The sequence below is a fragment of the Furipterus horrens genome, unplaced genomic scaffold, assembly GCF_987537825.1.
Source record: "Furipterus horrens unplaced genomic scaffold, mFurHor1.1.pri manual_scaffold_12, whole genome shotgun sequence".
Lineage (NCBI taxonomy): Eukaryota > Metazoa > Chordata > Mammalia > Chiroptera > Furipteridae > Furipterus > Furipterus horrens.
The window spans coordinates 85,269,108-85,341,196 of record NW_028327182.1 but is presented as its reverse complement, the minus strand read 5'-3'; the positions used below and the strand labels follow the sequence as shown (position 1 = coordinate 85,341,196).

General features: G+C 40.8%; 2 protein-coding genes across 2 annotated transcripts; both read left to right on the top strand.

Annotated features, from left to right (window-relative positions):
• Positions 1–2,936: 2,936 nt before the first annotated feature.
• LOC149996535 (uncharacterized) lies at positions 2,937–5,001 on the top strand. Its single transcript, XM_090258228.1, has 2 exons — positions 2,937–2,961; positions 3,538–5,001. Exons 1-2 carry the CDS (start codon positions 2,937–2,939, stop codon positions 4,683–4,685), a joined length of 1,173 nt encoding a protein of 390 aa, XP_090114354.1. The 3' UTR covers positions 4,686–5,001.
• Positions 5,002–13,434: 8,433 nt separating this feature from the next.
• LONRF1 (LON peptidase N-terminal domain and ring finger 1) lies at positions 13,435–39,233 on the top strand. Its single transcript, XM_090258376.1, has 12 exons — positions 13,435–14,239; positions 21,998–22,116; positions 23,126–23,248; positions 25,958–26,107; positions 26,638–26,878; positions 26,976–27,072; positions 28,371–28,485; positions 31,509–31,630; positions 33,987–34,145; positions 34,262–34,424; positions 36,194–36,346; positions 38,795–39,233. The coding sequence occupies exons 1-12, from the start codon at positions 13,522–13,524 to the stop codon at positions 38,951–38,953; spliced, it is 2,319 nt and encodes a 772-aa protein (XP_090114502.1). The 5' UTR covers positions 13,435–13,521; the 3' UTR covers positions 38,954–39,233.
• Positions 39,234–72,089: the final 32,856 nt, after the last annotated feature.

Genomic DNA, 72,089 nt, shown 5'->3' with positions numbered 1-72,089 from the left:
AGTCAGAGGGAGGAGTAGAAATGAATCCTTCAATTAGTAGACATTGATTTCAATGTTTACAATAATAGAGAACAGAAAAAGGCCCAAGCGACCACTATTTTCTTAGAACAGGTCTCAGGGCAATTCCATTGGTGGGCAGGAAGCACCCAATCCCCATCTAAAGGGCTTGCCACTGATCAATGTGCATATTACAAGCGAAGGGGGCCCTAGAGAAACGAGTGCCCCCCGTGAGGAAAAAGGAAGTCAGAGTCTGAGAACTTGAGAGTTATGCTGAGGGAAGGGAATGGCTGCAATGATGAGTGACAGGGCCCAGAGGTTCTGTCATTACCACCCACTAAACTCATCCCAGAGAACCTCAGGTAAAACTAACAGTGAGGGACAAATTGCTGACTTTTTGCTTGATCTCAAGGCAATATAGTCCATGGTCAGTAGACCCCCAACTGAGTCCTTGTGGCATGCTGTAACTGGAATTTCTGGGAGCCCTGAAAGCCAGTTTTTTGTTTTTTGTTTTGTTTTTGTTTTTTTTTTTTTTTTTGAAACCATTAGAATGAGCTGTGGGAGATATGGTTTCAACTTATAAATTTTTGCATATTCCCGAGTGTCCAATTCCTCTTCTGGGAAGGGACTGGCTGTCCAAACTTCACGCTCAGATCACTTTCTCTCCATAAGAACAACAATTCCACCTACAGGTCCCTCCAGAACATACCTGGCAGTTCCTTGTGAAACCATGGGAAGAAGAAGAAAAGCAATCCTGGCCAAAAGAAACTGAGAATCAGGTAAACTCCGTTGTGTGAGCTTCTTGAAAGCCAGGGAGGGTTAAGTGAACCTCTCCTGTTAAATTTGACCTCAAACCAGGGGCAGTTTCTCCCAGTAAGAGGCAGTATTCTCTGGGGGAAAAAGGCCCTAGAAAAAATATACCCCAAAATTTAGAAGCTTCGGGAATATGGACTTATGTGGCTCTGCTGCTCCCCATACGATATACCCATATTGCCCTTTAAGAAACCCCACTCACATGATTATTAATCTGTAGAAGATTTAAGGGCCATAAATGATGTTGTTCAGGACACTCACCTCACTGTGCTAAGTTCTTATACTTTGGTGAGCAATATACCTGGAGACAGCCTCTGGTATTCAGTATTGGACTTAAAGATGCCTTCTTTTGTGTTCCTGTTGATCAAGACTCTCAACCATTGTTTGCTTTTGAATGGTAGGACCCAGAATCTCAGGTCAAGACTCATTAACACTGGACAGTCTTACCAAAGGATTCAAAAACTCCCCCATGAATTTTGGAGAGACTCTAACCAGGACTTAAAGGACCCAAAACTCGAAGGAGGAACTCTGTTACAATACGTAGATGACCTCTTAATTACTGGGACATTATTTCAGCAATGTTTAACTAATACTCTAGCTACCTTGGACCATCTGGTATCTTGTGGCTATAAAATATCAGCCCAGAAGGCCCAAATTTTCCAACCAGCAGTAAGGTTTTTTGGGTTCCTGCTTGAACCTGGCCAAAGGAGTCTTATTATAAATGGAAAGGAAGCCAGAATTCAAATGAGAGTTCCTAATATCAGGAAACAGTTAAAAGGATTCCTGGGAATGGTGGGCTACATTTGGATTCCAAACTTTGGGCTCATTGCTAAATCACTGTATGAAGCTCTGAAGGGACCAGACTATAGCCCTTTAGAATGAACAGAGGAGTGTGCTCAGGCTTTCGAGCCCTTGAAGGTGCATCTGGCTTCTGCACCAGCCTTGGGGCTTCCAAACCTACTAAAGCCCTTCCAATTGTGTGTTAGTGAAAGGCAAGGCATTGCCCTAGGGGTCCTTACTCAAATGCTTAGTGACATTCCACAAGCCATTCCATACTTGCCAAAGAAACTGGATCATACTGTCTGGGGGTAGCCAGCCTTCTTGAGGGCTGTGGCAGCCACCAGTGAGCTCTTACAGGAAGCTGAACAGTTTTCCCTGGGACAGCCTATCACCATTTATGCACCCCACCAAGAGTCGAGCCTGCTGGAGCAAAAGGGAAATTTGTGGCTCATTGCTGGAAGAATGGGCAGGTACCAAGCAATTCTTGGCAATACCAACATCTCCCCCAAAACTGTCAGTTAAATCCCGCCTTCCTTCCCTCAGAGCCTGACTCAGTCATGCTAATGCGTGACTGTGCTGAAAGAATTGATGAAGTGTTTTCTAGCAGAATTGATTTATAGGACCATCCTCTAGAAGAGGCAGACTGGACTCGATATGCAGTTGGAAGCAGTTATATGGACAAAGGTAACAGAAAGTCTGGATACACAGTTATGACTCTTGAAGAAACAGTGGAGGCCAAGGCCTTACTGCTGGAAACCTCTTCTCAGAAAGCTGAACTGATTGTATTGATAAGGGCCCTGGAATTGTCCCACTAAAAGAGAGTGGATGTGTACACCAACTTGAAGTATGCTTTCCTAATTTTGCATGCACATGGCTCGATCTGGAAAGAAAAAAGACTATTAGCTTCCAATAAAAAGGAAATTAAGCATGCAGCAGAAAATTTAAAATTATTAGAAGCTGTCCAAGCACCTTTATAGGTGGCAGTTATGCATTAGAAAGAAGTGGCTAAAAAACAACAACATCAAAAAAAATTCTGACCAATAGGGGAGTGAAAGAGGCTGCTAAAGGAACATTTATAATGCTTTTGGTACCTGTTCTAGACTTGTCACAAATTGACCCTCGATATTCAGCTGCAGACTTAGAGAAAGCTAAGATCTGGGGTTTTGATGAAGAAGGTCCTGATAGTGGATGGAGGAAGAATAAGAAAGGAGTTACACTGCTTCCTGAACATTTAGGAGAGCCAGCCATGAAGCATTTGCATGAGACCACTCACTAGGAAAGGGATTCATGAACACATATATTAAACCATGGCTCACAGGTCCTGGAATTTCTAAAGCCATGCGGCAATGGAGACCTCAGGCTTCTGGGAAGGTATAGAAGATGAATCACACCTTGAAGAAAACTATAGCCAAACGGTGTCAAGAAACTCAACTCCATTGGGATCAAGTTTTACCTATTGCCCTGCTCAGGATAAGGGTGGCTCCTTGAAGTGGGATTCAACTGCATCCTTATGAAATTGTGTATGGGTGACCATTTCAGGCTATGATAAGGGTGGGAGATATGTATGCACATAGGACAAGAAGTGAAGGTAAAGAACTATGTACAATATTTAAGTCAAACCTTAGCTTAATTAATGATCTTGCTTGTATTTGAGATCTCTCCTCCACAGGTTCACTACATTCCTTTGACCCTGGAGATAAGGTGCTACTCAAGACTTGGAAGACAGGATCCCCAGAAAGCCAATTAGAGGAAAAGTGGATTGGACCTTAGGATGTGCTCCTCACCTCCCCAGTTGCAGTGAAGTTGGCAGGAATAAAACCTTGAATTCATCACACCAGAATCCAAGTAAAGAAAACACCAGAACGATGGACCACCAAACCACAAGAAGACCTGAAAGTCATCTTTCAAAAACAATGACTTATATTCTTTTCGTTACTTTTTGTTTAGCCCCATCTCATGGAGAACTTATTCCTTTCAAACAGAATGAAAATATTTGGGTATACATAGCAAAAAATATTCTAAACATCTCTGACTTTTGTCTTGCAGGAGGAACCTATGTTGAACAAACTTTTACTTCATACCTTGTAGGTGTTTGTGCTCCCCTGGAAAGCCTTCGAAATTATACTTTGTTTAAGCATATCAGGAAGAGCATAACCTACTCCAATATTTATCAATTGGGACCTGTGGTAACTCTAAAGGACAGTGAAATGTTTTCCTTAAAAGTCACTAATGTAGCCCCAGCTGGAGAGTGTGCGATTTTTGTCAACTGTACTAAAAACTGTTTTGTGCTTTCAACAGATGTAAAGATGAATTGCAACACCACTACTAATGTATCTTATGCCTTTAGTCATGTCAAATTGCCTGCAGGATGGTTTCTAATATGTGGAAGGACTGCTTACTCCTATGTTCCAGCAAACAGTTCTGGGGGACCATGCTCTCTAGGAAGACTGATGGTGTTTATGCCTCAGAAGTCCCACACGGACAACGCTGAACAGGAGTTCTCCTTTGCACCTGATTGCAACAATGATTTGCCCCTCGTTAGCCCTGCTGAATATATATCTTTGACTACATTTGTATTATCAGTCATGGAAACCTCTTTGAATATAGAAATAAGCAGATTAGCCTGCGCTATGGTAAAAGCTTTGAATGCCACCTCTCAAGCCATTAGTGCCATCAGCCGGGAACTAGGACAATTTAAAGAAGCGGTATTAGAAAATCGGGCAGCTATAGACTACCTCCTTTTAAGATATAATCATGGATGTGAAGAATTTAAGGGACTCTGCTGCTTCAACCTGACTGATAATTCACAGCTCATAGAGCATAAAGTAAAGCAAATAAATGATGTAGTGTCCAAGATAAAACAAAGGGAGGAATTCTTTGGTATTGATTTGTCTAAACTAACATACTGGCTGCCTAGTATTACTGGTCTTAGAGAAGCATTTGTTGTGTTCATTCTTTTTATCTTTTTCAGTATCATAACTTGTTGTTACATACAATGTGCCCCCTTCTGTGGCTCTGCAATTAAGTGTACAAGACATGCTGAACAGCAAAACGATTATGTCCAAATGAAACCAATCCCAAAACCGGTCTCATAGAAATAAGACAGTTAAAAACTGAAATGATGGGGGACCTCAAGAGTTAATATTTTTTAGCTTTAGCTTGTAGTTAAGAGGCTTAGTGATTAGTGCATGTAGAAGTTGTTCTAGGAACTAGAATGCATGACTGGACCTACCCTGACTCCAGGAGGACTTTAAGCAACCAAGATGGTATCTGAGCCATTGTGCTCAATGGAGGATATGCCCACACACAAATAAAAAATTGCTGGTTGGCTTGTGATAAGATGTTAAGATGGTTTTTAGGGTACATAATCCTCCATCTTCTCAGATCACCAACATCTGAATAAAGCGTCCATAAAGACTCAATTCTTGTCTCTACTTATTGGTTCTGGTAGTGACAGGCAGCACAAACACTGACTTTTCCAGTTTCAATATCTGGATTAATAAATCATCTGGAGATTCACATGAGCTGGTCAGCTAGAAGTGAGAAGGGTCATCAAGAACTGATAGATGTACTCAAATATATTCCCAGGCTTCATATTTATTTAGAGCTCTAATCAAGTCATTTCTGACTACATGGAATTTTATTTGAAGTTATTATGCATTTGCAACTTAGTTTCATAGGAAGTTAATGAGATTGATTAAGTAGAGACATAAGAATATGGGAACTATTTTACTGGGTTAGATCCCTGGCCATCCAGCCTGTGTACTCTTACTGACAGAAATATCAAAGGCTGGATCATGGGAAAGCATCACTGTTTTTCCTGACTACGTTCAGTAGAGTTTGGCTTTCCTTAGTAGTATTTTAATGTATCCACAATTTTTAAACTTGTTCAAAATATTTTGTTAATTTTTGTGATAACTAGTGTTCCATGCTGGATGAAAGTGCTTTGTGTTGTATACTTGATTTATTTCACTTAAGTTTGAAAGAATGTCCCTTCATTTAGCTACTTCAGTTTTGGAAAAGAGATTCTTCTCTCTGGTCCAAGTCCCTAAACCATCTCGGCCTAAAGCATGCACTGGGTACTAAATAAAGATGACCTGGAATGAATATCAACCTGATGTGTTCCATATTTTTTCCCCCTGATTTTTCTCTTAACTTTCTCAATCACTAATCTGGTTGTTTATCCTACAATTATGTCCTTATTCTGACTCTACAGTCTATACAACTTTATCTCTTGGTTATGAACTCTTCCACCATCTGCAGTCATTCTCTTTCCTTTTTGGCACTGAACTTGTAGACCATCTTGGGACACAGATCATCTGGCTTAACCGAGTTACAGGTATCTCCCTACCTAACATGCTTGTGCTCCTTCACCAGCTCAAAGGCCTTCCCCACCCAACTAACTTACTCCAACCTTTTAAATGAAATTATACAAGTATTCACTTTATCCACATCACTCATTATTTTATGAATTGCAATCTTGAATCCTTATGATATAACTAATAACTCAGATTCTTTAAAAGTCACACAGGAGCTGAAAATGAACCAAGCAATTGCATTGCTTTATTTTCCAAAGGAGGTACAGCCCAACCAAATGTATAATCTTGGAATGTACAAATGAAACAAAACCACATGAGAGGGGGACAGCGGAGAGGCCTCCACTATGGCTGATGGGCATGGGGAGATGACCAGATTGCCAGTGCATACTTGAACTTTCCAAAGGAGTTGTTGTTCACTAGAACTAGTGATTTATTTTTAAACTGATATTAACAATTTTACTTCCATTTATTTTTCTTAAATATAATTATTAGATCATGCTGTAGGAAGCCATCTTGGAGATTTTATTCCACATCCTTAATTCCATAGACTTCATCTCTCCTCGAGCTGTGGCCCAAGTGACCACAACCATTACAAGCAGAAGATGAGCATCAAAGCACACATGTTTCTATGTGTAGCACCAAAGCCCCCTTCTTATTCTTTCATTCAACAGTTTTTAAAATTGAGCACCTATAATGTGTTCTAGACACTGAAAATGCAAAAGTGGATAAAGTAGTTTATTACATGAATAAAGTTTCCGTTGTCAAATTTACATTCTTTGGAGGAGACAGACAATAAATAAGATAAAACATACAGTATATTAGGGATAAATGCTAAAAATAAATAACAGGAAAGAGAGAAAGGGAGAACAGGCACATCACCCCACAGAGGATGTCATTTGCACAAAAGTCAAAAGGAAGAGAGGAAGGTGGACTTGAAAATATCGGTCACAGGGCAGCCCAGGCCAGGAGAACAGAAAGGACCAAGGACCTGATGAGGCCAGAGTGCTTGGAGAGGAGTTAGAATGGGGATCGGTCAGCAGCCGTCCGTCTCGAGAGACGATGGTGTAGCTCCTTAAGAGTCTATCTGCACCGCCGAGAGTGGTTGTGCAGTCCGACTCGGGAGTGACACGGTATTTGTCTCCTCCCGTGTTGAATCGACATCTTGCGATGACGCTGGAGTGTCCTCTCCAGTGAAGCTGAAGCTACAGAGCCTGGGCAGGGTGATATGGAGGGTCTGCTGTTGCCCACGCAGCAGACCCCCCCTCTCTTCGCAGCTGAAGGGTCCAAGGGAAAGACAGAGTCAATACAGCTTGGCTTCAGGTGCGCCGCAGGAGTTGCCGGTGTTGACTACAACGTCAAACCGCCTTAGGGACTCCGGCTCCGGATTTTCTGTCGGGGTTTACTCCCTTAGCCTTTCCCCTGAAGAGGTATGCCGCAAGGCGGCGGAGGTTTTTTGGAATCAGAGTTTTCCTTCTCTGATGTGCCCTGACTGGAAGATCGAACCAGCGACACTTAGCTCGCAGGCCGACGTTCAATCCACTGAGCCAAACCAGCCAGGGTTAGAATGGGGATACCAGCAGGAGATTAGATCAGAAAGGCTGGAGGGTGAGCCAGGTCAGGTACTGACTCTCGGGATGTGGTCAGGACCTTGGATTTGCTCTTGCTGTGTTTGAAGGAACATGCTGCTTATGTTTTAAGGTGATTACTCTGGTTGCTCTGCTGATAACAGAACGAAGGGGTGTAATGACAATTGCAGAGCCCAGTTAGAAGGCTGTTGCAGTAATTAATCCAGGTGAGAGTGGCTATTGGTGGCTTGGCCCGGGGTGGTGGTGAGGGAGACGTGAGATGGGATAAGATTCTCGATGTATCACGATGGTAGAACCAAAAGGATTCTGGCCTAGCTTATGTGAAGTGCAAGAGAAAGAGAGGAGCTGAGAATGACTTTGAGATTTTGGACTTGTATCAGCATTCCACCACATCTTCTCAAATCTTCAAAGATTTCCTGATGTTCTCAGGAGTTTAGCAAGCATTTCTGACTAACACTTGCAATAATAATGTAAATTCTATCCAAATTATTATTGCTTTATAATTCTCAAACTATAAGAGCTTTATTTGCTATGAGAGACTGTTGTGTTTGTTTTCTTGATTTATATGTACAGATGTACATGCATGTATATTTTGCTGAATATAACTTTGTTTATATCTATTGCCAGTTGCAGAAATACTTCTCTTATCTAAAGAATGTCAAAACCGGTTGTATTATTTTGGGAGGAGAGATGCTGGTGGCTTGGGCCAGGGTGATGGTGGGGGCCACAGGGGGTTGGGGGTGTGTGGAGAAAACAGTGAGAAGGGGTCAGATTCTAGATATATTCTGGAGGCAAAACCTGAAGGATCTGCTGGTAGACCAGATGGGAAGTATGAGAGAAGGGGGGATAAATGAAGAAAATAAATTGTCCTAGTGTGTTAATGACAATGTATTTCGTCACTAACAGGAATAAAGAATATGAGGTAATATCATTAGTTTGTGTGTGACTCATTCAACAATGATCATCTTGTGTCTGCTCAGTGCCCTAGGAGCTGGGGACACATCAGTGAACAAGATGGGCAGCAATCCCAGCTCTCTTAGAGGGCAGAGAATGTATAACACACACACACACAGTGTCAGATGACAATAAGGGCCAAGGGCGAGGACACAAGGAAGGAGGATAGAAAATGCCAGAAGAATGTACATGTAGTTAATTCTCAGAATTCTTTGATGATTAACATATGGGATCTATTCCTATGTCTATTTCTTTTTAGCAGCTTGATACTGAGAAATACATTCATTGTATCAATTTCACTACCAATAAAATACAATATGGATTCCATACTTAGTATTTCTAGATTCTGCAGCATGCTAGAAAGAATTAAGCATGGTACCCTTGGTAAGGACAGTGCCCCTTGAGCACCTTGACAGAGTTCCCCACAGCAGTAACCAAGAATGTTTTAATAATTAGTAAACTGTACTTGGTTAGACAGTAGTCATTGCAGGCAATTGGGTTTAGACATCTACTCGGCAGCACCTCTATTTAACCTACTCAGGTTGTCCTCATTAGGACTTTTCACTTAGAACACCATTATAGCAATCATATACTGTATTTTTAGCATCTTATATAAACTTCCCCACAAATGCCCAAGTTATATAACTGCCCCCCCCCCATGGTTTTCCTCTAGCTTCTCACAGATTTACAGTAGGGGCAAGGAGGTCTGGGGGGGAGGGGATCCTTATCCAGAGACTGAAAACATTCATATTCCTGAGATGGGTGCCCCCTCCTCTGGAGAGGGCTGGGTGTGCACCGACCAAGTGTGCTTCCCGATACCCTCCTCCTCCTTTCCCAGCCTTCACCTTCTGCTGTTACATCCTCATCAGGTGTCATGTTGCTGCGTTCCTGAGTCTGGGAGCCTCTCTGCCTCCTCTCATTGGGTTCAAACCAATCGCTAGGGCTTGGCTTCACAGGCAGAAGCACCTGCTAGTTCAGGTTCCCTTATTTCACAGACGACAAAGGTCATTCAGGGAGGCCAGGTGGCTTCCTGAATGGCATAGAGGCAGAGACACCATCAATCCCAGGTCTCTGGATTCTCTCTCCAGTAAGGCTTCTTTTATTAACCCAGCAGCTCCTCTGATCTCAGTGTCCTCATGTACACAGCATGAGGGGTGCGAGAGGTGGTCTCTATAACCCTCCCATCTGTGCATTCCGCATGATATGCTACTGGATGTGTACTGATTATATTACGCTGAACAGCTTACTGTTTTCAATGTAGGCTAGAATTTTACCAACTGCAATGAATCAGGCAGAGGACATAATTTTGCTTGGGTCTTTAAAGCTCAAATGCAATCTTTTAAAATGATAAGAATGTGAAGAAACAAATGGTAAATTCACCTGCAGCCAAAAATATAAAAGATTCCAATACACATCTTCAGCTGGCTGGTATTCAAGGAAGGCACTATGCAACGTTACTCTTCCACTCTCTCGCAGGAGTTTATTATCTAAGTCAGGAAAAGTCTCCCTCTGGTGTGGCATGGAGGGGGGGCAGGGCTACACGGGCAATGATGGTGATAAGCATTTTCCAAATTAGGAAACAGATATGCTTTTCTTCTTGCTCTCTTACATAACTGGTCTATTTTAGAAGACAACACTAAAATTAAAGCTGAAATGAAATACAAATCTCATGATTTTACTACTCTGTTAGAAAAGACACAAGCAAGGAATGCTCAAAGGAAAACCGAGGAGAGTTCTTCACCCCTGTCCTCCTGCCCTGGGGGCTCTTTCACGGGGTTCTCCCTTCTCCGGGGCAGCCTGCTGGATGAGTCAGAGACCAAAGTCCGAATTTTAGAAAAGGAACCGACAGATACTCCTTCTTCTCTCCTCTGAATTTAAAAGGCAGTCACAGCTGAGTGCAAATCCTCTTTTGGTGGCACAGAAAGACAGGAGAGTGAACAGTCAGCCATGGGACCAGTGATTGTTTTGCCCCAAACTTCCGGATTCAGAGGGAAATCGTGTAGCACACAAAGGCCACAGAGGCAGTACAGCCTCTTACATAAATAAGTTACATAAATGAGAACCAGTTATGTAAATGTATAAACCAGCAAACATGAATTATGACCATTCACAAACACCAGGGAGAACATGGAAAGATTCTTCCTACAGTCCCTTTTTTTTTCTTCTTCTCCCATTATCATAATTGTACCATTTTATTTCACACCAGAATCAGAGTTGCTTGTCACATTTGTAAGGGAAAGAAACTCCAAAGGACAAAAGATACTTCACATTATTTTTGAACTACATATTGGGAAATTCCACAATAAACCCAGATTGAAACTATATTTGACAAGTAATATATGTGTTCGTCAATTTATACTTCTGGTGTAATTTATCATGAACATACCGAGTATTTACTACTGCACATTTTGCAAGCTGCTGTGAAGGGCAGGGATGCATCACAAAAGTCAATGTCCTTGTGCATATGGATACTTGTACCACTGATGATTTCAGATCTCAAATGAGTATGTGGGTGGGCATCTCACTAAAGTCATTCTTCTGCTTATTGAAGGAAGGTAGTCATTTAGGAGGTACTTAGATTCAAGGTTATGTCCATGAAAATTTCAATATTCCCAACCTCAAATGATTAGGAATTGCTCCTTGGGTTGTAGCTGTAATTTGATTCGTGTTTGGTGTGAATGATAAATTTGTTTGCCTCTGTACCCTGTTGGAACAAGAGCCTCAGCTTTTCCTCAGTTAGCTTTTCCCTTGTTCCTATTGGGTAAATACATCTGCATCTTCTTTGAAGTTGCACGATTTGCTCATTGCGTAGTAAAAACACATATAACTCAAAGCAGTTTTGAGCCCAACTGCCCATCCTGTATAAAGAGAGATGGTAAACGTTAGCCAGTTGCAGAGGTAACATGCTCAGGTTAACATTCTGTCTTAGCAGCATATTTTGAAAATCTCATGTAAAATATTTCTAAGATTTAACATAGTAACATTATAGTGGAATCAAAGTTAGGTATCTTAAAACCTCTGTAAAATATTAGCTGTGTGATTTTGAGCAAATAACTTTCCCTCTCTGGGCCACTGTTTCTAACCATTTGAAAAAGGAAAACACTAAGTCATTTCCAGCATTAATAATCTAGTACCCTATAATCAAGTCTATAAATATTTTAACCTAGAGCTTTAAATTCACTGCCATCAAGTTTAGAGAAATATATAACCGATTATACTATATATATATATATATATATATGTATATATATATATATATATATATATATATTCTTTTCTGTCAGCAAAACAGCAGACCGTGCTTGAGTTGTAGTGATACAGTGACAGCCACGTGGAAAGCATTCATCCTGGTGTTCTCTCTTAAAAAAAGAAACCAAAAAAACCCCCCAAAAAACCGAAAGGCCTTAACCGGCTGCGGGGCAGCAAATGCGATGTGGAGAGGACGGCTGACACCTTGGGGACCTGTGGGCTTCCTCCCTGGAACTGGGGGTGAGTTTTAAAGAGTAAAGGCACCAGTAACTTGGCACCAGAGAAAACTGCCTTGCCCTCCGGGAGTCACCTCAGGAACTGGCTGGGGTTACCTTTAGACACGATGGTAAGAAGCTAGAGAAACTCCTTGGCAAGTGGAATAGGGAAACTGAGACAGAGAGCTGAACACAATGCCAAGCAATTTACAGCTAGGGGCAGATGGTCACCAGGCACAAGGTTTCAAATGCCTGGCAGAGGGCAAAACGAGGGAAACAAAGACTTCTCCCCCAGGATGACCTCTCCTCCCCTGGCCTTTTCTCCCTGGAGATTACATCTAGGCCTCAGCTGTGTTTCAGCTCCAGGCCCAGAAAAAGAGCAAAACCAGGTGGGAGAAGGGGATACCAGAACCAACTGCAGTGACTAAAGACCCCCTGCCCTGTCACTGGGCAATCAGTGGAGAACATGACCCTGAAAGGGCACACCTGGAGAACTGATGAATATTCTGCCAAAGCCTTCTAAGACCTCCCCTAAAATTCCCTCCTGCAAGAGAAGTTTCCAGACAAAGGACCGAGCACAGGTGTTCTCCCTCTCCCTTTCCCTTGGTCTTTCCCCCGAGGCACACATCTCCTAAACCCTAAGGCAGCTGGCAGCTTGTCCCAAGGGGGCTAATCCCCTGAACCTGTCCCCACAGCCCCCTTTTCTCCGACTTCCCAGTGAGCTAAGGCAGCCCAGCCTGGGTTCTCCTGCGGCTGCTTCTATGCTAAGCCCTCCCTTGTTTCACTGTCCCCAGCTTTAATGAACGTATCCTCGTAGTCACCTGGACTCGTGTTGTGAAATCTGTCCTGCACGAAGTCAAGAACCCACACACAGGACAGCTGCCCTAGGCAGACCCACTTGCCAGGCCCCTGTCCAGTAACAACCTTATTCCTAGAGTTGACAGACTTCGAGAGTCACAAAGTCATCAGACGGCCTTTGCGCCTTCCTAGGCCCTCTGCCTCTGCATGTCCATCTATAACTTGGGCGCAAACTCATAAAAACACAGCCTTGCACCCCACAACTGGGACACTACACTGGGAGGCCGCACTCGGGTGGGCGGGTATATCAGAGGAGGGATGGCGATTTGGGGCTCAGCCCCACGAAGACCACCGGCAGAAGAGGGCCCAAGAAGCAGGCATTATGAGACCCGCCTTGGCAGGTTGGGGGGCGCAGAGCGCGGAAGCAAGGGGAATGGAACTCCTGGCATCTTGGAGCTTTGTTCAGTTACAAGCCATGCCCTTCTTTCGAGAGAAGCCAATTAGATCCCCGTTGGGGGATCATCTGACTTTGCGTCCCTCTCCAGGAGGGGCTTAGGAAGGGGCGGGGCCATCCAGTCCGCCCCTGGGGGACCCAGCCAGGGCGGTGCGGGGGAGTCCCGGGCGCCCCCGCAGAGCCCGGCCCCACCCAGCGCCGGCAGGCCCCGCCCCCGGGGCTTCCCGGGCGCGCGCCGCCCCGCCGTGTCCGCGCGCCACGCCCCCCTGCTCGCGGGCCGCGTGCGGAGCCGCGCGCCCGGGAGGCTCCGGGACCGTGGCGGCGGTTGGCTGCGGCATAGCAGCCCTCCGCGGGCCATGTCTTTTCCGGCCGTGGCGAGGAGCTCGTCGAGAGGGAGTCGGGAGATGGCACCCAGGCCGCGGAGCCGGGGCCGATTCTGGGAAGTGGGCGGCGGCAGCGGAGACCGGCTGGAGCGCGCTGCCGGGGAGTCGGAGCGCTGGGAGCTGCTGCTCCGCCGCGGCCAGCTGCTGGCACTGGGCGGCCACCTGAAGGGAGCGCTGGAGGCGTACGCGGCGGTGCTGCGCCGCGGGGCCCCAGTCAGGCCCGAGTGCCTGGGCACCCTGGTGCACTGCCTGGTGCTCAACTACCGGCTCTGCCACGGGCTGGGCTGGAGCGCAGCCCGGACGGCGAGCGCGGACACCAGCGGCGGCGGGCTGCTCAGCTGCCTAGGCTGCCGGGGCTTCCTGAGCGAGCCGGTGACCGTACCCTGTGGCCACAGCTACTGCCGCCGCTGCCTGAGGAGAGAGTTACGCGTCCGCTGCCGCCTGTGCCGGGACTGGCTGCCTCCCGCTGCCGGTGCCGCGGATGCTGTGGGCACCACACCGCGGCAGCAGCCTCTGGCCGCCGCCATCGCCACTTCGGGCTTCAGAACCAGCGTCGTCCTCAACCACCTGGCCGAGAAGTGGTTCCCGGGCCAGCTGGAGCGAGCCCGGGCGGCGGGCCGGCTCGGGGAGCTGCTGCACGAGGGACGCTACCGGGAGGCCCTGGCCGCCGCCTGCGAGGCGCTTCGAGCAGGTGACCGCGCGGGGATGGGGCGCGGGCCCGGCCGAGCCCACCCTCCTTTCCCCGACGGGAGGCGTCTCTGCTTCCCGGAGGGCGCCTGACTCCCGGGGGTCGGGTCTCGGGGTCCCGGAGAGTGTGGGAGGGGGCGGCGCCCCGGGGTGCTTCGGTCACAATGGGGATGGCCCTCCGAGCTGACTATGACGCAGCGTGGGGAGGGGCGCACAGGCGCGGGGTTCCCTCGGCCGCGGCCTGACGGTTAGGCGTGCGCGTCCCGAGAAACTCGGGGGCCCGGGCAGGGCCGCGCGGGATGGGTGGGGGTTCGGGCGAGCCCGAGCGGCCGCTCGCTTCCTGCCGCGCTCTTTCCGGTAATCGGCCGCTCCGGCCCGGCCGGGCCCGCGGCGGGGAAACGGCAGCCGGGGCGCGGAGAGGATCCCCAGCTCAGGCTGGGTGGGCAGCGTTTACCTTCATCTCCCACAAAAGTCACCGGGGCAATTGGAAGCCGCGGGAGGGCAGAATTGCATAAGCTGGGGAGGGGGGGCGGCGTTGTGTAACGGGTGACGTCCGGTGGGCGTGGCGGGAGCTCGGCGCCCGCACCCGGCATCTGGGGGCCCCGCCGGCCGCTGGGCTCCCGGCGGCTGCCCGGGCCGCCCTGGGGTGTTTAAGGCCTCCCGGGAAATCCGTGCAGGATTGGTTCCTCTTGATGGTTTCAGCCTGCCTATGTCCAGCCATACTTATTTCATAAACACGTATGTGCTTACTTTTGAAGACACCTAGTTCACGGTCAAGATAAAGAGGTAGTCTCATCGAATTCTCGGCCACGCTTCCGTTTGCTTTTCCATTCCTGATCAAGCTGGGGAATGGCCTTTAGCTCTTTTGTCTCCTTCTCCAGCAAGCAGCTTACGCCTCCTAACCTAGGTTAGTCCTTTCCCGAGGGTGGGTTTAGGCTACGACGGACGGGGACGTTGCCTGACTTACCTACGTGAAGTGTAGAGTTCTGTAAATCAGTGGTTCTCTGTCACGGAGACTTTACCGCCCCCCCTCCAGGGGACATTATCTGCAGCATTATCTGGAAGACATTTTTGGTTGTCACCCCTTACGGGATGAGTGCCGGTGCATTTAGTTAGCTAGGGATGTTGCTAAATGCCCTGCAATGCACAGGACTGCTTCCCACGCAGTCCTCAGGCCCACAATGTCAAGGGTGTCACTGTGAAACCTTGTGTTAACTAAATAAGCCTGTTTCAAGCTCAGCATCTATATTTGCAGGAAATAATACCTGGGGGGATGATCCCCAAGAAAGTAGACATCTAAAATATAAACTGATGTTCACAAGTAGGTAAATGTATAAACTGTGTAACTAAAGGTATTTTGTTATGGTTCGTTTACCCTAAGTGCTTTGTCATTTTGAGCTAGTAACAATATATTAAGTTATTTAATACCTTTACACTTCAAAGTACAAACCTGCTACATTTTCATACACTTTGACTATTTTCTTATGGGGAGTGGGCAGTTATAAAATAGAATAGAATGTCAGATCCAGAACAAACGAGAACTATTTGGTATACAAAATTCTGATTCAGAGTACTCCACCTGTAGGCCAAGGTCCTGACTGTAGAAACAGAGAAGCAGAAGGAAGGGCGGTGAAATGACTTGTCCACGGTCAAACCAGCTGGTTGTAGTACAGAGTGCTGTAACCTCCAGTTCTCCTAAAGGCTCTTATAGCTCATCCAATGAAAATGTTTAACATAAATTTCAAGGAAGTTATTTTGTCACTAGTATAAAATAAAGAATGAAACTTACAGCTCTGTTCAGTATTATGATTTCATGATTTGACTGCCTCCTAAATTAGGCGTTTCATAAGAATTGAGGTCCTAATCCATGGAAGAAGAGTTGAACACATTTACCAATTAAGTTCTAGCTTTATGTTCTGTACCAGTAATCTTTTAATTAAAGAAGATTGTGGCCCTTAGATTTAGGGTATTATTTTTTAACAGAAAAAGACTCTGAAAGCTCTACTCTCTTTTTTTTTTCTCCCAATTTGCATAGATTGCACTTGGGAATTTTGCCCATTCAACTACTTAATCCTACTTTTGCATGACTGGAACCCAAGTCTCCTGAGCCTATTGTCCCCTCATTTTTCAGTCTTTCAAAAATCATTAATTGCATACTTGAAAATATATGTGAATGATACTAATGAGGATAACATTTTTTATCCTTTGAATTTTTAGTGGTAAAATAGAGGTATTATGTGCTTAACAGTTTATGGGCATAAATAAAAATATTTAGTACAGTTATAAATGTTTGTACAGTTAGGCTTTAACTTTTCTGAGAGTTGGCTAGTTAGCTAGGTAGGGATTTGGAATGTATTTATATAATTGTACAGTTGTAATTACTAATGATACTGTCATTGTTGACAATGAAAAAAGAACTTTACTATAATTTCTTCATGTTATTCTTATAATGAAACAATTAAATACTATTAACTAGAAGAAAAAATAATCCAGTCTACAGTTAGCCCACGCACATTCAGATTTATCTGTCAACAGGAAAAGAAAGCTTGAAAATCTTTGCCAAAATCAGACATTTCCCATTGAGATTACATAAGTTTCTGTTGAATTGAAATATATTTAGATAACACTTAATCCATTGATCTTTTGATAATAATTCTCAGATGTTTCATAACTTTCTGTCTTTTTAGTATTCAACGATATTATGTAAGTCTTGTCTGCATTGAATCTTTATACTTGAATCTATTGAAGTGATCCCACTTTGCTATGCTGTCTTCCTTTTAGTTTTAATGACTTTTTCCAGACTTGCTTCCTCCCTTTGTACACCGCTCTTCCCCCGAATAAGAGAACAGAACAGGATAACAATAATTTACCGTTTGAACTATTTTTCTTTAAATAAAAGTCATAAAGGGGAGAATATTTTATTTAAAATTTGAAGGAGGAGGAAAAATTGTTTTAAAGATTTTATTTATTTTTAGAGGGGGGAAGGGAGGGAGAAAGAGAGGGAGAGAAACCTCAATGTGTGGTTGCCTTTCACATGCCCCCAACTGGGGACCTGGCCTGTAACCCAGGCATGTACGCTGGCTGGAAATCGAACCAACAGCCCTTTGGTTTGTAGGCTGACACTCATTCCACTGAGCCATACCAGCCAGGGCAGAAATTTTTGTTTTTAATGTATTTTGTTTTTATATAGTCCTTGACTATTAGCAAATACTTTTAAATTCTTTACAGCATTTGATCTACACAAAGAATCCTGTTGAGCACCATTGTCCTCAGAAGGAAATTAAGGCATCTGAAGCTAGAGATGCAGTATAGACTAGTGGTTAAAGCTGCACGTGCTGGGAGCTGACTGCCCGGGTGTGAACACCAGTGCAGCCCTGCACTTACTCTCTGACCTTGGGCCTGTGGCTTAACCTCCCTGTTTTGGTTCCCTGATCTGAAAAGTGAGAATAGTCTCTACTTCATAAATGGATACCAATAATAACAGCCACCTAGATCTGTTGTGACAATTGAGCCCAAACCTGTAAAGTGCTTTAAAATGGTGCCTGACAGAGTAAATTCCCAGTAAATATTAATTAAAATACAGTACTTTTTATAAATGTAAAAGTTGTGCTACAGAGCTACAAGATGATTTAGCTAAAATTGGCATCTAAATCTTGTGATGTCAAGTCCTGCTCTTTTCTCTCCGCCACATTAATAACATGTCCAGAGTGAGGCTTAAATCTTGATTCTGGCTTGCGGATGTTAATTGGTGGTAACATTTTAGCCTACATCAATAAAATATAGATACTACTTTAGGCCTACAAAGATTAGTCAAATGACAGGTAACTACTGAATACATTTTTAAAAATGTAAAGGGTTTTAATATCCTAATCAATGAGGTTAGTGCAAAAAGATTTAAATTTAGTCAGTAAACGTACGCATGTTATAACTTACTCTACAAAGGACTTGAAACGTATTGAGCTAACCTCATTTTTCTTTCAACTTTTGAAGTATTTTGTACTAACAATAACTTATTGATTGAGCACTGGTGTGCTAGGTAGGCAGTGTCTTAACTGTTTACATGCATGGTCTTATTTAGTCCCCACAACAGTCTTAAGTTGTAGGTCACCAGCATTCTTAGGTGAGAAGACTGAGGTTCAGAGAGTTAGGTAAACTTCCAAAGTGGATCTGAACCCAGATCTTCTGAATCCAGTGGTTACAATCTTAATTATTATGCCAAGCTACTATTCCTGGACTTCATTAATCAATCACTAATAACTTGTCATAGTTTAACTGATAATAAGTCCTCCACACTGAACTTGTAAAGTAAAAGACTAGCAAAGAAATTTGGTATTTTGGTTAGCCATTGAAATTTATGGAATAGCTCCACATATAAATCAAAGAAAAAACAGAAGAATGAGAAAAAGGATATGAGTAGGGAATTTTTTTACTTACACTCACTGAAGAAATGCACGGGTACTGTTTTTTGTTTGTATTTTTCTAGGAAACAAAAGCAGCTTGTGGAAGTGTAAAATAAGTCAAGTGTTTTTAATAAAATGAGGATTAGAATGTATTGAAAACTTTGTATATCTATATAACTTTCTGCACAGTCATTCAGCTTTATAAAAATAACTAAGGAAATAGATATGTAACGGCATATAGATAGATGTTCATATTTTTATATTAGCAAAAATTGAAAGTAAATATTGCAGAGTAGGGAATTTTTAAGGTTGTGTATATAGTAGAATACTTTGCAGCCATTAAAAATCATGTGGGCCCTGGCTGGTGTGGCTCAGTGGATTGAGTGCTGGCCTGCAAACCTGAAAGGTTGCTGGTTTGATTCCGAGTCAGGGCACATGCCTGGGTTGCAGTCAGGTCCCCAGTTGAGGGTGTGCCAGAGGCAACTAATTGATGTCTCTCTCACACCTCAATGTTTCCCTCCCTCTCTTTCCCCCTCCCTCCCCCTTTCTCTAAAGTAAACAAATAAAATCTTAAAAAAAAAAATAATGTGAACTTAATTACATTGACAAAAAAGTAGCTTATAAACAGTATATGTGATATAGTTTATAAAACTAAAAAAGTACAGATTATATGCCAATACTGGTGATTCTTTGTGGTGGGAAAAGATTTTTAACTCTTAACTTTCTATATTTTTCAAATTTTATAAGTAAACAACTTTTGTAATTGAAAACAATATTTCTTGAAAATGAACTAAGGACAGAGCCTATTAATAATCTCACATATTCCTAAGGATTGGAAAAAAGATAAAGATTCATTTAGGAAAGCCAGGAAACAATGGAGGAAGCACACAAATAGATTTTATAAGTGATGCTATGCACATACAGTGAAGGAGTGAGACCAGGAAGCACCTACTAGTGTTGTGGTGTGCACTGTTCTATTTTGTATGTATTAACTTCCTCCATGCTTTGCCTATTCAAAGGGCCTCAGTGAGTGCATTTGGCTCTTTTTTTAGAATTAAGAAGAGGTGGCCTTAATCTCTTAAAAAGTATTGAGAGTTTGAACTCACCTGATTTTTTTTCCCCTAATAGAGTCACTCAATATAATTACTCCACTAATACTTGAAGTTCTCAATGAAAACATTACCTATGAAGAGTTGAGGAGCAACAGCTTTAAAATTTGACCCTCTTGTCATCTCCGTGGGTGTCTCAACAGTCTGAGGGTTTTGTGTCAAGGGGACAGGGGACAGAGGCTTCTTTTTGCGTTGGTCAGAGTGGAGCAGTTTGCTAGACTGACCGGGTTTTCTCAAAGGCAGGTCTTCTCCATCACTTCCCTCAGCGCTGTCCCTTTTGAAGACGCTGTATAACAGCGAAGGCGTTGCTGAAAGGGTGTGAATTTCAGTCCTCAACGCGCACGGTATCAAGTATGAGGCCACGGAGATTCGCTGTACAAGGAGAAAGTGGGAAATTTTTAAGGAACCCAGGAAGGGATCCAGAGGTGGAACGGCTGCTTGTGACAGTGGAGTCCCTCTCTGGTGGTGCGGGAGTGGCGGCGGGTCCAGGGATGCTATGGGAAGCACCCCAGCTGTGGGTGGAAACCTGCTCGTCCTGGGCCGCAGCCCTCTCCTTACAGCCCCCGGTGTCTGATGCCGATGCATTTACTACACACTCTCGGGCTGTTTTGGCACACGCTGCTCTCCGCTTTCTGAACTGCAGGTGTGCTTGTCAGATCAGGATTACATGATGCTGTTTCACAATAAAATAAGAATTTCTAATCAGGTAATCTCCTCAAAGCCAGGGATAAAGTACAATCTTTGTTTTTTTTTTAAGATTTTATTTATTTATTTTTAGAGAGAAGGGAAGGGAGGGAGAAAGGGAGAGAAACATCAAGTGCGGTTACCTCTGGCACACCTCCAGCTGGGGACCTCGCCCGCAACCCAGGCATGTGCCCTGACTGGGAATCGAACTGGCGACCCTTTGGTTTGCAGGCCGCACTCAGTCTACTGAGGCACACTAGCCAGAGCTTAAGTACACTCTTTTGAGCACTTACAGGGTCTAGCCTTGTGCTAGAACTTTTCATTCTTGATTGGTTAATCATATGAGTTTTTGATTTCTGTTTTTTACTTTTTTCAGTGATAACCATTTTCAATTATATTTAAGTAAAAAAAGACAAAATATTCTAGGTATGTCTTTCATTTAGAAAGTAAATATTTTAATAAGATAATAATTTCATTCTTTAAAGATTTTCATTGCTATAAATTTGATGGAACAGTATCATTCCAATTCTCAAGCACCAGCAATTGAAAAAGGCCTGTCTATTGTAATTGTTCACTTGGGAGATATCTGTAAAAAAAAATAATAACTTTTAAAAACTAGAGTAAACCATGGAGCAATTGAGTTTAAAATAGTTTTTTTTTAATGAGGCATTATAGGTCTTTATGCCCTTCTCACAATGAATGCTTTATTTTATATGCATACTTTTTCAAATAGCTTTAAAAGAAGGGTCAAATTAATATAATTTGTATGTACTGAAAATTAGTTTTTTTGCTTAGACTTCCATTTTGGAACCTATATACCTGTAGTAATTGATTATTGTATTGGGGGAACCAGCTAAGTGTCTGAAATTCTGATTGCCATTGGATGCTACTTTGTTTTCTCACGTAGAGAGGTAGAGGATAGAGAAATTAACAACAAAGTGTTTTCCTCAGGAATATTTGAAATTAAACCTGTTTTGGAATAGCTTAATACCATGCCTGCTAATCGCAGGGATTAAGATTTTGACCTTTTAAGAAAGCTGACTCTCATCAACCCATTTTCTCCCAAATCAGGACCGTTATGTACCTCATAAGACTGTGGCTTGGTCAGTCTTTGTTACTATGAAAATTACATGTGCAATAGTGATGCATATGGTTGTTTATAAGTAGGGATTTAGAAACTACGTTGTAAAAAAAATTAAAATTTACCGTAAAAAGGCAAATCTTCTAAACACCTAAGACATGTCTTATAAATCTGTATAGAATGCCCAATATTAAGTAAACATTTATTTTCTTAGAGGTGATTACTCATATTGTAAAAATATTTCCAGTGTTTTTATGAACCATAATTTTCTCCTCTAAAATAGTTGACTGATAACGTGTTCATGTAACTTATAGATAACATTCAGGTGTAAGTAGGTGCCCCTATACTGTGCTTGGTTCCTAACATCTAGTTTGGTGGTTAGCGACTGGAATCAAACTAGGTCAATTGTTCAATCTAGTCTGGTGTATTTTGTGGATTGTGCAATAATCTTTTAAAAACAATCAACCTTTACAAAACATTTATTTCAGAGCCTGGCAACTTGACTCTAAAAGTTTACAGAGCTGAATCGTACGCTGGTCTCCAAGAGTTTAAGGCAGCCATAGAAGATTTGAATGCAGTCCTCTTTCAACTGCCAAACTGGCCTGAGGTACAGTGACTGTTTTACGGTTTGCATGCATTTTAAAATTTCAGGTGTAAGAAACATGCATTCAGTTATGGTTATGAGTTTTAACAGAATGGTTTAGTTCACTCTTTAAGGAAAAATATAGAGTCCTCAAAATCTAAGTTCAATAAATTATAAGCAATCTTTGTTTCCTAACTAAAAAACAACCTAAGATTCAAGGCACAGGAAAAACAATAGAAGCTTCAGTATACGAAATTTCCTCAAAGAGATACAACAACTGGCCATGTTATGAAGATGGCGAAAAACAGGCCATTGATGCTGGGAGTTTTAATGGAAAGAGAAGAGGTCCGGAGGTTGGAGAACTGACTGGGGCATTATGATGGGAACCAGATCATTAGGCAGTGATTTAGTATAGTAGATAGGAGCAAAGGAGGTTGCCTTTGCAGTTTAAAAAAGACTTGCAGCATGTGTATATATATATATATATATATATATATATATATATATATAATCAGTTTACTAATTTTCCTTTTTATCAAATTGCCAAGGCAAATCAGTCCATCTCCCATATGTGTTCTCTAAGCTAGAAGTTACTCTTTATTGTGATTTTTTTCCCTCCATTCCAAACTGTGCCTTTGAAGACAGTATAGTAAAGATGGTCCAAAAATTATAAATCAATTCCAAAAATTATGTAGAATTCCACACTGGCATGACTGGTTAGTACAAGCACATATATATTCAGAAATAAGAGACAGAGTGATCTGTATGGACAACGTAAGAACCCCTTGGACTTATCACTGAAATGATAAAATTAGAAGTGTGGTTCTGAAGTCATTTTCTGAGCCTTAGCAATTCCGTAAGGGCCTCTCCCGTGCAGGGTGTGAATGTGCCTTTACAATGCTCTGAGCTCCTAAGAGTCATTCAGTTTCAAAATGAGCATTTCTGAGCAGATCCTTTATTTTCTTTACTTGATATTGATTTTTTTTAAAACGATTCTATCAGTAAGAGTTGTGTGTATGTGCTTTTATTGAAGGCCTACTTCAGGAAGGGGAAAGTGCTCCACGATGCTGGCTTTTTAGGTGACGCCTTACAGCTCTTTCTGCAGTGCTTAGCCCTCGATGAAGATTTTGCACCTGCAAAGCTACAAGTGGAAAAGGTATCAGTTTACCAACTTTAATAGTTTAAGGCAGGGCTAAAACACGGTTCTCTTAAAAATGCTAATTAGAAAACTGGGATAGGAACATAAGGAATCTGTAAGTCAAATTTAGCAGCAATTTGAGGAGTGGTTTTCAGGTTCATATACTTGAGTTCTTACTGAAATCAAAACATTTCATTCACAGATATGTAAATGTATTATTTTTGCTTAGTTAAATTTAGATGTTCCCTAATAGTCTGTTCTGAGCCAGACTCGTTATCCTTAATTAAACATTGTTGTCATGATGTTTTTGCTCAGGAATTTTTATTGGCCTGGTTTTTGCCTTTCAGGTCTAAACTTTGTTTACTTTTTATGGCTGCCAGTAATATTGCCCCAGTCAAGTTGTTTTCCTGATTTTTCTTTCTTTTTTTTTTTTTTTTTTTTAACATTTTTCTCAGTAGTCCATATTCCACTTTCTAAAGTTTGTTCTGTAGTGTGTGAGGTGTCAATTAAAATAAAGGCGGGGAGAGGGTTCTCTGATCAAATAACTTCGGGAAACATTAGGTTAAACCAAGGTAAGCAGGTTTCTTCAGAACTTCTCACAGGTTTTGCTGGGCTGGCATGGCAGTAGCGTTCAGCTTTTGTCACACGTATTCACAGAGCATCTGGCAAGACTAGAGTCTTTGAAACTGTTTTTGGAAAAATCTACCCTAATTCAGTTTCGATGCCCAGCCACGATTCTCTCCTCAATGTCCTCAAAACATGCCACATTATGTAATCACCTTTGTCATGTTTCTTCAAGTATGGCTTTTTGTCAGAATCATCTTGGGTGCATGGTAAACATAATGATTCCTGGGCCCATCACAGACCTTTGGAGTTAGACTCTCTGGAACTGGGACATGGTTTAAGAAGCACCTCGGCAGAGTCTTATAGACCCTGACGTACGAGAACCATAAAGTTTTTCTCATATCCCAGATGTCTGTGAAGCAGGCTAATGCTGACATAGCCTCTGTGAGGTCTGTTTGCATTTGCATTCTAGCCCACCGAGTTAACAGAAATTTGTTCACTATTGTGTGTTTTTCAATTGTTCTAAATTTGTTAGTGTTACCTCCCTGGTGAGATTGCAGACTTTTTAAGGACTTATAATTTTGTATTTTCCTGGCTATTGGATATACTTATATATCTATAAGTATTTGTTTTTCTCCAATATGCATCTTGTAAATTGTAGTATAATTTGCATGTAATGAAATGCATGGATTTTATAGTTCGTTGAGTTTTGAGAAATCATAAACCCATGTAATCACACCCCATCAAGATATAGAATATCTTCATCACCCTAGAAAATCCCCTCATCTCCTTTCCAGTTGAATTCCTTATCTCTCTGCTCCCAGCAGCAAGTACTGTTTAGATTTCTGTCACCGTGGAGTAGTTTTGCCTGTTCTAGAACTTAATATACATGGAATCATAGTGTGTTCTCTTCTGTGCCTTGCTTTTTTTTTTCAACATAATATTTTTGAGGTATATTCAGTAATTAAGAAAACTTTGGTGTTCACTAAGTATTCCATTGTATGAACATACCACAATTTGTGGTGTTCACAGTTAGTAGTGATTTTCATTGGGTTGTTTCCAGTTGCTGCTATAAACATTCTTGTATAAGTCATTTTATGGACATGTTTGTATATCTTTTTGGTAAACACCTAGGAGCAGAGTAGCTGGGTTGTAGGGTGTGTGTTTTTTTAAATCAAAGGAAATATGAAAACATATACAGATTTTAAAATGTTTGTTTATTAAATGGGGTATTGCTTGAGCATCTACCAGATATGCACACTTATTTACATTGTTTATATTTCCTTTTATTTACATTGTGGTGATCATGAATAATTTTAATTTTTCTGTATTTGAGAGATAGTACAGCTGAAGCACCAGCCCTCCAAATTCAGACTTTTAAGAAATGCTCCGCTATACATATAAATACAGCTTACTTGACAAAAAAAAAGAAAAAAATTGAATCCCTCTCACTTCCTCTAGCCAGGTTCTTTCCCTGTCTTGACCTACCCTGTTTCTTTGAGAGTTTTCGGTATATTCTCGATAGAAGTGCCCAGAAATTTTGATAGTGCAGCTGCTTCCCAGGTCAGCTCCCAGCTGTTCTGGGGCAGCTGCTGTTGGGTGCTCCCAGCCAAGGACTGGCACTGTGGTTGCCCGAGTAGGTTAGTTGTCCAGTGAGAAGCTAAATCCAGAAGCTAAATACATGAAATTTTAGAGTTCCGTAGTTAGAGGTCCAAGTTCTTTAGTTCACGTAAATACTCAAGTCCAGCCTTAAAATATACATGGGAGGTGAACCATGAACTATTTTGACCAGTGGGACTCACTGATCTTCAGAGGTAATAATTTTCTACTTCTCTTAAGGTCTCCTCTTTCTGCAATCCTTGTATTAAAAAGTCAGTCTTTGTCTTGGGTCCCTTCTCAGGCCCCCAGTTGAACCACTTGCGTGCCTTCCTTGTGAATCATTTCTTTGAGATGATTTGACCCCCACTGAGGCTCACTTTGGTTTTGCAAGATTTTTAAATATATTTGACAGTTCTGCTTATTACTTAATCTGTTCCTCCCCTGCTCATTAAAAATAATGTCTGCTACAAATTTTCTAAAACTCTTAAATATTAGGTAACTTTTTATTAAATTATCCTTAACCAACGATTTTATTTTTCATTACTTTTATAATTTTTCTTACAGATTTTATTTGATTTATTATCACCTGAAAACTTAAAAGAAGGCCTGAAGGATTCTTCCTGGAGTTCATCACCATGTACTAAAAACAAACCTTTTGGTTTTCCATCAGTAATAGAAGAGTCTCACACTGCTAGTGAGCTTAGCCCAGAGCAGGTAAAGGGTGAGAAAAGGTTTTCATGGGTTTAGTGTATCTGTTTCTTTACATGTTAAGTCTTCATTTCCCTGATTTCAGTACTGGAAACTGTTTAGGTACTTTTAAGCTATTTAATAATTATCTTATTAGGATTTTTGTCTTTGATGTTTTATTTTACACTAAAAACTTTTATGTAAAAAGTCTTGTTCAATTAATCACAATTTTAGGTCACCTGAGTGTTAAAAAACTTTTAGTCTACTGGCAAATGGAGAATATTGTATTTATTGTAGTTTCTTTGGGAGAGGAACAATTATATTAGTATAACTGCTTAAACCTCATTGTAATGTAAGTTAGTGGGATGTCTAGGGCTGTGTAAGTACTAGCAAAAATCATTTATTTGCCAGGGCTTTAGAATTAAAAGTTGGTGCTGTTAACATGAACAGTAAGTAAGCATTACAAGACACTGAAATTTTATTTCAGTTTGATTCTTGGTGAGAGCAATAAAGGATAGTAAAGAAATACAGATACCCTTGTTATTGTATTTTTGTAGAATGAAGAAACAGCAGAGGCCCCTTCAGAGCCTGTGAAAGGAAGCTTAAGCCGTGCTCAGTCAGCACAGGCTATAAATTCCACAGAAACGCCTGCCAGAGAAGACTGCTTAAAAAGAGTGTCCTCAGAACCTTTACTCTCTGTTCAAGAAAAAGGTGCTCTCCTGAAAAGAAAGTTGTCTCTTTTGGAACAGGACGTGATTGTCAATGAAGATGGAAGAAATAAGCTTAAAAAGCAAGGAGGTAAAAATTTCACTACAGTCATATGAAACATATCTATTTACTTAGAATAACCTTTAAACTTTTTCCTAAAGATAACCCTGTTTCTTTGTTTAAATAGAAACTCCCAATGAAGTCTGTACATTTTCATTTACTTATGGTGACATCCCAGAAGCATTGATAGATGTCTCAGATTTTGAGTGTTCTCTTTGCATGAGGTAAGTATGTCACATTTTGTAAAAGATGAATATTTTACATTAATGTAAATAAAATAGAGGGTAGATAAACGGAACCTACTCTCTAACAATAGACAATGTAAATGACCAGAATACTAAATATCAAAAGATAAGAATTTTACTCCTAGGTTGACCTTTCACACCTTGGACAAATAACTTTAATGTATGAACCTTGGTTTTCCTTATTTAGAAAGTGGGGTCAGTATTTGTATGTCTTTTATCACAGTGTTGTAAGAACCAAATGACTTCAATATAAAAAGTACCTGGAAATTGTTAAGTACTATATATAACAGCTATACTTATTATTATTAAGAAACATCCACGGTTTTAGATTTGGGTAAGAATTCTAATTATATTTTGTATGTATCTGACTATATTGTTATATATTTTAAGCATAAAATCCTGCTAATGTACCATTAGATAAGGATTTCCATTATGTAGAATGCTTACAATGCCTAACGACCAATAGTTTGGAAAGAACATTTTCCACTTACGTATATTTCATGGAGGCAAAGGAACCGTGTACAGAGTCAGGAGACCTGCTACTGGCTCTGCAGGGCTCATAGTAACCGGCTGTATTCCGAGCCAGTCTCCTAACTCTGACCCAGGTTTCTTCATTTATGAAGTTAGGGGATTAGACCATACAATTTCTGAAGTACCCATACCTCTAATAATACTTCTAGGAAATTCAGAGGTGCTTCAGGAAATATTTGCTATTATTTATTACTAGTTTTCCCATACCATTTGCATATTGTGCTTGGTATTAAGCCTAATATTTCTTTAGGATTTAACTGTAATGTTTATTGAATAATTCCTTTTAATGAATTTTATATAATAAACCTTTTATAAGCTTATTAAGAAAACTAATTTTAAAGAGAAGATAAGAATCTCTATGAAAGCTATTTAATAATTATTAATGCTATATTTTACATTATTTATTTTACATTAAGTCTTTGAAATCTGGTGTGTATTTTACATTTCCTGCACATCTGAGTTTGGACCAGCCACATTCAAGTGTTCAGTGGTGCACGTGGCGAGTGGTCATCATGTGAGTTAGTTCTGGGTGCTTGTCAGGGCGCCTCTGCTGATAGCGAACATGGAAATGTTCTTCAGGACAGTGTGACTGCATGATCACTGCCCCTCCCCCCTCTTCTGCCCATCAGACCCTCCTTCCTCCTCCTCTAAGTAGGGATTAGTGTTATGGTTCTGTTATTAGTTTGTCCAGTTTTTCTAATGGGTAGTTTAATATGAAAACTAACATGTCTTTTGGTTGGTTTCAGGTTGTTTTTTGAGCCAGTAACAACCCCTTGTGGACACTCATTCTGTAAGAACTGTCTTGAGCGTTGTTTAGATCATACACCATACTGTCCCCTTTGCAAAGAAAGCTTAAAAGAGGTAAACATTTTATCTGTTTATTGGTCTCAAGTTCGGCAACATGGTTTTATTTCTGTTCAGCCACAGAAACAGTGATTATCACGTTCAGAATAAATTACAGTATATATGCTGAGTGACCGTAAAGGCTAGTGTTGCATTACTGCGTGTTAGTGCTGGAGAAGGTGAGGTTAGAGAAGACAGCGGGAAGCAGAGAGGTCTTGGAGACCAAGCCCCCTGCACTCAATTTTTTTTAACAAAGCAGGTGTGGTCAAGTACCTGGTGAGGAATAGATTCAATTTTAATGAGACAGTAGTGGGGAAAGGCAATCGCCCTGCCTGACTGCCCAATAATAGGCTAAATTTCTGGCCTAGTTCAAGCCCCTTAACATCTGGAACAACTCTGTCTAATAGACTTTCTGCATTGACGGAAATCCTCTATCTCTGTGCTGTCCGACATGGTAGCTGCTGGCAACATGTGGACATTGAGCACTAGGAATGTGGTTAACGTGACTGAGGAGCTGTATTTAAGTAGGCACGTGTGACTAGTGCCACCATATTGGACAGGACAGCAATAGACTAGGAAGGAGGCGGAGGCACAGCTTCCCACGCCCCTCCTTGTGGAGTCAATGTGAGGAAAGCAGCTAGAGCCCCGTGGGCCTCTTCTGCGACAGGTGGGAGGACCACGCAGTCCATCGTGCACAGGCCGCTGGAGATCCCCTAAGTGAGGTCATGGCCTTGTCATTGTGAGTTCCGGCTGCCCTGGCGGCTTCAGTCAGGGAGAGTGAACTTGTCTTGGTGGGGGGGGGGGTGACAGTTGAAGAAAAAGTGTCTTCCAAATAGAAATAAAAAAGTGATAAAAACCATTTTGCTGTTGAACATTCATTGCTATTTCCTATGTACAAAACAACTCTGTGTAGGTATCATAATATAATATGTGCATTGTTCTGTTTGATGTGTGTCTTAAATGAGAAGCTGATATGTAGAACACAAAACCATATACAGAGTGTTCATAAAGTCAGGAAACAAGATAAACTTATTCTTAGGGAGTTTGTTAATTACATGTTCAACTAATACACTCAGTGTTTTCAGGTGAGGTACTCAACATATGCTATTTTTCCTGTGTTTCCAGAGTTTTTAGATTGTTTGTTTATTTATGTATTTATTTATTTGATTAACAATTAGATACATAGCTTTAGAGATACCTCACCTTAAAAAGATGTTTAGAATCTGAAAGAAAATAAGCATATAATTAAAAAACGTAACTAACATACTGTTTGAAAATAACTTTTTCCTGTATTCTGACCATGAAAATACCTTGTATAATAGAATTTGTACAATCTACATATTTTAAAAAATTAAAATTGACATGCTCTACAGTTTTATGTTTTTCCTAGTTGTGATTTTATTTTGCTTATTTTTTATTTGAATATATTTTAAAGATAGGATTTCTATAGCAATATAGTAATCTAATGATTTAACATTTTCCTTTTGTTGGGTTTGTAAATTTTTTTGTTTTCTCTTTTTTTATATATACTGTGTTTTATGTCTTTGAATATTCCCTTAGGATAAATTTCTAAGAGGTAAATTACTAGCTTAAAGGTTTTATGTTTATGAGACTCTTAACACCAATTACCAAATTGCTTAGGTCCCTAGAAGGGTGCAAATTTAGATTCCTATCAGTAATATGAGAAGCTGTATTTCCCCAAATTTAAGGCATAGTTATTAAATTTTAAAACATCTTTATTAATTTAATAGAAAAATGGTAATGAAATTGCTTTCCTAGTGCACTTGTTTCTGTATGTACATTATCTGCTCAAGAGGACCCCTCTTCAGTGGTCTCAGAGTGTGCTTCCCTGACCAGCAGCATCTCGGTCATCTGGGAGCTTGTAGAGTATCAGGCCCCACTCCAGAGCCACTAAATCAGAAACTCTGGAGTGAGGCACAGCGGTCTGCATTTTAACAAGCCTGAATCCACGCTAAAATTTGAAAACCATTATTCTATTACCCCATCTCCCAACCTCTCGTATTTCCTGCTTCATTTTTCATTGACTAATGACAACACTTATTTATGCTGGCTCTCCAGATTGAAGTAGGACTTCTGTTTATCTTAATCTCATCACTGTCTCCCAAGAGTTATTCCTCTTATCAAATAAACTTGTATTGGACATTTTCTTTGTCCAAAGTTCTGTGCATACACTCTAACCTGGTCCCTGGCCCTATGCAGTTTTTAGCTCAGTTGCAGAGATATGATGTATCCCTGTCCATGTAATACAGTATACGGTAAAAGCAGTAAAATATGGGGTTCTTGGGAGATAGAAAAATAATTAAGGAAGACTTTATGGAAGTGGTAAAATGGAGCCAGACCTGAAAAGATGGGCAGGAGTGAAAGAGATGGCTTTTAGCAGTTGGAATAATGACATAAAAATGCAGTGGGTGGCAGTTTTCAGAGTATGAAGGGAGTGGTGAAATGGACCATTTTATACAGAGTCTGGGGAGTCATGTGGGAAAAGCAACCTCGTAATGAGGGTCTAAACGATAGTCAAGTGACAGAGGAAGGAGAATCTGAAAGAAAAATAATATTACCTGGAAACTCTGCCACTGACATAGGGAACCAAAAGGTGGGGGGTAGTTTTGCTCTTTTAAAATAAGAGATGCATCATTTTCTTTATTCTTTACCGTATTTTTGTTTCTCCATAAAAATGCTAGTTTCGGGGACCCATGAGCTGTCAGGCTGGAATGGGCCTTGGGTGCGGGAGGAGGCAGGAGCAGGGCTGCCGGCTGCTTAGAAGGGGTTTGTGATTGTAGCAGGACACAGGCCTTGGACAGAGCGCGTGGTTCAAGCTGCGGCTGTCACCTTGATGCGCCTGGGCAAACCCTCAGGCAGGGTCGCCTGCTCGTCGTCCTCCACTGTCAGGTTCCCCCTCGCTCACTCAGAACCGACTGTATAAATATGTATGAAAGGCTCAACTGTGTCAGCTAAACTGCTTTGCCTGTTTGATCCTGTAGGAAAACAGTATTGGAATGTAAAATAATATTGTCTTTTAGTATCTAGCAGATAGGAGGTACTGTGTCACACAGCTGTTGGAAGAATTAATAGTGAAGTATCTGCCTGATGAGCTGTCTGAGAGAAAAAAAATATATGATGAAGAAACTGCTGAACTCTCACAGTAAGTTTCTTCTCATAAAAACACGATCAAATTACAAGCTACTACCTTTTAAAATAGGAGAAACCTTCTCATGGCAACCTGGATCCTGTCTTCAGTTCAAAACCCATGTAGTCAAAGGAGTACTTTAAACGAGTATCGGTCAGCTTCCCCTGTCCTGAACAGAATTTTTAAGAAGTTCATTTGGTAACTTCCAGACGTTCCACTGGGAATTATTGACTCAGCTCTTTGTATTAGAGCAGTATTTCAGGTGTGGGAGGGTCTTCTTACAGTGACATCATCTTACAGTGACATCAGGGTGGAATCTGGAATGGAGAAGTGGAGCTGGTAACAGTGGTTGCTGGGAACAGCAATCCTCGGGTATCAAGGCAGGGCAGGAGGAAGGCAGAGGATAAAGGGTCTGGACTGGCAGGGGATTCAGCCAATTAGGGGTTTGGAAGGTGGGACTTTGAGACCTGAGACTGAAATTGCGGAAGAGGGGCGATGACTTAGGGGCTGAATTCTCAATTAATGAAAATATTGACTTGTAGCAGAATTAAGTTAGTCACAGCAAATGAAAACCCCGGATGTCACTTTGGGATTTAGTGGAACAGGCCACTGTTAGAGCGCATGGCTGATGTGAGCTGGGCAGGTCGTACCTGGTTTTGTTTTCTGTACACCTTTCTTGTACTTTTCTCCCTTGTCTTTCCCTCTTTGACCAGTCACTTGAGTCTTTTTAAATTTCTTTCATAGGTTTTTAATTTCTTAACTTTTGTCCTTTCATTTTCTTTTAGCTTAGACACATTAGAGAATAAAATAGCGATTTTTGTATGCTTTTTTTTATTGAGCAACTTGGTTTCTATTTTTCAAGTTATATAAATTGGGGATTTTATATTTCTCACTTTCTAAGAAAAATTTAGTGGTGCTTTTAGACTCTTCTTTTTCAGTAAGTGCCCACCAAATGTCTTCATTGGGCCAATGGCCTTCAATAGAAGAAGGACGATCTCTTCTTTATAGAGATCAATATTGATTTGTCTCCTCATGGAATTGATGTTCTGTTGTGTGATTTTATGATAAAAAATATTATGATATGCAGATTATGAAGCTTTTTGATCAACACTGCAAAATGTGGGCTATAAGAAAGCTGCAGACATACTTTTAAATCTTAAATAGTGACACAAGCCCCACCCCCAAACCCCTCCAAAGAGTGAAGTCTAAGAAGGACAGGTGGAGTAGTAACTCGAGGGGTTGAGGGGAGCTGATGTCATGGTGAGAAGCTTGAGGGACTATTGCTGCTTACTGAATGGTACCTCCCGTGGTACTTACAAGGTTTGCTAATTAATAGGTCTACTGGGGCTTTTTTTTTTCTTCAGTTCTTTTGTTTATAAGGAGTGTGCTCAGTATTGGGAGAATACAGTTGTAAAAGTAGAGGAACTAGCACTTGTATATTAAACATTATTTTAATATATATAAATGCATTTTAAACAAGGTGGGATCATTTTATTCATATTATTTTATAACTTATTTTTCATTATATAGACATTTAAATATATCCCATTTTATGGCTGTGTCAAAAACTTTTTTAACTAGTACTCCTTTTGTGTCTTAAGTTTTGGCTACTATGCACAGTACCATACTGAACATTCTCTCAGTACGTGTCAGAGAAAAAAGTGAGCATGTTGGGTCAAAGGATATTAACATTTTAAAAACTTTTTGATGTATTCAGCCAGATTCTTCCGGCGTGATTGTACTGTTTTAATGTGCCACCTGCACTGACAGCTTCCCTACACCCTTGTCAAAGCTGGGTGTTGCCTTGGTCCTCCTTATTTCCTGTCAATCTGGCAATGAAAAATGTGTCATCTTAGTTATCTGGAAAAATGTTATTGAATGACCTATTTTGGATAGTGAGTGTGAAAATATTTTTAATGATTTGCTTTTTGTCTATTGTGAGAGCTCATTTTTAATATTGTTATCTAAGAGTAAGAGTATTTTACAGATAAAAGATATTAACTCTGTCATGTTACAGATATTTTAGATAGATTTTTAAAATGTTTCCAGAATAGATTTTTAATATAAAATAGTAATTATGGTCAATTGCTTTTTGATTCATAAATCTACTTAGTGCTATATGAGAATCTGATATCTCAAATTCAGATTGACTTGTATACATAAGAGGATCAGAAACAAATTTTTTAGTGTTAATATTGTAACTGTGTGAGTGTAATGAAGGTGATGCCAATTCTTGTTCTTGCCAAGAATAAAAGTCACCTTATTTAGGGCTAATTTCTTTTTGTTTTATATTAATGTATTACTCTTGCAAGCTTCACTCATTGTGGTTGTATGTTATGATATATAATAATGAAACTTCTCTCTTCTTCAGCTTGACCAAGAATGTTCCAATATTTGTTTGCACTATGGCCTACCCCACTGTGCCTTGCCCTCTTCATGTGTTTGAGCCAAGATACAGATTGATGATTCGAAGGAGTATACAAACTGGAACTAAACAGTTTGGGATGTGTGTCAGTGATACACAGAATAGGTGTGCTTTTTGTGTACTTCAATATTTTTATTTATAAAAGAACATTCCTTGAATATTTTGAGAACTTTGCATGTTTGTTGCTTGGCCTTTGATATTAACTAGAGTTTTTCTTTTAGTTTTGCAGATTATGGTTGTATGTTACAAATTAGAAATGTACATTTCTTACCTGATGGAAGGTCTGTGGTTGACACGGTTGGAGGAAAGCGGTTTAGGGTTTTAAAAAGAGGAATGAAAGATGGCTACTGCACTGCCGACATTGAATATCTGGAAGACGTTAAGGTATGACAAAGTCTTCTTTTCTAGCACACGTTGGTGTACTCCCTCCTAGGCATTGTACTGGCATCGAGGCTGTCTTTTTAGGCAGATAAACAGTTCTTGCTATCAGAGGCTCCCATCAGTATTTATGCATATTAGTTCCAACTTACCTTTTTCTTATCTTGCTCTTAATCATTGTGAGTTCCAAGAGAACTTGGGAGACCAGAACCTAGATCCTCTTCATTTCTTCAGGCTTAACAGCCAGCACAGTGCCTAGAATGTATGTGTGCATTTGCATGGTAGGCCCTTAACAGGAACAGTTGATTGAATGGTGACCATTTTTAATGTAAATAGTTCAGTGGCATTAAGGGCATTTCCATTGTTGTGCAAATGTAGGTGCACAACATGGAACTTTTGTGTTCCATTTCAAATCTTCAAAAGTAGAAAGTACTTTCATTTGTCTCTTTTGTGCTGTAGGCTCCCCTTTTATATTTCAGAATGTTTTTAGAGTCCCTTTATTGTTTTTATACTGAGTCACCCTTGAAGCGTGAAAGGCTGAGTCACACACCCAGCATTTGTTCCGATGCGTTAATATATGTGGAATAGAGCGCTCCCGGGCAGGCACCGCGTGGGATATAACTGTGTGTTAAGGGAATCGCTAAGGGATGGACGAGTTAATGGCACATCTTCCCACCGTGTGCTATGGCACCACTCTGGATCTCCAGCTGGAAGGCTGGTGCATTTCATTTCACGTTCGCAGTTTCATGGCCCAGTATTCTGAAGGGTGTGTGGGGGGATGATGAAGGTAGCCATAGTTTTGGGTCTCACAGCAGAAGTAAACCATTCCATAATCTATTCTCTTTTTTTCTGATATACAGCTGTCCCTCTCTATATCATAGTTCACTTATCACAGCCTCACTGTATCACGGGATTTTTAAAAATATTATATTTAATTATTTATCGTGGATTTTCCGCTATATCACGGGATTTTGCAGTACTGTATAAGTATGTTGTTAAAGTTACGTAGGTTTAAGAGTGTAGAATATGTTTAAGAACATAAGCAGTGTTTATAAAAGTGTGGAAAAGATTAATAAGAGACTGGGAACAGTTTATAAGTGTGTGGGAAGGGTTCATAAAGCCTTAAAATATATATAAATACTAAAATAAATGTAAGGTTCCTACTTCACAGATTTTTACCTATCGCGGGGTGGGGGTGTGGGGGTCTAGAACGGAATACCCGCGATAAGTGAGGGAAGTTATTTGCTACATATTTTTGTTTGTTTGTTTTTTGATCCAGTTCCCTGGTAAAAGATACAATTATGTTTGTCTTTCATCCTGTTACACTTCCCTAATGTTGTCTGTACCTTAAACCCCCTCCCACAATCTTTCCTTTCATTGTAGCAACTGTGTTCCTCTGCTTTCTTAGTTCCACTGCTTTTAAAAAGCCACTGATCCATAGAGACAAAAGGGATTCCAAATTGGGGTAACCCTTGGTCCGGGAACTCACTCTCAGTCTCACCCCGCCTCCTAACTGGGGGCTGTTAGTAGGGTTCTGCACTGCTGCTTGCTGCTCAGCCAGGCTGGGTGGCAGGCCTCGCTGTCTCTCCTGACTGTGGCCCGTCCGCACTATGGGAGGCAGTGAGGATGACATGTACTGCCTAACAATACTCTGTGACCTAGCACTGAAATCGGCATTCCCTGCGTTTCCTTTTTTTTCTCCCATCGCAGTAGAGTTGGTGCTATTAGGGGAGGAAGAGCTGACACAGAAGTCTTACTAACTGTTGTGTTTCTAGGTTGAGAGGGAAGACGAGATAGAGAACCTCCGACAGCTGCATGATCTGGTGTACTCTCAAGCCTGCAGCTGGTTTCAGAATTTAAGAGACAAATTCCGAAGCCAAATTCTTCAGCACTTTGGATCAATGCCCAGGAGGGAGGAAAACCTTCAGGTATGAAGGCTTTGATGCTGCTTCCAAATGTCTCACTTTTTTCAGAGACCCAAATGAGTAGATTTTTAAGTTTCTTTTTCCGCTGCCCTTTTCACAGAGCATGTCCTTTGTCGGGTCTTTAGAACCTGACCGTGCTCCCTGGCGCAGTGGGATGTGCCGCGCTCGGAAAGGAGCGAGGGCCAGCCTGGGACAAAACCTGGGACAGAGCCCGTAACGGAGGAAGCCCTTTTCCAGAGGAGAAGTCAGGAATTAAAAACGGGGCGTGGTACCATCTAGTAAATTGTGACTTCCAGACAGTGGGGCCTTTGAGCCAGTCAGCGGTTGTTCTTAGACAGTTGAAAGATGTATCATTTTCTATACTTCCAAAAATTCTTTTCTCACCTCTCCTTTTACTGCCAACTTACAGCCTGGAAATTATTTTCATTTTTGTCTCTTCATGTTTAATACTTCACTCCTCAGGAGACTGATGCTCTTACAGTCTAGCTCAGGTACTTAGGGTGTATATTTAAGCTTCATCTAAATAGGTAGTGAGCACCTTTTGGACAAGCGGATCTGGGCAGTAGGCGCTACAAGAGGCATAAAAGAAGGGTCCCTATTCTGGAAAATCTTGAGTGTAGACCCATCGAGGTACTAGCTTTTAGGCATAAGCATTTTGAATTGAATTGAATAAAAACGCTGTGGTCAGAACGGAATAGACTTCGTACAGGGGTGACTGTAAATAAATATGAAGAGGGCGGGAGAACCCCACTGTGCTGCCCCCTGCCTCTCACTCCCGTTTGCCAAGGCTGGTCTGAGTCTTTTCCAGCCCCAGCCGGATCCTTCACCTGAACGTGAGAGGCAGCATCAGCCCGTCTCCTAATGGAGCACGTATTCATTCTGATTCTGGCTTTTTTTTTTTTTTTTTTTTTTTAATCCTGTCTACCTGAATCTTACTCAACTTGGAAATAGCTTTTGATAAGCACCAGATTGAATAGGGAAATTTTAAATGGTAGCAAACCAACTTGTAGAAAAAGTCAACATTCCTTTCCCATTGCCTCTATCCTCCCTCAGCTTTTATTATCCTCGCTTCCCCCTCCGCCTTGTGAGAGTCTGTGTAAGTCAGGATTCGTCAGGAGCACAGGAGGGGGGGGTTTGTTGTGGGACGTGGTGCCGACCCAGAAGGCAGGGGGACAGGCAGGGCGTACTCAGTGGTCAGGAATCCGCCGCCACAGTGGGTGCGGGGCGGCTGTTGTCATTCTTAGGGACCCCAGGGAAGTCTCCACTGGGGTCCCATCTGCCGCAGGTGGTTTTCAAGAGTTCTCTGGAAGCTTCTGCAAATCTCACATCTGCCCACTCTTGCCAATAGTTCTCCAGAGAACAGTGTCTTCCTATCTTCCAACTTGTACATCCCGCAGGAGCGCCTCTCATTGGCCAAGTCTAAGCTGGAACCATATGGAGGAGGGGGTTCTGGGAAATGTAGTTTTCTGACGTTCCTTATATGCTGAAGAAGTGGTCATGGTGCTGAGCTGAGCACAGACAGCACATAAACATAGAAATCTAGTTTGATTCTGGGAGCTCCTTTTATCACGAAATTTCATGTTTCCAGTTCAATAAGAAGCAATTCAACATGTAGTAGATGTGGCTTAAAAATTATTTTATATAAAAAAAATTCTTTTCTATAAATTCCTAGTCCTTTCAATAGCCAGTAGTCAGCCCTTGCAACATCAGAGGGATTTCTTTGCTGGAGATATGTTTATATCCCAAAAGAAACAGAAAACTAAGACCTTTTTCTTATATCTTTCCCAGGATTTCTGAATTCTTTAAAGAAACTTAAAAATACCAACTAACTTTAAAAAAAAAGTTTTAAATATATATTTTAAGAAAGTAGTTTTCAAGTAGTGGCAGTTTTGCCCCAGTGGACATTTGGCAACATCTGGAGACATTTGCGATTGTCACAACGAGGAGGGTAGAGGTCCTGCTTAACAGGCCACGGTGCATAGAACAGGTCTCATTACAAATGCCAGTACCTGAGGTTGGGAAAACCCTGCTTGAAGTCAGTTCAGTGCAGGGAAAAGAGTGTCGGCTGTGGAGTCAGGTCTAGATTTGGATCTTGGCTCTGCCATGTATAAGCTGAGAGACCTTGGAAGATTTGTATGACACTTCTAAGCTTGAATTTCTCTATTTTATATGGGCATAGTAATAGCCTTTTTTTAACATAATTGTTAAAAGAATTTGAGATAGGACCTGATAAGGGAAAAGGCTCATTAAAGGCAAGCTTGCTGGTGGTTTGTTACTGTTTGGTATTAAATAAATATTTGTTTCATTAATTTTTTTTTTTGTTTGTTTGGTTTTTTTTTGTTTTTTTTTTTTGTTTTTTTTTTATTTTGGTTTTTCAATTACAGTTGTCCCCTTTTCCCCTAATTTCTCTCCCCTGTTTCATTAATTTTATAAAATATCAATTATTTTTAGGCAACTCCTAATGGACCCGCCTGGTGTTGGTGGCTTCTTGCCGTTCTTCCTGTGGATCCCCGATACCAGCTATCAGTTTTATCAATGAAGTCTTTGAAAGAACGGTTGACAAAGATACAGCATATACTGACCTATTTTTCTAGAGACCAATCTAAGTAACTAACTGCTTGGATCTTCCCTTAAAGTCACCCTAATCTGGCTGTGGTGACAGCCAGGTTGTCCGCTGCCTTTGCACATCCAGTGCTGGTTTGAGAAATGTAATGAAACTCTTGTGTGTGTTTGTTTGTTTTTTCCTTCTTCAACCTCCAGAATCATGTGGTTCTGCAAATGAATACCCTCAACTAGGATTTAGACCACTAAGCACTTGCACAGAAAACACGCAGCGAATGTGTGTTAAACCTCTACATGGTGATGAAGTTGCACTATGTACCATATTCTAAAATGAAATGAGAACTCTGTGTATGTATGTGGAGTGTGTGTGCATGTGTGTGTGAGTGTGAGTGCAAGCGTATGGGGAGTATGTGTGCATTTTCTCTGGCTTTAAGATTTTAAAAGAAAAAAAAAAAAAAAGCCATAGAGAGCAGAACTTGCCGAGGGTCACTTATTGCCCAAGTTTACAGCAGTAGCGATAAACGGTTTAGCAAATTGAATTTGCCTCCAATTTCTCTGTCCTAATGCTTATATTTGCACAAGTATGTAAACTATGGTATTAAGTGTCATTCTGTTGGAGATCCTGCTCTTGCTGAACTGTCTTGACCATTGACTATGATACTTTTCTTATTTATGTAAATACTTGTGACCCAGTGGCCAACAGGCATTGGGTGCAGAACCTAGAGCCAGTTTTCAGGAACAATTGCAAACCTGATATGGTACTGTGCATCTATTCATAAAACACTTAAAACTGTGAAAATATGGTTTACATTTAATTGTACATAAAGGTAAATGGAGAACTCAATTCAGTACTGGTTAGTTTGTACATTTTAGGAGCTTTTCACATTAACTGCCCATCTATGTAATTTATAGTTTGACATGATGTGTTTGTTAAAAAAATTACATAGTTTAAACACATTAAGGATCTGAGGGAGGAGAAGAAGCTTAATGTAGAACTGAGCTTTTAAAGTATGTTTTGTTTTTTAATTCTGGTCTTGGTGCAAATGTTAGTTATGCCTTACTCGTCATAATTAGATCACCATGCTGTGACATGGTTTATATTCATGCTGCCCTAGATACTTTTGTAATTATTTGTTGCAGACTTATAACTGTCCCTGTTAACTTTCTTTTATGTAAGTAATTTGTAAAAGTTTCTGAAAAATTTGCTTTTGCTTATTTAATTTTGAATAAAAGCTAACTTCCTAATAATTGTTTTCTTAAATTTTATTTAGGTCAACGTAAAAAACAATAACAACTACAACAACAAAAAACAGTGGATGAATTAAACTATGTAGTAAAAGAACAGAGTTTTCCTTACTGTTTTGTGCCATGAGACATTAACACTAGCTTTCAAAATACTGTTTTGGGTCAAATTTTTACCAAACAATGCAGTGTCTTGGGAGGCTTGAGGCCCTTGAACCATTCTCTAAAGCACTATTTTTCAACCTTTTAGAAATCCACATCCCTTTAGGATCCACCCAACAAGAGGATATAACTCTTGTAAACTTACTGCACCAAACAGAGGAGCACCTAAATACATAAGATCTTGGTGGACATTCAGGGAAGGACCGAGAGCAATAGTCACAGTAGGACTTTTTAACACCCCATTGTCATCAATGGATAGATCTTCCAGACAAAAATATCAACAAGGCAATGATGACTTTCAATGACACACTGGATCAGCTGGGTTTAACTGATAATTTACAGAACATTTTATCCCAAAGCAGCAGAATATACATTCTTCTCAACTGCACATGGAAGATTCTCAAAGATAGGCCACATGTTATGACACAGAATTAGTCTTACCAAATTTAAGAAGATTGGTATCATATCAAGAATCTTTCTGACCCAATAGTATGAAACTAGAAATGAACTACAAAAAATAAACAAAACTGGAAAACATTCAAACATGGATTCTAAATAGCATGTTATTAAACAATGAATGGGTTGATAATGAGATCAGGGCAGAAATAAAAAATTACCTAGAGACAAATACAAATGAACACAAAACAATCCAAAACCTATGGGACACAGCAAAAGCAGTCCTGAGGTCATAGCATTACCTCAAGAAGCGAGAAAAATCTCACTCTAATCCAACACCTAAATGAACTAGAAAAAAAAAGCCCAGAGTGAGTAGAAAGAAGGAAATAATAAAGATCAGAATGGATATAAATGACACAGAGACTAACAAAATAATCCAAAGATCAATGAAACCAAGAGCTGGTTCTTTGGAAATATAAATAAGATTGATGAACCTTTAACCAGACTCATCAAGAAAAAAGAGGACCCAAATAAAATCAGAAATGAAAGAGGAGAGATAACTGACATCATAGAAATACAAAAGATTGTGAGAAAATATGAACAACCATATGCCAACAAATTGGACAACCTGGATGATATGGATAAATTCCTAGAAACATACTATTTTCCAAAACTGTATCAGGAAGAATCAGAAAACTTGAATAAACCAATTACAGTGAGTGAAATTGAAGCAGTAATCAAAAACTTCCAGCAAACAAGTCCTGGGCAATCTAGGCTTCACAGACAAATTTTATCAAACATTCGAAGAAAATTAACACCTACCCTTCCCAAACTATTCCAGAAAATTTGAGAGGAGGGAAGAGTTCCAAGCTCTTTTTATGAGGCCAGCACTATCCTAATTCCAAAACCAGATAAAAACACTATAAATAAAATTACAGGCTAATACCTCTGATGAACAAAGATGCTAAAATCTTCAACAAAATATTCGCAAAATGGACCCAGTAATACATTATAAAGATCATACACCATGATTGAGTGGAATTTATTCCAGGGATGCAAGATTGGTACAATATTCACAAATCAATAACAAAATGAAGGATAAAAATCACATGATCATATTAATAGATGCAGTAAAAGCATTTGATATAATCCAGCATTCATTTATGATAAAAACTCAGCAATGTGGGAATAGAGGGATCACACCTCAACATAATAAAGTCCATATATGGCAAACCCACAGCCAATGTCATACTCAATGGGCAAAAAATTAAAGTATTTTCCTTTAAGATCAGAAAGACGATAGGGATGTTCACTTTCTCAACATAGTACTGGAAATCCTAACAACAGCAATCAGACAAGAAGAAATAAAAAGCATCTAAATTGGAAAGAAGGAAGTAAAACATGATTTGCAGATGATATGATACTGTACGTAGAAAATCTAAAAGACTCCACCAAAAAACTACTAGATCTGATAAATCAATTTAGCAAAATAGCAGGATACAATATTAGTATTCAGAAATTGGTGGCATTTAATACATCAATAGTGAATTATCAGAAATTACGAAAACAATCTCATTTACTATTGCAACAATAAAAGATTCCTAGCAATAAATTTAACTAAGGATGTAAAAGACCTATACTCAGAAAATTACAGGACATTGGAAAAAGAAATTGAAGATACAAATAAGTGGAAGCATATACCGTGTTCATGGATTAAAAGAATTAACATTATTAAGTGTCCATACTACCCAAAGCAATCTATAGATTCAACTCCGTTCCTATTAAAATACCAATGGTATATTTCACAGATGTAGAAGAAATATTCCAAAAATGTATATGGAACCAAAAAAGACCTTGAATATTCTCCGTAATCTTGAGAAAGAAGAACAAAGTTGGAGGTATCACAATACCTGATATCAAACTATACTACAAGACCATAAGTAATCAGAACAACCTGGTAGTAGCATAAGAACAGGCATGTAGATAAATGGAACAAAACAGAGAGCCCAGAAATAAACCCAAGCCTTTATGATCAATTAATATTTAACAACGGAGGCAAAAGCATAGAACGGAATAAACACAATCTCTTCAATAAGTGGTGTTGGGAAAATGGACTGGTACATGCAAAAAACGAAACCAAACCACTAACTTACACCATACACAAGAATAAACTAAAAATTAATAAAGGATTTAAACATAAGTTATGAAACCATAAAAATCCTAGGAGAAAACAGGAGTAAAATCCCAGTTCTTTCATAGCCATCTTTTTACCAATATATCTCCTTGGGCAAGGAAACAAAGGAAAAAAATAGACAAATAGGTCTACATCAAACTAAAAAGCTTTTGCACGGCAAAAGAAACCATCAGCAAAATAAAAGACAACCTGCTGAATGGGAGAACATACTTGCCAATGATATATCTGAACAGGGTTTAATTTCCAAAATATATGAAGAAGTTATACAATGCAACACCAAATATACAATCCAATTTAAAAATGGACTAAGGACCTGAATAGGTACTTCTCCAAAGAGGACATGCAGATGGCCAATACATGTATGTAAATTTACTCAATGTCACTAATCATCACAGAGATGCTAATTAGAACCACAATGAAATATCACCTTACCTGTGACAAAGGTTGATCAGGAGGTGGAGAAAAGGGAACCCTCAGGCACTGTTGGTGGGAATGCAGATTGGTACAGCCACTGTGGAAAACAGTGTGGCATTACCTCACAAAATTAAAAATGGAACTGTCTTTTGAGCCAGCAATCTCAGTTCTTGGAATATATCCTAAATAACCCAAAACACTAATTCTAAAGACTGCATGCACCTCTATGTTCATTGCAGCATTATTTACGATAACCAAGATCTGGAAACAGCCCAGGTACCCATCAGTAAATGAGTGGATAAAAAAAGCTGTGGTGCATTTTCACAATGGAATACTATGCAGCCATAAAAAAGGGAAATCTTACTTTTGCGACAGCATGGACGGACCTGGAGATTATTATGCTAAGTGAAATAAGCCAGTCAGAGAAAGACAAATACCATATGATCTCACTCATATGTGGACTTTAATGAACAAAATAAACTGACAGAAACAAAGGCACAGATACATGGAACAGGCTGACAGCTGTTACAGGAGGGGGTTTGGGGGGCAGGATGAAAGAAGGTGAAGGGATGAGCAAAAAACATATACATAACACATAGACACAGACAGACATTGCACATAGACAACAGTGAAAGCTGGAGGGAAGGGGGTGGGGACACAGGCTGAGGTGGGCAAAGGAGTGGAAATGGGGACAGAAAGAAACCTGGCTTGGACAATAGGCACACAATGCAGTGTGCAGATGATGTTTTATTAGTTAGTTGTATACATGAAATCAGTGTGGCTTTGTAAACCAATGTCACCCTAATAAATTCAATTAAAAATTAAAAAATAAATTTTAAAAATATTCATGTTCCTTTAGGATAAGGATAAATATATGATACCCACTTGGGACTCCTCCTGATTAAACAGACTTGACCATTTCAGTCCCCAATTTCCCAGCTAGGATTTTTCAAATATAAACAAATCATCTTTAATATTGAATTTTTTAAAATATATTCAGAAATGACTACCTAAAGGACCACCCTTTTCCCTCCTCTATTATGCTGATCGAGAATCTAATCTGTTCATTAATTCTGCAGAAACCATTGTCCAAAGAACGGGCCATTCCCCAAAACTACCTTATCAATTGTTTCCGAAGTCTTAGATTAGACTTTCTTTTAATAAACTATTAAATGCCTGTTTCTAGATGGTTACTAGAAATGAAGTTTATATATATAGTTTTCAAAATAAATATATCAGGTGACAGCAGGAGTTACCTGGTGATGAGTCTACATCTGTAATGTGTGTGCATGCATGTATGCTCATGCACGTGTGCACACACACAAATGGGCATTAAGTGGTCTCTAGATATACACATACTAATAGGAATCGTTGGTTTTTATTTGTCAGCTGACCTTGATTTTGTGATAGATGTTCTCTGATAGTTGCTCTGTCTATAGATTTATTTTCTTAATCTCTGGAAACTTTTTCTTCCTACACTTTCTATGCAGTTTATTTTTTTTAAATGAGCAAAAGAATCTGACAGACATTTCCCCCTTATCACTTTAAGTGACTAAGTTCTGCCATGAATTCAGCCTTTCAAGCCAAAGTAGCTAGTTGCCACTCTGGTCTTATACACCTGTCCCTACATGTCCAGTTCTTCCTGTTCTTCAAGGTCCAACCTGGAAGCCTTCCCTCAGTCGGAACTCTGAACTCCTTAGCATTTTCTTTCTACTTTGCTTCTGGCACTCCCAGGAGGTAACAATTAAATACAAAACCCTCTCCTGAGTGTTGTTATGGCCAGTATCTACAATTTAGACAGATTTAACCTCCTTGTGAAATAAATGCCAGTTAAGAAGGGAAGTTGAATAAAGATGGTTAGACTGAAAATACCTTTACCTCCCTTTACTTCCCAAATCTTGGGGAGGAAATGACAGTAATGGAAATGAAATGGCATTTTGCAACCAAAAGTTCATCAATTGACCAGTGCTTCTGAGGAACTTCTGGGATATGGAAACAGATCTAATATAGAAGACCAGAGGAGTGCAAGCTTTACAGAAATGGAGGACAACAGGGAAGCCCCAAACTTGGAGAGTGTCTTGGAAAGCTCCAGAAGATTCTGTGGGGAGGCTACCTTTAACACAGCTGGATCATCTGACCCCCCTCCTCCGTTTAGGCTGGGCAGCAGGTGGCAGCTGCAACTGTTCTCAGGCCGAGGCACTGAATGTGGGCATTGGGCCAAGGAAGACCCATGGAACCTTAACGAGCTCTAGATCCCAGATAGGACGGAGAGCCCTTGTGCGCAGACAGTGGGCTACTGACCTTGCCCACGTGGCAGTGTGTCCCAGGGTCACCCCTCAGTCAACGGGGGGCTGACTGAATAAGCAACCCCAAATGATGAATAAATAATCAAATTCTAGAAATTTGAGATAAAACACTCTAAACAAAAAACAAGCTCAATATCCTCAGATTTCAGAGTGTACAACTCCAAAAACAATCTGGGAATCTAAGAAATACTCCTCAAATAGTCATTGACACCATAAAAGAATTCAGTAGAAGTTTGTTGAATCAATGGATGAATATAAAAATAAACAAGTAGATGAGCTAAATAGAATGAATTAAAGAATGAATTAATGGGGTGGGGAATTCAGTGGGGTGGTCTCCAAATCATAATGCAGAAATCAGTACAGTCAAAATATGAGGACAAAATTGAGATACGAAAGACAAAGTTGCAATGTCCAGGCAATAGAAGTTTGAGAGTAGAAGAGAAGAAACAAATATTACAAGTAATTTCCCCAGGGCTCAAGACTAATGAAATAGTCTGCTTTCTTAGAGACTCATTTAAGGGCAAACAATAAGACAAACTCAAATAGGTAGACCAAGGACAAACAAAATAGCAATAACTCAGCTGACTGATCTGCATTGAGGTGACTGGCTCAGTTATACAAATTTTCTTCCTAAGCCAATGTTTAAAGGCCAACGTTTTAAAAAATGTTGATTTTTCTTTTTATAGAGGAGACATTTTTGACCCAGCTTAGTAAACGAGCTATCCACATAGCATTTGGTTGATCACCAACATTTAATGTATACTTAAAACATTTTTTTGTCACAACCGTGTTTAATTTCCAACTGGGATAAGCACCACATTCTCTTCTCAGAAAACTCCTATAAAGTAGGGACTTTTGTACAGATGAGGCAGTGGACACACTAAATAGTTAAGTCATTGATGGGTTGAACTGTGTCCCCCAAAAGCCTATGCCAAAGTCCTAGGCTGCTGGGGCCTCAGAATGGGACCTCCTTTGAGAATAGGGTCAACTGTGCAGATGTCATTGGTTAAAATGAAGACATCCTGGAGTAGAGTGAGCCCTTAATCCAGCATGACTGTGTCTGTATAAGAGGAGAAAGGAGAATGTCATATGAAGCACGAAGACAACAGAAGAGAGTCATGTGGCGATGAAGGCAGAGTTTTCAGTGACATGTCCACAAGCCAACAGATGCCTGAAGGCGCCGAAGCTGGAGCAGGCAAGAAAGGATCCTCTCCTAAAGGTTCTGGAGGGGCCATAACCTTGGCGACATCCTGATTTTGGACTCCTAATCTCCAGAACTGTGAGAGAATAAATTTACGTTGTTTAAAGCCTCCCAGTGTGTGGTACAGCAGCCTCCGAAAACGAGTATAGCACCCATTTCAGATTGACACGAGGGTTGGGAGGCAAAGGCCACGTGTAAGTGGGACTGAAATTGGTTGAAAACTTTGTCAGATTAAAATGGATTTTAGGAACTAATCTGTTATAATTAATTCTAGAGTTGGAGAATTTGGAAGTAGAGACAGAGTTGCCAAAAACGAGGAAAGGAAGGGATTTAGGGACAAACCAGCAGATCAGACTCAAAATAATCATGCCTTTGGCTCCAGAAACATCTATTCATAAATCCATTCAGACTAGCTGGTAAACGCAAGACACATAAAAGCCACCGTCTCTTCCCAAGTCAAAACATCTGAGTGATTCCAGCGCCTCGCATGTGTAGTAGAGTAGTTAATAAATACCCACAGAATGACTGCCTAGCTGGAGATGAATAGGAACAAATGATTTCATGTTACCATTAACTTCGGTCGCTTTTCAAAATTAAGAGCTCAATGAGGTCTGCAGGGAAACAAATTTCGTGAAGTGAGAGGTATCCCATGCATTTACCGGGACAATGCAGTCTGTCCTTAAGTCATTTTCGTTCTTAATTTTACAGATTCTAATGCTACTTCTGCATCATATTGTTGATAATATGTGAAAATTAAGAATGCCAAATGAAGAAACTCGAGATCTCTTTAGGTACAATTTTCACAGTTAAATCTTTGGTTCCAAAAGTATTTATTAGCATTTAACTTGTGCCCAACACTGGGAACAAGTATTTTAAATACTCATATCAGTCCTTTAGAAACTTCAAGTTTCTGATCTGTTCATAAAAATACATCCAGAAACACCTATATGCCATTTCTCCATGAGTTCATTTGATGATTTGTCAAATGTCCCAAATTTCTAAAAATTTCTAGATAATTGTTCCTCAAATCTTTCCCAGTAGAGACACACAAGCGTCACCTGGTGGCCAGGCTGAAATGTCAAGCTTTTAGAACTGTCTCATTCTAGCCTGTTTTCCAGCAAAGTCCTGGGGTGGGGGGGATGGGGGAATAGGACTTGTTTGTAATACCTAGTCTCAGATTTCCTTCCTGACCCCCACTGGTAACCAGAAAGACTTGCGATCTGATTGAAGAATACTGCCCAAACAGTTAAAGGGGAATGTTAAGCTAACTGCCCACCATACTCTGATTTAGATGATTGTTTTGGTGGTTTGTTTTAATATAATTACAACAATAATACACATTTTAAAATAAAATTAAATAATACAGACATAAAAAACAAAATATGAAATTTCCTCACCATTCCAATTATCCAGCCATGTAAGTTGTGTTCCGTTTGGATATGTTTTTAGGCAGAAGAGGCTTGCTGTTGGTTTCTTTATACTAAATTTGTAGAAAAAATGTAAAAAAAAAAAAAAAGAAAAAAAGAAAAAAGGAAAAGGAAAAAGAAAAAAACCCATTGCAGCAGGAAACACCACCTGCCACATTCCCTAAATTATTTATTGAGACATGAGTCTCAATAAATCTAAAAATTCCCCCTATGAGCTTTCAAAGATCCAAAATTTATAACAATTAACACATGTGAATATCACATTTCAAACTTCATGCTATTAAAACCGTACTGTTAAAAGCCTATATTAGGACATTTTTACCCTCACCACACTCTTTTACTAGTTTATCCCCCATTTGCTTGAGACTTTCTAAGCCCTGAATTAATCTGTCACCTTTATAAATGGGGTCAGTTGTCCCAAGGAGAAAAACCACTCAATAGGGCTATGTCTCTTTTCACCACTAGATGGTGCTAGCACATCTGCCGATAACGTGTTCAAGAATGAAATGTCAGAGCGAGTAGATTGTCACATGGAGCTTTGTAACAAGTTCTCTGGTCATACAAACGCATGCACCTCTGTCTTCGTCAGTCTACACGGTTCTCTCCGTTTACTGCATTGCTGCTATTGCCTTGCACATCCCCTAGAGCACACCTTCCTTTTTTTTTTTTTTTTTTGAGACCCTTGATGTCTGTATTCATTTCTAAAAATTTCTACATAATTATTTGTTCCTCAAATGTTTCCCAGTAGAGATACACAAGCGTCACCTGGTGACCAGGAAGATCAACTGCAGACTGAAATGTCAAGCTTTTAGAATTGGATGGTTTGGGGAGGCTGGAGTAAAGGGCCAGTCTGGGAGGCAGCTGTCCCGCACACTCTTGAATTAGGTCCAGAAGCTGACCTCCCTGTAGTTCACCGAAAATGCATATAGCATATGACTTATGTTAGGGGAAGGGAGATTGGGGGAAAGGTCCATTAAAGAAGAGAATAGTGCAACCCAAGCGCTCTAAGATTGGGGGGGATGTCAATTATCTCATTCTGTCCCTTTCTTCTGGAAGGGCCTGTTACTACCATGTAATTTATGGGCCTAGCGAGAGCCATAAAACTGTGGAGAAGAGAAAGCAAACGAATCCATGCTGTTAAACAGCATGAGGTAAGACTTACAGATATTTATCCTTTTCTTCTGCAGAAGCTCACCAAAACTTAATATAGGGTGGACAGGAACAATGACGATTAATTTTAAAGACTGCTCTGTCTTCTTCACATGAATTTTTACTTGTAAAGAAAACAACCCCATCACTCAAGCCCTTAATTCCTGAACTTCTTCCCAGTGATTTCATGTCTTTGATAGTGGAGTCCTAACAGTCTCACAGACACACTGTTTGAGCAGGGTCTGGGCGAGGATATTAATTTTATAGACTTGGAAAACATAAGCAAGAAATGGAATAGTGTGAAGTTTTCTCATATGTAAGCTATGGAGTTATTAAAAGTGTTCTGCAGTCACACATCCCCCCTTTCCACTGCGTCGCCCCACGATGCACGTGCGGGTAAGCAGAGGAGCAGGGGTGTATCACAGGCTGCGGCCACTGTCCACGGAGCCAGAGAGAGAACGCCGAACCATGCCCAACAGAGGATACCGAGAGCCGGCAAATAAGAGCCGGAGAAGCAAGGGCCTGGATTGCTTTGGGGGAAGCCAGAGTACAGGGCTGGGGAGACGATGGCTGGAGAGCCGAGACACGGACCTGGAATGAAGTCAGTGAGAAGGGAGAGGGCAGCCGTGCAGTGCTTGCGAGGGACGATCGTCGTTTCCAGCAGCAAGTGGGGTGACGTCTTGGAAAGGAAATGAGATGGAAGAAACACTCTATTTGTAATGTCCTTTTTCTTCTACTAGGCCTAGTGTGCCTGCTTTCTAGAAAAGCCTGCTCCAGATCCATTCCCTGTGGGAGTGCTTTCTTCATGGCTCCCTTGCGTTTGGCCTGAATGTTCATGCTCTGTTTCTTCAACATGAATATATCCAGTACGTATCACCTAAGATTTTTTAACGTATGTTTATTGATTTTAGAAAGGAAGAAAGGGAGAGAGTGAGAGAGAGGGAGAAACATCAATGTGAGAGAGAAACATCAAATGGTTGCCTCCCATTCACACCCCAGCTGAGGAACGGAACCCACAACTTAGGTATGTGCCGTGACCGAGAATTGAACCCCCAAGCTTTTGGTGCAGGCGAGGACACTGCAACCAACTGAGCCACACCACCAGCCAGGGCAAATTTTGGCCCGATTCAAAGTTTATCTGAGTAACTGTGAGTTGGCTATAGAACATATATATTCTAAGCACAAATATTCTAGACTTTTCCATATTGTCTCAAGGACATGTAAAAACTATTATTAATAAAAGCATAGCAAAGTTAACAGCTAAATGGAAGCACGTTGTTTTTCATTTCTAAAAAATATTTTGTTTCATTCTATTGTTTTATTTCTGCCATGCTTTTAAAATTTATTATTGTTTTTCAAAGTATCAGGCTCTCATGTAGGTTAATACTGAATTACTTTTCTATTTCCTTCCACAGGTTAGTAAATGTTTTATTTTGCTTTAACTATGGACTTGCTGTATGAGTCCATATAAATATATATGTTGACCTTCATTCAAAACTTATTCAGGTGTGGTTGCTCTTTAAGGAAGATTCAAAGTAGCATAAAATTGCCTTTTAAATAAGCAAATATGTACCTCTCTCCTTGATGACAAGCTCCCCAAGGACAATAAAAGGAACATTTTGCACGTTTTGTATTGCCAGAATGTAGTGTAGTAAGATTCTAATGACAAATATGAATTATTTAATAAATCAATAAACATTTATCAATGAGTACATTGAATATGTGATGTTGTTCCGTGTGTACTGTGACGTGTGTGTGTGTGTGTGTATACATCTCCACATGCTTTTGGCCTCCCTTCCCTCCTCTGAATTTCTTATATTTCAGCCAAACGGGATTACTCATCGTCACCCCTGTAATTCCACCCCTTCACTATTGTATTTATTTAGTCATTCATTATTTTTTTATTCAATCAGTTGTTTGCCCAAGAAAACGATTCTATTTGCAAAGTGCTGAAAGGAAGTATTCAGTAAAAGGGTCTTCAACAGTGAACATAATATATATTTGGATAAACAAAAAATTGAGGGAATTCATGACCAGTAGGTCTAAATAATATAAATACTAAAGGAAGCGATTCTAGGATGAGAAAAGTTATTTCACGTAACATCTCAGAGATCCAGGAAGTAATGAACAGCAAAATAAATGGTAAAATAATAACTAAATCTAAATGAACATTAACTATAAAAGTTAACAATAATAATGTTTCATGTGGGTTAAAATACATGGAATATTTGAAAGCAATAGCATGTAAATAAAATGGGACGGGGTAAAAGATGTTAGAAAATATGAAGGCCTTTATATTTCCCAGGAAGTGGGAATAGTACTGATTTATGTTAGATTTAAAAAATCAAGAAGGAATGGTCTAATCTTTAGGTAGCCACAGCAAGAGTAGGAAAACAATGAAGTGATGGAGACAGGGATATTACATACACGTAATCAATCCAAGAGTCAACAATAAAGAAAAATTAAGAACAAAAAAGGGGGACAAACACACAAAGAAGAATTACATTAAATTTAAATAGATGATATGCTTCCATTAAAGGACGAAAGTATTACAGTTAGATAAAAAATATATGTCCTGCTTACAAGAGGTACATCTTAAATATAAGGAGTGGAGATGTTGAAAGGAAAAGGGCAGAGAAAGACAGATTATGCAAACCAAAGCAAAAGAAAGGTGGGTTAGCTGTTGTGTTGTCAGACAGAAGAGGCACCCAGGAAAGAAGTATTACTGAAGATGAAGAGGGATGTGGAAGATATAAAAGTGCTGCATTCATATCACATAACGACAAGACTCATGAAGCCAAAACTGACAAAACCGAACTTGAAATAGAAAAACTTGAAACTATAGTGGGAGATTTTAAGATGTTAACACTTTGCTGAGAATCACTCAGTAACTTTAAAAAACGTGCAAGGATACAGAAAATCTGAACACCGTAATTCACAGACTTCACCTCCCAATGTATAAAACCTGGAACCCAACAGCTGAAAAATGCACGTCCTTTGCAGGTTTACGGGGCGTTCACCAAAGCCAACATGGGTCAGGACACACAGCAATCTCAACAAATTAGAATGGACTATCATACAGATTGTGTCCTCTGACCACTTTAGAAATTAGAAAATCTCCAATAATTTGAAAATTAAGCAATAACTTCCAGTTAGCGCATTGGTAAAATAAGAAATCACACTGGAAGACAGAAAATAGTTTGAAACAAATGGTAAAAAAAAAAAAAAAAAAATCTCTACAGGATGAAACTGGTAGGACTGAACTAAAGCCATGCTTCAAGGGAAACCTGGATTAACATTAGAAAAGAAGAGAGTCAGAACCATTTAATCATCTATCTCCTGAGTCAGAAACACGCAAAGAAAGAATAAGGAAGGGAATCACAAAGACAGGGGCAGAACTTAAAAGAAACACACCATCCAGAGAATCAGCAAGCCAAAGTTCGACTCTTTGGAAAGAATAAGAAAATGTAATACATCTCAGGCGAAAGACAGATAAGAGAATAAAGAAGACAAATAATGGATGTCAAGGCAAAACTACAGAAAGTTCTTTCCTTGCCAAAGAGTTCGTTCTGCTGGCCAGAAAGTTCATTTCCTGCCCTGATTGGCTCTAGTAGTCTTCAGTTGTCTTTAACTTCATTCAGAATCATTTTGTTAGTTTGTATTGTGACAGCTCTCATACCAGTGTGCATTTTTAAAAGTCTTATCAAAATTGGTGAATTTTTGTGTAGCCATTTTAATACTGAAGATGGAAGGAAATAAGCAAGATTTTTGGCGTATTGTGCTTTTTGTTTCAAGAAAGGTCAAAATGCAACTGAAACACACACACACACACACACACACACACACACACACACAGATTTGGGCAGACTGAACTCTCAACCCCTGCCTGTGCCCTGACTGAGAATAGAACTTGCGACTGTTCGTTTTGGGGACAATGTTCAACCTTCCGAGCCAAACCCAACAGGTTGATTTCTAGTTTCACTGAACTGTAGTCAGATAACATGCTCTGTAAGAGCTTCAGCCACAGTCCCCACAGTAGACGGAGTCTTTGAGCAGCCCAGTGAGACAGGTATTTCAAACTGAGCGCTCTTCCTATCTTCAGCTCTCAGGTCATCTCTGAGTTCACCTGATGATTTGTCAAATGCCCCAGATTTCTAGATAATGGTTCCTCAAATCTTTCCCAGTAGAGACATACCAGTGTCACCTGGTAGCCAGGAAGATCAACTGCAGGATGAAATGTCAAGCTTTTAGAACTGTCTCATTCTAGACTGTTTTCCGGCAAAGTCCTGGGGGGGGGGGGGGATGGAGAAAATAGGACTTGTTTGTAAATACCTAGTCTCAGGTTTCCTTCCTGACTCCCACTGGTAACCAGAAAGACTTGCGATCTGATTGAAGAATACTGCCCAAACAGTAAAACAGCAAGATTAAGCTAACTGCTCACCACACTCTGACTTAGATGATTGTTTTAGTGGTTTGTTTTAATGTAATTACAACAATAATACAGATTTTTAAAATAAAATTAAGTAATACAGACATATAAAGAAACAAAATATGACATTTCCTCACCGTTTCAATTATCCAGCCATGTAAGTTCTGTTCAGTTTGGATATGTTTTTAGGCAGAAGAGGCTCGCTGTTGGTTTCTTTATACTAAATTTGTAGAAAATTGTTTTTTAAAAAAACAAAAACATTGCATCGGGAAGCACCACCTGCCACATTCCCTAAATTGTAGACATGAGTCTCAATAAATCTAAAAATTCCCCCTATGAGCTTTCAAAGATCCAAAATTTGTAACAATTAACACATGTGATATCACATTTCAAACCTCATGCTATTAAAACCGTACTATTAAAAGCCTATATTAGGACATTATTACAATGTTATCACCACAATCTTTACTAGTTTATCCGATATTTGCTTGTGACTTTCTAAGCCCCAAATTATTCTGTCACCCTTATAAATGGGGTTAGTTGTCCCAAGAAAATCACTCAATAGGTCTATGCCTTTTTTGCCACTAGATGGTGCTATGACATCTGAAGATAAAACACAGGGGCTGTCACCTCAGCTGCAGAGGGTTTGATGGATTCATGCTCTTCAGGACTTGGCTCATTTGAACAGAAACATGCTCTTAAATAAGGCCATAGTGTTTTTAAACCAGTTTTTCTTTTATATTTTAGGAAAACATCCTCCATATTAGATCACTTTTTTAAACCATAGTCTTTGAAGCCTGAGAGATAAATGAATATTTTTACTAATATTCCCTAAATGTGAAATCTTAGATGAGCTATATAATTTTTCCAAGCCTCAGTTCTCTCATCTATAAAATAATGAAATAAGTATATCTCATATTTCATAGAAGTTAAATATTACATAACTCACAGGGACATGTAATGAATGCACAAAATGCTAAGAATGATAATGTTAGGGTAAATAGCTTTAAGATCACTTCAAAGGTCAGTATAGTTTCTGGCATCATTAATTTAAAAATGAATTAAAAATATTTTATTTATTTGTTTTTAGAGAGAGGGGAAAGGAAGGAGAAAAAGAGGGAGAGAAACATCAACATGAAGTTGCCTCTTGCACACCCCCAAGTGGGGACCTGGCTGGCAACACAGGCATGATTCCCGGCTGGGAATCGAACCAGTGACCCTTTGGTTCGCAGGTTGGTGCACAATCACTGAGCCACACCAGCCAGGGCTAAAAATGAATTTTAGTGAATTCTTCTCACTCCCATCCACATGTCACTTGAATGGTAACAGAGTAGGAGTGTGTTTGTTTTTTAAGTGAAGCAATGACCATGTTTTTGTTCTTGTTTTTATTTTTAATTTGAAAACGGTTATATGTGAAAGCACTCTGCATACTGGAAAGTGTTCTCTAGTCCATGAGCCACTTGAACTATTATCTCCTTGAGGAAATGGCCCCCAATTGCGTGCATTCAGCAGGTCACGCCATAGACATTCCTGGGAGTGTCTGGACGGCTCACAGGGATTACCCCTTCTGTGGAAATCATCTGTGATCCTCAGAGGCTGTGTGTTTTTACTGTGAGGCACCGCCCCAAGGCCTGGTTATTCAGTTCTTCCACGAGGAGTTCCATTAGAAACCACAGCATCCCTATAATAAATCCCTTAACCTGCTTCCCTAGGCTTCCCTTGGAGTCTATTACTCATAACTAAATGTATGTTAATGAATGCAGCAAGGCTAAATAATACATTATTTTCACAGTGCCAGCATTTCTCTTAAGGATGGCACTGTTTGGGGCCTGAGGAAAATACCTTGAAAAGTAGCTTAGAATTTATGGTAAAATTCATTACAGAAGCACAGGGCAGGGCTTGGGAAATCGGTTCGCTGTGTGTGCGCTGCCGCTGTGAGGAAAGGACAGGTGAGCACAAGCCGGCCAGACAGCCACAAGCTCGACCGCACGTGGAGTCTATTTCAAAGGCTACTTCTGACCTTGGAATTGCACAAATGTTAATGAATGAGTTTTCTGGTTTAAACCCATCAGTTGTTATTTTATTGTTACACCTTAATTTCATCTTGTGACATTCCCTGCCCCCGAATGTTCCACTTAAATTGAATTCCTCCGTAAAGACCTGGGTGAGCCAGCGAGTTGGCCAGACCGCGGGAGTTCCTGCAGCACGTGGGCACGTGTGCTCAGCGCCCTGAGCGTCTCCTCCGTCCACGGCCCTTGAAGTCTAGCTCGGGAGACAGAATAGTGGCTGCAGCAAAGAATAACTAATTCAAAATTGTGACCTACACTGTCAAACGAATGAAATCGGGTGTAGATATAAAGACTAGGCTGGGTGTCCTATTGTACACACAGTGGTCAAGGAAAACGTTTTTCACGAGCCTGAGAAGCCGCCAGGGGTGAGAGGAGTGTTAGGGGTTAAAAGATAAAGGTGTAGAGACTCCAGGTGGGAAAGGTTGTCCTATCTGAGAGCCCAGGAGGAGCCTTTGGGAAACGCAGCTCCCCGAGTTAAGAGGAGAGGGGGTTCTGGTACGGAGCCGGGAGAGGAAGCCCTTTCCAGAAAGTTTTCTGTGCTGATGAGCGAAGAGGCCCCCCCTCCAGGCAGGCCGAGGGGCCTAAGTTACTTCCTCCCTGTCTTTCCCACAACTCAGGGCCAGGCTTGGGGGGCGGACTTCACACATCGCGTGGTACCTCTTCTTTGCACGGAGTAGGCTCTTACCTGACTGTACTGTGACGTGTCTAGGACGTCGTCACTGAATCGCACGCACTCACTTCACTGAGGCCACCAGGGGCAACGGGCTACACAACGGGTCACGACATGTCCCTGCTCCTGTCTGCTCCCAGAAGCCACATGGGAAAACTGACCTCATTGCGCTTCAGCCACACCTCACGCTCATCGCGGCTCTGAACAGGATCTCAGGGGGCAGGACAGCTGGGGCGGGACTCTTCGTTTCCCACGAGAAAGGGAGAAATTACCAGGGGACGAAACCCGAGTCGGCCACCAAGGGGAAATTAAAGGGACCCTCTGGCTATAACAATAACTCATTGATGGAGAGGATGTTATTTAACTTTTACTGCAATTCCACAACAGTTTGGCTTGCAGAAATGTAATGAGATTAAAATTCTCAAGTTACCAAAAAAGAAACCTTAGTCTTCACGTTGGGACTGTTAATACCACTTCCTCGGTGCTTTGCTGGAATTTCTATTATCTGATGAACAGTAGTGGCCTGAGAATTTTAGATGGTAATCAAGAAATATGGATCTTCTCCAGAGTGCTACGTGATCTTGGGCAAATATTTATTTGGCCGGGGGGTCATTTTCCCCAGCCATATAATTAAGGGTTCAGACTAAATGTTTTCTGAGGTCTCCTCCAGTTCTAAATTTGACAAGACTATAGGATGGCAGAGTGAAATAGTAAATAAATAGTGAAGCTTGAATTCCCCAGAGCTGGATTTGAGTTTTGGCTTTATCACTTTATAGTCATTTGATTTTGGAAAAAAAAAAACTTAACCTTTCTAATCTCAGATATCTCATCTCTCAAATGGAATTATAAAAATAATACGTCCAGGTCCTGGCCAGGTAACTCAGTTGATTAGAGCACCAAGTCCATACAGCAAGGTTGTGGGTTCGATCTCTGGTCAGGGCACCTACAAGAATCAACCAATGAATACATAAATAAGTGGAACAAAAAATGAATGTTTCTCTCTCTGTCTCTCTCTCTCATCAATAAATAAATTTAAGAAAAAAATAAGTCCAGTTAAGGTCAAATGGGATGACTGATGTGAAGCTTTCTGGATGCCAAAGCTCAGCATAAATGTGAGTTTTACCACTATAATTATGATGATGAAAATAAAAATAAACAGTACCAACCAAAGCATATTATTTCAAAACTTATGGATATGTAGTCTTGTGATCTTCACAACAGCCCTACGGGATAGTACAGTTATGATCGCCATTTACCAGAGGGGGAAGCTGAGACAAAGGACATGAATTGGCACAGCCGCCCAGGAGGCCGGGCTAGTGGCTGAAGGCAGAAAGTTCCAGGCCACAGCTTGGCTTCTGGATCAGTTCTAATCCTTAAAACTTGATGCAAAGGGACATTATTGATTTACTGTGGCAGTAAATTATGGGTAGTTCTACTCTTAAAACTTCTTTTGTCATTTTCTAAATTGAAAAACCTATTTGGGGAGATAAAATTATCCCAAATGATTCATGTCTTCACAATCATGCATCAAAACACGTGATTTTTAAACCTGGCCAATGTGGCTCAGTTGGTTGGACCTTCATCCCATACACCAAAAGGCTGAGGGTTCAATTCCTGGTCAGGGCACATACCTAGGTTGTGGGTTTGATCCTCAGTTTGGGCACATATGGAAGGCAACTAATTGATGTTTCTCTCTCACATCAATGTTTCTCTCTCTTTCTCCTTCTCTCTCTCTCAAATTAATAAACATATTTAAATACTAAAAAATCCAACAAACAAAAACATGATTTTAGAATTTTCCCTAAAATCAATATGCTAAAAGAAATCAGGATGATCACCAAATAACTCTCCTAATTCAAAGAGAGATTCTGGAAAGAAAATGCAGCAAGTTTAAACATATAGTTCCAATACCTCAGAAATCCAAAACAAACAAACAAATAAACAAACACCCCAGTGCGCAATCTCACCCTCTGTGAAGCTGTCTCATGCCCGGTGCCCACCCTCAGAAGGCACTGAGGGAAAAGTCTGTATCTCAATCCAGCTCAGCCCTCGGCCCAAAGGCTGCACTAACAACAGGCATGTTTCTGTGGTGAATTTCAAAAGCAGCAGGCAACAATTTAATTAGCTCTAAGTCAATAAATCTCCACGAACCCCAGCAGGTCGGGAAACAGTGAGCCTCCCAAGCAATTATCAGCAGAAGATTATTCATGTAGAACCATGAAGCCAAACATGTGGCGACACCTGACATGAAATAGTCATCATTTTCTGAGAAGAACACAATGGAGAACGGCATGGAAGTGCATCAGACTTAATTCTGCTAGAATCCTTAGTTTAGAAAGAATTTACATGAAGGGATATCATCGTTGGCAGCCGTCCGTCTCGAGAGACGATGGTGTAGCTTCTTAAGAGTCTATCTGCACCGCCGAGAATGGCTGTGCAGTCCGACTCGGGAGTGACACGGTATCTGTCTCCTCCCGTGTTGAGTCGACATCTTGCGATGACGCTGGAGTGTCCTCTCCAGTGAAGCTGAAGCTACAGAGCCTGGGCAGGGTGATATGGAGGGTCTGCTGTTGCCCATGCAGCAGACCCCCCCTCTCTTCGCAGCTGAAGGATCCAAGGGAAAGACGGAGTCAATACAGCTTGGCTTCAGGTGCGCCGCAGGAGTTGCCGGTGTTGACTACAACGTCAAACCGCCTTAGGGACGCCGGCTCCGGATTTTCTGTCGGGGTTTACTCCCTTAGCCTTTCCCCTGAAGAGGTATGCCGCAAGGCAGCGGAGGTTTTTTGGAGTCAGAGTTTTCCTTCTCTGATGTGCCCTGACTGGAAGATCGAACCAGCGACACTTAGCTCGCAGGCCGACGCTCAATCCACTGAGCCAAACCAGCCAGGGCTTATGAAGGGATATAAAACACAGGAAAACCCCAAACGATAAATGGTCAAAGGAGAGACAAGTCACAAGATAAATTCACAGGTGCCCTGTAAAGATTTTCTTTTTAAAAATGACGGCATGAATATTTTAAGTAGGAAAATGTTAATCCTGGTGTGAGTATGTTACTTATATATGCGTTACATATAACTACCCATCATGTTGTAATTCTCTCGCTTGAATAAGTCCTTACATTAAGCAGTCCCTAAATTCTGCCTCAAATCTCGTTTATGATGCTAAACACTGCTATGGGTTAAGAGGTGATTTTAGCTTTGAAGGAAGGGTTCTGATGTGAGAATTTGTGATAGTTTCGACCAAAGAGTCTAATAAAATAAGACAGACAAGCATGTTTACTAGGCACCCAGGACAATTCAAATCCAACAGATGAACCAGAGTTCTTTAGGGCTGACTCCCTGACTACCTATAGAAGTAGAATATAAGATTTCTTCCTACAAAGCCACGAAAATAATGAATTTTGAAGAGTAGAATGCTGGCGGAATGCTATTTTTCCTGCATTCTCCTAGGATCACTCTTACTGTCTGATCTTTTTTAGTTTTCACTGCTTGGCCCTGCTGACCTCGCTAATTGCTATGGATTAGGATCGGCTGTGAGTAATGGAAAACCCAAACTATGATTCCCTTAAACAAGATAGAAGAGCCCAAGAAGGTGGAAAAGGTGGACTCTGAACCCTTCCGTTTCGTTGCTCTGCAGTGCCCAGCCTTGACCTTGTGGCCCAGGATGGGAAAAGCTGTGTTCCAGGCAGCAAGACAGAGGGAAGATGAAAAAGAGGAAAGGAGTTCATGCACACATACTGCTGGTAGAGGGAGGGTCTTTGTCACGGTTCTAAATGTGTCCGCAAACCCCCATCACTCACACCAAGAGGGGATTCATGTGTCCCCTCTCCTTGAACCTGGACAGACCTCTATAAAGTGGCCAAAGTGATTCTGTGTGATTTCCCAAGTAGGTAGAAATGGACATGAAACATATGCCAGTTTCTCCTGGGGTATTCATTCTGAGGGTCTTCAAGCGTCATTGAAGAAGTCTGACTACCATGGGGTCTCCGTGGGGGAGGGGGAAGAGGTGAGTGGTACAGAAGCAGGGGAGAGGGGCTCAGAGCTCCTTTGCTTTGAGTCTGTAAAGGAGGCCCACGTTTCCTTAAGTAGCCTCTGCACTAAGCAAATGAATAAAGAAAACCAGGTGGCGATCTAGCCCAGCTGGAAGCATCTTCATCACTGAATGCTGCTGTGGAAGTAGCTATTCAGGAAGTATTCATCAGGCACCTACCTGGTCCTGGGAGTTTTGCTTTGCCTGAGGCAAAATCTCTGAACTAGTCTACTTCTAGGTTAAATGGAATTTTCTAGATAGAGTGCATTCCAAACAACATACAAAAGTGAAGTGCATAGTGAGGATATAAATAGAGCTGATGGAACACTTAGTTTGTCTAAATTAAAATGCATTTATTGACCTCATGGGTGGCCTTTTTAACAAGTGAAAGTAATGCCTTAAACTTAAAAATAATTTACCAGTAAAATAGTATTTGATCAATCTTGTATGTTGGGGTTCCATTGCAAAATAGTTGGGAAACCATAACATAAAAGTACCCACTTCCAACAGCCTGTATCAGCGGTCATCTGTCTCATCCCTCCAGTGACAACGTCACCCATTCCATTTTCACAAGTTCTATTGGAAAAGTTTTCTTTTTTACCTTTGTTACTTCACATCTGGATTTTTGCTGACCTGCCACTCACTTTGATTTGCATGAAATCTCATGGAAGTACCAGTATTCATTTTTGGTCTCACATACCTGTTAGCAGAAGCCCCTCTACTTTTATGACCTGTTGAGGCTTTGCAAAAGAAACAACCCCAAAGCCCAGAGGCTCAAAACAAAAGCAGTTTAGTGATCTCATGCTTCTGTGGGTCGACTGGGTGGTTTTCCTAATGGTCTCACCTGGGGTCGCTTGAGGGACTGCATCCATTGGCTGGTCGGCAGCCGGGTGCCTTGCTTCTCCCTCTCACAACTTTTCTGTGTCCCTGATTTGGCCACATCACCGCCAAACTAGGCAGTGACTAGCTTCCAAGAGGGAGAAGGAAGTTGTCTATTACGTCCCAGCCTCAGAAGTTCCCAGAATGTCATTTCTGTTGCATTCTGACAGGGACAGAAGTTAAAGCAAGAAAAGCAAGTTACAAGGCCCAGCAAGATTCAGGGGGAGAGAAAATAGATTCAACTTCTTAGTGGGGAATTTTTGGAGGTCATATTTGCATACAACCAACCACATCCCGAAAAGCATTTTCCTCCTGTAGGTTCTAATGGCTGAGAGAGGGTTATGCCTGGTTGTCCAAGGCATTTTCATCCAACAGGAGAATGACTTGTTCTTCTAAGTGTTTTAAAATCAGGTAATCTTTTCCCCCTTGCTAGTGTAAGAGAGGCAAAACTTTACCTCTGTCCTTTTGGGGTTTCCAGCTTGGCCTGAGAATTAAATAGACATAAGGTAGAGTAATAGTATAAAAGCATGAAAATAAGGGAAATTTTGTTTTTAAATGTGCATGGAAGTCTCCACAGCAAAATGAAAGCTCAAAGGAGTGGCAAAACCCAAATGCTTTTATACTGAACAGAAAAACAAAAGGCAATTGTGGAAGAGCAACTAAAATATATGAGGCTAAAGGAGAAGAGAATTATTTTAACAAGGTCTGTGCATAGAAATCTCTAGTCCTTGACTCCTGGTCTCTGGTGATAAGAATGTTTCTTTCCTCCTGGGGTCAGGGGGACAGTTTTATCCTGGGAGCTCTATCTCCTGCTTTCAGAAAGAAAAGAGGAGATCAGAATACACTTCTTACACCTCCTGTTTCCCAGGCGTCTTTAGCTCCATATAATTCTTATGTCAAAGTGGCATATTTTGGGGTGCCATGTTCAGCCACCTTTCACTAGTGCAAGTTCTACTTACACCTGTTTCCCAGACAGATCCGTTTTAACTATAAGGAAAATCTGGTGGGCAGGTATCCCCTCTCCAAGGGATGGTCACGCGTGTTGTGGGGTCATCAACTGAGGCAATGAAGAGGAGCTGATTCCCACTCCCTGAGCCTCATGCTCCAGTGTGGCACTGAGTGTCCCACAGAAACTCATAGCTGCTCCATCAGCTTGGGACATGCCACCACTGATTTGCACATTGTGCAGCCCCGAAGAAGCCTGGGCATCTACTGTTTGTCACCAAGTCATGGTGGCTGACTGCCTTTACCATGCTGTAACTTTGGATAACTTCCTAGCCTTTTGCTTAAACCTGCCAAGCTTTTTTATTTTAGTTTTTTCAGTTTGCTTGTTATTCTTTCTAATCTTCTGCTAAACAGTATTATTATTATTATGTAATTTTCAATTATTTATTGATTTGAGAGAATGGAAGGGGAGAAATCAGGAGAGAGAGAGACATCAATGTGAGAGAGAAACATCGATTGGCTGTCTCTGTATGCACCAACCGGGGATCGAACCCACAAACTTTTGGTGTACAGGATGATGCTCCAACCAGCTGAACCACCCCTTCAGGGCGACCGCAGCTTTTTTTACACATTGCTTTGTCATACTAAATTGTTCCATTGGGCCAATGAGTAATGTCTATGACATGCCTAAAAATATATAATTTTAAAATAATTTTTCTATTATTGCTACCGTTGTTCTCCATTATAATTGTGTGTTTCTTCAAACTAGCGCTTCTAACAACTTATTGTTTTTGTACTTATTGGCAATAATGGAGTAAAGCCTGCTCATAAAAGTACCTCAGTGCTGAGTGTACACATAGATACACCACCGGCAACATTATATTCAAATAAAAATGATGCTGTGTAACTGTTACTGCCATCTCTTGGTTAGTAGGCAGAGTCAATGTGTTTTTGTTCTGAAGAATAGTTTTGCTCCTATTTATGATAGCTTACAAGTTACATTTGTAAGTACAGGAGTCCCCCTTATCCACGGTGTTGCTTTCTGAGGTATAATCGTCTATGGTCAACCATGGTCCCAAAATATTAAGTGGAGAATTCCAGAAATAAACAAGTCATATGTTTTCTATTTGGAGCCATTCTGAGTGGCAGGAAGAAATCTCCATGTCTTGATTTGTCCAGCCTGGGATGTCACTCATCCCTTTGTCCAGCCTATACACACTGTAGAAACTCCCTGCCTGTTAGTAGCCGTCGCATATCACAATGCTTGTGTTCAAGCCACCCTTATTTTACTTCATAATGTCCCCCAAATACAAGAGTGCTGATGCTGGCTGCTTGCATATGCCACAGAGAAGCATCACATTCACATAGCTTTTATTATGGTATATTGCTATGATTGTTTTATTTTATTATTAGCTATTGTAATCTCTTATTGTGCCTAATTTATAAATTAAACTTTACCAATGGTATGTATGCTGAGGAAAAACATAGTATACACAGGGTTGGGCACTGTCCATGATTTCAGGCATCCACTGGAGGTCGGGAGCTATCCGCAGTAGTCAATGGGGACTACTGTGAAGAGTTTCCATAGTAACTACAAAGCTTTGGAGAACAGTCAGTCGTTAGGAGATACTGTGGATATGAATCACTATTTTATAAGCACTAATTGTCTGCATTTGGAGTACTTAAGTAGTCACGCTTGCAGTCAATTTTTAAAGTAATTGTGTTTTGGTAAAAATAGCATTTTATGAGTTGAAAGAGTTTTGAAAACTTTAGTTAACAGTTACATCATCCCAGTGAGATAATAAAATGAAAAACTTTCTTTTTTTAATTTTTATATTTTAGAGAAAGATGATTGTACACCATTTACAGCAAATAATTTCTGGATTAACTTTCAATGTAAAGACATTTTTTCCTAATTATTATCTATCTCTTTGATGTTACAATGTAAGCTCATTCTCTCTCCTCATTTTGAGTGTAACTAGGTCTGTATTTGTTCTAAAAGAACTGCTCCTTGGCAACACGGATTTCTGGTTTAACAATGACTGCTGTGAGCTTCTCTCCCCTAGGAGACTTTGCCCTTTCTTCCTCAAGGCCCCATTGGGCCCCAAACCTCTTTCTGATGCACCACTTAAGTCAGTGAATGTGTTTGTGACACTTCTGCCTCCTCTTACTGGCCTGTGAATTCCATCATGATCCGCCATTTCTGAATTTCCACAGCACCTACCTCAGTGCCTATTATATTGAAGATAATAATCGCTTAATTAATATTCACTGAAGAAATGTGTCCTTCACTTTCCCTCAGAGCTTTCTATTCTACCACTTACTGCTCAGTTTCTTGGCTGCCTTTAAAGCCCTGCCGACTCTCCCACGGCTCTTTAGAAGTGGAGTAGATGAGATTGTTTATTTTGAGGATGACAGCTACTTCTAATGTGATCAGTGTGGCTTCATAATAAAGACTCCATCTAGGGGCTTTGGGAGGGTCTTCTGAATAAGTGACAGTTGAGCTGACCTCTGAAGGATGAGTGCGCATGAACTGGGTAAAGGGAGTGGGGGGGTCACGGGCAGAGAAAACAGGGTATGGGCAGGAGAAGTAGGCATTGGAAGGGTAGAAAGACCAGTAGGGTTGAAAGGCCAACAGTTGGAAGGAGAGTGACTAGTGGTTTAGGTACAACGTGTGACCTAAAGACTGTGCTCTTTACACTGTGGATGATGGATGTCTTTCAGCAGGAGAATAAGACCGTCATATTCTGACTTCAAAGACTGGTGTGATTGTGGCGTTTTTTCCGGTAGAAACTGTGTATTACACCTCTTTATGCGCACTTCATGGCACCTAGCTCAGCGCGATGAGCATTGTGCTGGACAGATAACTACTAATGATGAAGGCAGGAAGGAAGCGACAGCAGGCCCTGAGCTGGTCTTGGGCACACAGCATCCTAACACCTTCTCTTTGCTTCTGACAACCTTGAGGTTCCCTCATCTATTTTTTCCTTCTTCAGCCAATACTGGTTGTGAAGAGAATTCCATTTGCAGCAATATCCTTAGTAATATACACTCTTTGTTAAAATAAACTCATTTCTGTTTATTTTCTGCATAGAAATAAAGTATAACCAATGATCAATGTTTTTTCCTTTATTAAACAATTGTTTACTGAACATCTACCGGTTTACATGTAAGGCACTTGGCTTTAGAAGGAGCCAAAATAAGCCTCTCCCCTTAAAAAAAAAAAAAACCCACTTCAATGCAAAGCAATAATTGTATTTTACTAAAAGTCCAATTTTGAGTACTCTCAAAGTATTTTCCCATAAGAATTAAATTACAAACGACAGTTAAGGGTTCAAAGCAGTCCAGAAAATCTTATGTAACTTGATGGCAGTAATGGAAAACCTAGCGCAAGGTCTTTGATGGGAGGGGTATGTATCTGTTTGTCTTGCTGGTAAACAGGTTGTACAGAACTTCTTCTTTTCTATGTATGGAATTTCCAGCCAAACTTTGGGATAGGCGAGGTTTACCTTTAGCTTCCTTCTATCTCCTTCCTATGTGCTGTCTGGGTGGTACGCTCTCCCCAGACCCCCAGGCACGCAGAGCTGCCTGCAGCCCAACCTCAAAACCCACCCCCCTGCCTCCATGCAGCTCTGCACTCAGGACTGTCTGTTCCCCATAGATGTCCTAGCGCTTTGACAGATGCACTTGTCACCTGATATGAAAAGCAAATAGATGGCTGGGCCAGAAGTGGGCTTAGAGGAAAGGGAGCCCAGAAGAGTAAGGAATTTAGAGTCTATAGGGAAGACATTAAACACTTACCTAGTTATAACTGGAAGAAGTACAAGAAGTTAAGGGTCTGACGGGGGCATATAATCCAGTGATCGATCAAGCCTGGGGTGTAGGAGAAAACCTTCACTGAGAAAGTGGCCTTTAAGGGGACCCATGCAGGATGGATAGATTGCTAGTTTTCGGCAGGACCTTCTCTTTGCCTCATGTAAATCCCTGGTTCAAGGTGTCCTGGGTCTCTAAAACCACCGTCCTCACCAGGCCACCCCCAGTACAAGTGCCCTGGATTAGACACCCCTGGGATAATCAAGGCCCTCTGCATTCATATCCATGACCTCTGACTTTCTGACCAGAGTCAGATTAATCATGTTAACTACAGGGTCCAAGTTTGAAAGCAGACTCAGAAGTGGGGCCACGTTGGGTTCAAATCCAGACCGTACCTAAGGAGCTGTCTAACCTTGGAATCACTGCTTAATGTTAAGCCTCAATTTCCTCATCTGTAGAAGAGGGAGAAAAAAAATCCTGCCTTACATTGTTGTATCAATAAGATGATTTGATGGCAATCATCAGAAAGCCCGGATGAAACCGGCTTGAACAACGAGCTCTATGATCTCATGGTAAAAGCAGTCTGCCCCAGGACATGATAGAAATCTAGTTTCAGTTCTCTGTGGTTATCTCTATCCACCCACCGCCCTGTGCGTAGGCTTTGACCTGGGCAAGGAGCAAGATTCCAGCAAGTTGGTTAACGTTCAACATGGACTAGAGAAAGACCGGAAACTCCTTTTCATGGTCCTCTCAGGAGTGAGGAAACATGTCCCAGAAACATTGGCATGCTTCTCCCTCAAGTCTTGTTGGCCAGGATTTGGTCATAAGTCCTTTCCAGCAGCAGAAAGTGGTGAAAGGAATGGGAGGACCCTTAGACAAATCAGGACCCCCGCAGTGCTGAGCATGAGGCCACTTCTCTTGGGGCTCGTGGCTGGAGGAGGTGGGTAATGGCACAGAGTTGGGGCTCTGGGGAAAAGCAGGAAGGGGCCATGAATGCTGGGGAGGGCCTGCAAGAATCATATGTTAAATGCTTATTACTGTGCTTGACATATAAATAATTAATCCATATTGTTTGGTAAAAGTGATGGGGGACTCAAATGTTGGAACATTTTAGTTTCAGGTAACAGCTAATAAGCTTAGTAATCAGTGCATGTAAAAAGCTATTGTTTTAAGAACTAGAGGTAGGACCCACCTCGACTCCAGGTAACCCTGAGCAGCTCCACCTCTGTGCCTCAAGAGGACTGCAAGCAATCAAGATGGTATCTGAGCCTTTGTACTCCAGGGTGAGGTGACCAACACCCAGGACACAAAGACTAATGCCCAGGACACAAGGACAGCCACCCAGGACACAGATGAAAGAATGCTGAAGCTTTTACCGATTGACCTTTTCCCTGAATTCCACACCCCTTACCTACACGTTTCTTCTCCTTATGAAAAGGGCCTGTTTATAGTGGAATGTAAGACAGTCTGTTAGGGTACAAACCCGCTGTCTTCTCAGATCGCTGACCGTCTGAATAAAGCGCCCATAGATTCAATCCCTGTCTCTGCTCATTGGGTCTGGTGGGTGACAGGCAGCACAGACGCCAGCTTTCCCGCTTTCAAAAGGGCAACACAGGAAGCATATGCAGTTCTGCAGAGACCAAAATACCTAGTGCAGTCACCTCAACCCAGTGGCCTTTGCTATAAAAATCCACTGTACTTCTGCCCCAAGAATATCCCCTTCTAGAACAACAGGCCTGGCAGTGGACAGGTCCCTGGGGTGGGAGGAACAGTGGTGCCTAAAGAAACCTCTAGAAAACCCTGTAGTGTGTACAGGGTCAACATAAGTCATAACATGATAGCTGTCCATCCAAAAAGAGGGCATCCCAGGGGAGGAAGCCTGGACTTCTCCAGAAGCTTACAGACCTGACACTTCAAGAGCCAGAGGTCCACATGGGGACTCCGAGCTGTCTGAGGCCACCATTCCCATGACTTTCTGTCTCTCATTTTCCTCTTCTGCCAACAACCCCTCTATGCTCCACAGAGTCTTGCTACACCCAACCCACCCCCCAGAAACTGATCCTGAACATTAGATCCCAATGAAAACTCCAGTCTTTTATCCACCGTGACAATGGAAAACCCCTGCATCTTGGAAACACACGCTCCAGACTTCTTTACAGCCTTCGGCCAGGTGAATCTAGGGAAACCCTACAGGAGATGGCCTGGTAGTGGTGGTGGTGGTGGGGCTGGTGTTAGTTCTGAAGTTCTTTAGTTCTAAATGCAGTCAGCTGACCTCAAAAAGCTGCCTCCTCAGGTTCTTCCTGCTCCTGCCACTTCTCAGTTCTCCTCTTTTGTTTTGCTTTTCTAACCCACTTGGAATCTTATCTTAGTTGCCACTCACAGTTTGGCCTCTGGGGTTACTGACCCAGTTTCAAATGTTTGCCTTGGCTCTGACTTTGCATTCTTTTGGAGACTTGACTTTCAGAATTACCTGTTTGCACCTTGCACAACTTTTAGCATTAGAGGCCTCATCCCTCTGACCTATTCCAACCCACAGGCTGTGGGATCCCTTTTGCCAAAGAGAATTCTGTAATGGAGAATCACCTGCTTTCCCTGCGGTTCTGAACAGATAGCAAGAAAGCCATGTAATGGGGTTGGTTCCATCTCACATGTAAATTAATTATGCCCGTTTACATTTGAGCTTACCTCTTAAATGTATTTCTAGTTTTTAGAAGTATATACATGTCACAATATGAAGTGAAATATTCAGTGGCGTCCAAGAATTTTCAAGGTGGCATAAGGTGGAGTCTCCCAAGTTTCCCCTGAGCTGCCTTCCTCTACTTCTGAAGTCACAGAGCCCAGAAATGTTGGCATTTTTCAAGTGACTTCTGGGATTGTCATAGTGGGTACACAGATAGGGCAGAATCTAGATATTCTGTTTTTGGTTTTTATAAATGTGTTTGATTTGAGTGTTTTACTACCAAAACATATATTTGCTTTAAGCAATGCTGACCCTGTACTTTTTCCTTTCGGTTGTTGCTGAAGGCATATTACTGTGCTTGACATAGAAATAATTAATCCATATTGTTTGGTAGAAGTGATGGGAGGTTCAAATGTTGGGAAATTTTGGTTTCAGGTAACATCTAATACGCTTAGTAATCAGTGTGTGTAAAAAGTTGCTCCCAATCTGAGCTTGAACGGTTGCTCCAGTGATCACCTTCGTATTTTCTGCCTCACTCAACAGACAAGATCTCCGCAGAATGAAAGACAAGAGGGAGAAAAAATTAAAATTAACTTAAGAAAGAAAGAAATTAGGTTTTAAAGGGCATGACAAATGGTACCTTGAATTGAGTAGGTACCAGCTGAGGTTCTGCTCTCTCCTTACACCTTGTTGTACTGAAATGCTCTTATGAACTGCAGAGGTACAAAACCTGCTGGTTAACATTCACCTGCTTAACCTCGATGGCAGATATTTTAAAATGTAATGAAACTATTAAGGTTGATATGATAGTGTGTTATAATAATAAATACATGTTTTGGTCTTTGTCCCTGGCTCTTGGCCAGAGCTCTCAAAATCTTTGTAAGTGATAAAGGTGCTAGGAGCATCCTTTGTTCTCATATTTGTTCTTTGACCCCCAGTTTCTGACAAAGAGCTCCTAAATCCCTTGGGATTTCCTGGGTGATAGGAGTGTCTCTTGTTCTAATGAGGTGACTTGGTGGGCTGCTGATAACTTCAGGATGGAGCTGGTCACCAGAAAGACCAAGCCATGGTTGGGAGCAGGGAGCCTTCATCTCCATTTCTATCCTCCAAGTGGGGGAGAGGGACCAGAAATTGCATTAACAATGAATAATGCCTATGTGATGAAACCTAAATGACACTATTCACATTGCGCGAATTCCCTAAACTACAGCATTAAAAGGCTTTTAAGTTTGTGAACATGGCTACATGCTGAGAAGGTGACGCATCCCAGTTCCATGGAGACAGACCCTGCTGTGCTTGGGAGCCTTCTGGAACTCACCCTATGTATCTCTTTATCTGGCTGCACATTTGTATTTTTCCCCTATTCTTTATTATATGGTAAGTTGGGAAATGTAAGTAAGTGTTTCCTTGAGCTCTGTGAGATGTTACAGCAAGTTCTTGAACCTGAGGCAAGGGTCGTTGGAACCCCCAATTTGTAGCCAAGTCAGACAGAAGCTTGGGTAACCTGGGGAATTGGCTTCTGAAGACGGGGCAGGCTTGTGGGACTGAGTCTTTAACCTTGGGGATCTGGTGCTAATGCCAGGTAGAGAGTCTCAGAACTGAGCCGAGTTGTAGGTCACCCAGCCAGTGTCAGAGAATTGGTGGATGTGGGGAAAACCGCACACAGCTGCTGGCAAAGTGTTGTGAACAGAGAGTAGAGGAATAGTGTTTTTCCTTTATTAAACAAAGGGTCACCAGGGCTGCTACCAGGTGCTGGGGGTTATATGCATGAAACTGATGTCAACCCCTGAGTCAGAGATGCATGTGAAATGTTGGGTAGTTTTGGAGACTCTAAGAATACAGAGATATCTGTAATAACCATTTACCTGCACTTCCCAACAAACCTTTACTGAGAAAGCATCCCAGAGCCCTGAGCCCCAGAACAGGGACCTTTAAAATGACCTACAGATAGTTCGATCAGTAACTGCCAAGTCCAGATCAGTAGTAGTAATAACTCTAGATGTTTTTATAAAGCTGATTCATAAAAGGGTTGAATAAACTTGTATAACTTCTTACAATATGGAAGATCTGTATAACTCTGTTAAATAAATGAATATGATGATGCTATGGAAGCCAGCAAGGAAAACAGATTTGCTTTTGGGGTCCCATTTAGTATCCAAATGCAAGGACACTGGAACATGAACAAACTCAAGAACAATTCCATTAGCCAATGAGCCGTTTTTCAGTAACTGCTCAGGGCTAGTGGTAGTGAGTTGTTCATAAGTCAGAGGTTTAGCTCAATATCAACTTGATATTGATATCAATTTGCAAGTCTGTCTCAATTAAATGGGCTTCAAGTTTGAGAATAAGCACATCCTTGGTGCAGGATGTTTATCTTCCTTCCTAGAGTGTTACTAATTTTGTTATCTAAAAAAAAAAAAAAAAAAAAAGGATGATTTCTGGAACATTTATCTGTTTACCATGACAAAGCCAAGAAATATGTCTATTGACATTCAAAATAAGAAACATATTTGTAGCTAGAAAAATAATAATAGAAAAAACAGTTTTCAAAATTAAATATCTTTCCAACATCCATAGCTTCCTTGTTTAATTTGAACCGCTGACAACAGTTAGTCAAACAGAGAACCACTTTGTGTTTTCCGTTAAGGAGCACAGACTGAGAGGAGCCAGAAGATTGAGAAACTTAAAACTACTATAAAACTGCCGTCATTTCTCCTAATTAAAGAGTAGGCTTGTCTGATTCAGAAAAGGGCCTCAATCAGAGGATGTTTTATAAGAAACATAATTTATGGCAGCCCTTAACAAGGATAAGAGAATCAAATCGAAAGCCTTTGAAAATAAATATAAAGTAATGAAATAAAGACTGATTGTTTATAACTCATTTATTAGTTGTATATAAAGGCTACTGCTAGGCTGATTTTCAATTTTTTTTTTTTTTAGAAAAAATGCATTTCCTCTTTGATAATCACCAGCAGTGTGGTCTGTCTGAAATGACACTAAATTCCAGATTAAAGGGGTTCAAATTAATAAACTATGCTGGCTTTGCCTGTATCATGTCAGTTAGAGATATATCAGTTGCTGGCTTTGGAAGGGGGAATTTTTCTTTTACATTCCCAGAAAAAGAATTTATAGCTGTGTGACAAAAATGATTGTACATGTCAACTCTGGCCACCAGAGGT

Coding starts and splice junctions, on each gene's coding strand:
- LOC149996535 (XM_090258228.1), top strand. CDS start 2,937: ATGGAGACCTCAGGCTTCTGGGAAG. Junction 2,962..3,537: donor GACCTCAGGCTTCTGGGAAG/GTATAGAAGATG, acceptor CTTTTTGTTTAG/CCCCATCTCATGGAGAACTT.
- LONRF1 (XM_090258376.1), top strand. CDS start 13,522: ATGTCTTTTCCGGCCGTGGCGAGGAGCTCGTCGAGAGGGAGTCGGGAG. Junction 34,146..34,261: donor GTCAGTGATACACAGAATAG/GTGTGCTTTTTG, acceptor TTTTTCTTTTAG/TTTTGCAGATTATGGTTGTA. Junction 36,347..38,794: donor GGAGGGAGGAAAACCTTCAG/GTATGAAGGCTT, acceptor AATTATTTTTAG/GCAACTCCTAATGGACCCGC.